The sequence below is a fragment of the Argopecten irradians genome, chromosome 8 (genome assembly GCF_041381155.1).
Source record: "Argopecten irradians isolate NY chromosome 8, Ai_NY, whole genome shotgun sequence".
Classification (NCBI taxonomy): Eukaryota; Metazoa; Mollusca; class Bivalvia; order Pectinida; family Pectinidae; genus Argopecten; species Argopecten irradians.
In genome coordinates, this window is record NC_091141.1 from 3,381,715 (window position 1) to 3,453,803 (window position 72,089).

The window sequence follows — 72,089 nt, forward strand, 5'->3', positions numbered from 1 at the left end:
TTCTCGTTTAGTTCTAATTTCAAGCGTTCATTTTCAGCTTCAAGATTTTCTTTGGTGCTTTTGAGCTCTTTAATTTCCAGCTCGTTTTCATTTGTGCCAATTTTGCTTTTGATCTGTGGTACAATTTGTACTTGAATTTGATTTCTTTTGTTTTTTTTTGTGAATTCTGAGTCAGAAAGGTCCGAAAATGGAAATTCACATACTATTGATTTTCGCGAGATGAACTCTGACATGCGTTTTGCGTCCCTGCTTTTATGAAATTTACTTTTTGATTTATGATTTTGGTTTGACTGGTCCGAAATTGGGCGCTTTGAAAAACAAGCCCGTGAGAAATGTCCGAATTTGCCACATCTGAAACATTGGGCTGATTTTGCCTGACAAGTGATTTTAACGTGCTCTTGATAACAATGGAATACCCACTTACCACATCTAAAACACTGATTCCGATGGCGACGATTTTGGCCTGATAGATGACATCGGGGGTTCCTGGTGTCTTGTAGCCGTTGTTTGGCAGGCGTCGTCGGATGAACGTGTCCATCTTCGGTTGAAAGGTAGATTTGGTAGAAACGTTGTTCGTGTCGTTGAGGGGAATGCTCTTTGGTACGACATTTCATTTCGGTATGTGGTATCCATTGTTGAAATGCGGAGCAGATTTGTGGCAACAGTACTTAGTCTTGGTGCTCCAAGGTTGGGGTCTCGCTGAGGTTCCCGGGGATCTTGTGCGTAACTTGGCTTACCTGTGGCAAGTTACCCGAATTCTCTCACCAATTTTAATAAAGAAATTGTGTGTTGTTTTCAGGTTCGGTTCGGACCGTTGGTAATGATATAAATCGCAGGACACAAAACGAAGAATTCAAGTTGAATTTGCTTCTTAATTGTATTTAGTTTTCAGATTATCAATCAACAAAATAGTGGCACATTGCACAGAAATAAAATGAAAGTTCACTCGTATTGGTAATCCAATATGTAGACACCGAATTAATTGTCCGTAGATGGCGATCCACCTTATAAAAGTTCCGAATTTGAATAATGTTCACACACAGTTCACTATCTGGTAATCCAAGAAATATCCGTAGTGACCGCCTTGAAGGTTGGAAATCCAACTGCTGTTCATAAATCAGGCATGGGTTATTATAATAAAATGACCATTGTCCAATAGGTATACCCGGATGTATTCAAGATTAATAGCATAAAGATATTATCACAATTAAACGACTTGACAATATATCGACAGTTTGATATAAAATATATCTACTTAAGCTTATCAATGACACCATTGCCTCAAGGAAGATTATAAACACTTTGACATGTGAATACTATATGTAATTGGTGGTCACTCCACAAAAATAAGACCACAATGCCTTAGGGTAGATTTTAAACTGATCAACACATCTATAGGTAAAATATACAATTATATAACAACAAAGAACATCTCAAATTTCTCTATGACACATACTAGAGACGACTAGAAGGCTTTTTCGTCGCGGACGGAGAGTTGGAGGTTAGTAAATGGTTGACTGTTAAGTTTTGTTAATAAACACGATTACCACGTGGAAACTTTCCGGGTTCTATTTATAATGATGAATGGTTAGAAAAACTGGGTTGTTTCACTGAAAGATGTCTTAATATGAACAATTACTTCCGAATTTGACAATTTAAAGTAACTTAATATTTGTGTTTTTTTATTATAAGCACTTACGATTATGTTACTCAGTACATGTATTTGTTACTCAGCTATTTCCATTTTTTTTTAAAAAGTGTATACAAACTTTATTTTCATGCTATGACACTGCATATATTTACTGGCAGAACGATCAATAGCATATGTGTATAAACGTATACAGTAAATGTATGGATAAGAATATTAGTTATGGATGTAATGTGATTTTACTGTATAATATTGAATTACACTAAATGTGATAGTATACTGTACCATTTTGCCAAAAAGTTAACATATAAATGTTTTCATTACTGTACCTTCTACATAACATGACCCTGATTGTATCCTATAGTGATGTATGTGAAACTTTAATGTTTTAATTTCATTTTTCCATGACATTCCCAAAGTTGAAATGATTACTATATCATACGAACACATCCAAATCATTTTTACATGGTTCAACCAATAATTTCAAATGAAAACAAACCCTACAAAAAAAAGTAAATAAACTTAATATAAACTATTTTTATGTATTTCATTGTCTGAATAATTTTTCTGTGAACACATATTTCAAAACACAAAAGTTGCATTAATGTACCAATGATAGATACATACTGACCACTTCAAATATTGGCAATAATATAACAAAATCAGGCAAATCAGTTTTACTTACTTTATACCATTGAAAAGTTTGAGCTTCTAACTTTACTTCAAGGCAAAATTATTGAAAATAATTATTTCCGTCACAAAAAAATCCCTGGCACTATATCCTATATGGCATGAAGAATTGATAATGCATGCACCAAAAGCAGAATAAATTATTTCATTTTTTTTGTGTTAATTAAACATATATATACAAGATTAAACACCAATATTATTGTTGAAATGATGAGTATCGTTTATGCTCTGTCAGCGTTGGAGCTTCTTTAATTAAACTAAATGTTAATTTTCATAACGCAGGCCGTCTCATGATTACAAAACAACGAAAGCAATCTTCACAGTTAATAATAACCTTGATGTTAGTTATAATTGTTTTTATGACACTATTGATTTCTGTTTCAGAAAGGTAACGGTACCAACTATTACAAAGGCGTCTTTAATTGAATCTCTATAAGTTTTAGTTTGACGATTTCAAGATGTAATATAAATACCTTTTACGTTCCTTTGAACCTTAAGATATACCATGTAATGACTGAAATTAACCAGTGATACTTTGCAATTCCAAAGTAAAAAATTGATAAGTTTCTGTATCTACCTAAGTTTGACATTATTAAAGTAATTGTTTTCCATCTTATAGATTTCTCTTCATACAATCCTGATTGTATAACACTTCTATACTCCTATCATATTAAAAATATTGCAAAGTGTATTCAAAAGCACCCGAAAAACAGATTTGTTCAATATTTGTTTTTCAGATTTACATATATGTATTATAAGATATTTGTATTTATACATGGTTTCACTGTGCATTTACATGAATATATACAGGTGGATTTTCAAAACAAGGTTATTAAACTCTTTGTCTAGTAATGATTACATATGTTGACATGTAATTACTTAGTTTAGTCTGTATAACTAACATGCCAGTCCACCCTTCAATGTATACAAATATCATCCACTTCACTTGATCTGTCCAACAATAGATGTATACTTTAGTAACTGACAGTGACAAGTGTCAAGTGTGATTTGCTTTGTTTTGTTTTTGTTTTGTTTGAGGAGGAATGTCATTGATATGGCATATATTAATTATAATAGATATACACAGGACAAATTCAAGTTAGTATAATTTGATAAGTACCAATAATAAACTTTAGTTATTGAGGATGTGTGGTAACATGTATACTTTGTTAAGTCAAACGTTCATTTAGCTCCTGTTGCTCATCTAAAAAATTGCATTTGTTAAAAAGTCAAATTAGACTAGTTTACAATTAATCACAACCAATCACAGACATTTTACAGATAAAACATTATGAAATATCTTATTAAAGCATATTTGATCCAAATGATAATTTAATGTGTATGATTAAATTTTGGTTTATACATAACGTTTGTTTAGCTCTGTCATCTACAATATATAATCTTTTAAGTTTGTGTGCATGTATCAATGCATGTATTTCTTTTTATATTTAGTTTTTGTACGTTCGGTATGAAGAGCGATCAGGTTTTTGTTTTGATTTATTTATGTTGACCAATCAGCATTAGGCTCTAGAGGGGGATGTGAGTATTGGATGACGTCATTCAGATTTTTGCCTCCAGCTCTTGTGGTCAGTCTGATCTATCGTCGTATTATTTCTCATTAACTACTCTCAAATTATAGAAGATCGTTTCTACAACTACTACGTGATTATCAACTGTGTTTAATGTGCTTTGCTCTTTAGACTGAATTGTGTTCTATACGGACAATTACGATGGCAGAGAACTTCATCTAGCTGTGCAGTAAATTTCCTTTGTTCGCTACGAACTTTGTTCAAGACCTATTCTATTCTGGATCGATCGCTTGGATCCTCCGATTTTACGAACTAACATGGCTGTGTTCAGAATCGTAAACTGCCTCCTATAAACTAATCGGCCTTGTATGCCTGGATTTGACGCACTTCCTAGTTCAAGGACTTTTGACTTTGTGTTTACGTTTTTCGAACATCATGGCGCCCAAGCGTGGACAGAGAAAATCAAGACCAACTCCGTATGATCCCGAGTTGTATGAAAACTGGACTATAGCTAGATTGAAGGCAGAGCTTTCGCGACGCAATATATCTTTCTCAAGTGGAGAGAAACGAATGGCTCTTGTACGAAAAATCAAATCTGCAATGACACAAGCGGCCCCGAGAGGTGCGGTATCCCATGATACCCCGGAGCCAACCCACAATGCTTCGCTCCAAGATGGCCGCCAAACAGGAAATGAACTACAGAGTAGAATGCTCGAAACTATTACTACCTTGGCCGAAAGTGTATCCACACTCCAAGATGCTTATACGCGCATCGAACAGAAACTTTCTAATGTTACTATGGATCGCAGACCTAGTTTAAGCCAACCAGCTTCCTTGGAACGTAACATGGACTTACCTAGCGGTAGCATTGATTTGACAGTCTCTCGCGATCGGCATGAACATTCGCGTCAAGAATCAGAGGAATACAGCTTAGATTCAGCATACCGCACAGATTTGTCAATATTTGTTTTTCAGATTTACATATATGTTATTATAATGATATTTGTTTATATACATGGTTTCCACTGTGCTTTTTACCATGAATATATACAGGTGGTTTTCACAAAACAAGGTTATTACAACTTCTTTGTCTTGTATATGATTACATATGTGGACATGTAAATTACTTAGTTTTGTCTGTATAAACTAAACATGCCATGTCCACCCTTCAATGTATACAAATATTCATCCACTTCACTTGATCTGTCCAATACAATAGATGTATACTTTAGTGTAAATGACAGTGACAAGTGTCAAGTGTGATTTGCTTTGTTTTGTTTTTGTTTTGTTTGAGGATAGAAAATGTCATTGATCATGGCATATATTAATTATAATAGATATACACAGTGGACAAATTCAAGTTAGTATAATTTGATAAGTACCAATAATAAACTTTAGTTATTGAGGATGTGTGGTATAATGATCTACTTTGTTTAAGTCAAAACGTTTAGTTTAGTCTCCTGTGTTGCTCATCTAAAAAAATTGCTATTGTTAATAAAAAGGTACCGTCCCACTAAGCTTAGTAGAGTAGAGATACAGTTAGTATTATCACAAACCAATCACAGACATGTTTTACAGATAAATACATTATTGAAATTTTCTTATATTAAAGCGATATTTGATTGCCTAAATGTATAATATTTAATGTGTTTGATTTAAATTTTGGTTTATTGTACATAAACGTTTGTTTAGCTCTCTTCATCCTACATAGATATATAATCTTTTTAGTTGGTGTGCATGATATCTACTGCTTGTATTTCTTTTTAATAATTAGTTTTTGTTAGTTGCTGGTATGACGAGCGATCCAGCGTTTATTGTTTCTGATATAATTTATTTATGCTTGACCAATCAGCATTAGGCTCTAGAGCGGGGATTGTGTGAGTATTTGGATGACGTCATTCAGATTTTTGCCTCCAGCTCTTGTGGTCAGATGTGATCTATCGTCGTATTATTTTCTCATATTAACTACTCTCAATTATAGATGATCGTTTCTACAACTACATTACGTGATTATCATACTGTGTTTAATGTGCTTTGCTCTTTAGTACGGTGAATTGTGTTCTATACGGCACAATTTACGATGGCAGAGCAGAACTTCATCTTTAGCTGTGCAAGTAAATTTCCTTTGTTCGCTACGAAACTTTGTTTCAAGACCTATTCTATTCCTGGTATCGATCGGCTTGGATCCTCCGAGTTTTCCGAACTTAACATGGCTGTGTTCAGAAATCGTAAACTGCCTCCTATAAACTAATCGGCCTTGTATGCCTGGATTTGACGCACTTCCTAGTTCAAGGACTTTTGACTTTGTGTTTACGTTTTTCGAACATCATGGCCGCCCAAGGGGTGCGTGGACAGAGAAAATCAAGACCAACTCCGTATGATCCCGAGTTGTATGAAAACTGGACTATAGCTAGATTGAAGGCAGAGCTTTCGCGACGCAATATATCTTTTTCAAGTGGAGAGAAAACCGAATGGCTCTTGTACGAAAATCAAATCTGCAATGACACAAGCGGCCCCTGAGAGGTGCAGGTAGTCCATGATACCCCGGAGCCAACCCACAATGCTTCGCTCCAAGATGGCCGCCAAACAGGAAATGAATACAGAGTAGAATGCTATCGAAACTATTTACTACATTGGCCGAATGCGAAAGTGTTGTCCTCACTCCTAGGATGCTTATTCGCGCATTCGAACAGAAAACTTTCTACTGTTACTTTGGATTGCAGACATAGTTTTTAAGCCGAACCTGCTTCCTTTGGAACGTCAACATGGAGTCTTGAGCCTAGCGGTAGCATTGATTTGATCAGGTCTCTCGCGTACGGCATGAATGAACATTCGCACGTCCAAGAATCAAGAGGAAAGGAATTACAGCTTAGATTCAGCATGTACCGCCAGATTTGATGCTTTTTTTGGCTTTGTTTGTATGGTTTGATTAATTATACGTTCATATTAAAACAGGCTATGGTCATGTAAGGACGGCCCCTCCCTTGCATGCGGTGTGGTGCCGTTGTATGTTGTGCGTAAGGTGAGTTTTGTTTTGGGATGACTGTCCGGTAATATTTATGTTGTATCCATCTTGTATAGTGGAACTGTTGCCCTTTTTATAGTGTGCTATTATCACTTGAAGACATGCCCCCCGAAAGACACCAAGCAAAAACACTCCACCCGGTCACCATTATTCTGACAAAACGGGCGAACCCGTGTCGTACCCACTCCCTGTGTTTTGTATGAGCGCTTTAAAGCAGAGAGCAGAAACTGATGAATTGCTGAACAAGCCTCAACAATACGGCCAGGTGTGAGATTGCTAAGCCGTTCTAGATTTCTGGATTTACGATTTCTGAGTCCTTGCCTTTGGTAGAAGACTGTTGGTCTCCAGCCATACAGTGTAAACCAAATTCATTACCGGTCGGGATTGTAAATCTCGCAAGGCTCTACTTATTTTCCTTATTACAATGGCCAGAGCGATATGGAACAATTGTTAGCCCTGGACAAACTAGATGCGTGGGGCTTAGCAGAACTCTGACTCTAAACGAATTTATTATGGCGTTCCCGGTCGTGTTTATATAAACAAGTGATGTGTACTGTACACCCTCACAGGCGTGTCGGCTGGACGCCTTTTATGAAACGCGACATTGTCGGACATGGGTAACTAATACAACTCGGGTTTTTACGAGTATCATCGGCAATTCTCCTTGAGGGACGATCTTCTCACTGGTTGTACAACAATAAGAACCTTGACTGGTCTGTCAGGGACAATACTTTATTTTGCATTTTATTGCTATCAAATGCCAATAGACTGCGGTTATGTGGTGGCAAGCACTGTGCACACTACTAATTTCTGCCCTCAATTGCCCAGGATTTTGAAAACAGCAGAGCCACTCCTGGTCAACCATCTAGTCATCATAAGAATACCAAATCTTCCACTACAACCGATTCCTAATGGTCGACCTCGAGTTTTGCATGAACCACAGGTAAAGAAATATGCAATAATTTTCATACGGGAATTTCGGTTTGCTCATCCAAACTTCTGCCAGTTCTATTTAGTCTTTTGATCAGAGTTTTAGTCACGTGTGTCTAGTGTATGCAAGGAGTACCACTGCAAATACATGTGCCCTTTTGAATGTCGCACTAGGTCAAATAGACAGAGTAAAAAGTAACACAAGTTTACAGGTTTATCGACCGCTATACATATATTAATGCTTTGCATGATGAATTAAAGCTCCACCGATATTTAACAACTTATCCATGGATTAACGCATGTTTATCGTGACACCCCCGGACTTTCAATTTTTACCGAAATATTCCCATCGATATTTGTAAGAACTTTAATGTCAGAGTTTAAATGGACCACTGGCAGAGTCCGCTATTGGCCATATCATGGGCATTATTGTGGAGATATACATGTTTTATTTCTTCAGCTCGGCTCAGTTTTTGGTAGTCTGATTCCTAGCCCAAAAATTGTTTGACTGACTTTCTGCTGCTCGGGGCTTGTCCCGATAGTGTTTGGAATAGCTAAAAAAACACTACGCATTAGCAACAACAGCTATACAACTTTTTAGATGACTTTTTTGTTATTAGAAACAACTACCACCGGAATGATACAGCAACTATGGAAAGCTTTAGTATATGTTTTCAAGAATATTAATATTCCTATCGGCCGATCACAAGTCAGTAGGGTCCGGTGCACGTCACTTTGAATAACCTTTGGTGTCTACTTAGACTCCACGTCTTGTGAATCACCGCCTTCCGTATGAAAACAAGAGGCCCAGAGGGCCTGTATCTGCACAACCTGGTTTGTAATGCCTATAGCACAAGTTTCAGTTTCGACGCCTATCAATATTAATGCGTTTGCAGGATGAATTAAAGCTCCACCATATTAAACATCTTATCCATGGATTAACGCATGGTTTCGACACCGGACTTCAATTTTTACCAAAATATTCCATTATTTGTAAAAACTTAAAGTCAGCGTTAAATGACCCCTGCAGTGTCCCTATGGCCATATCATGGCATTATGTGGAAAGACAAGTTTTATTTCTTCACTCGGCTCGTATTTGGTAGTCGTTCTAGCCCAAAATTGTTTGACTGTCTTTCTCGTGCGGTGTGTTGGATAGCTAAAAACAACTACAATATCAACAACATCTTACACTTGTTAGATGACTTTTTAGTTATTGAACCTACTACCACCAATGCTACAGCAACTATGGAACGCTTTATATCTGTTTTCAAGAATCTTAATATTCCTATCGGCGCTCACAAGACAGTAGGTCCGTGCACGTCACTTGAATACCTTGGTGTCTACTTAGACTCTCGTTCTTGTGAATCACGCCTTCCGTACGAAAAAATTCAACGTATCATCGAATTTGTTGATGATTTCAAACACAAGAAATCTTGTACTAAACGTGAACTTTGAAGTCTTTTAGGTCACATGAATTTTGCGTGTCGTTGTATCAAGCCCGGTCGATCATTCGTTTCTCATCTCATTACTCTTTCTACAACTGTGCGTGAATTACACTTCCGTGTGAAACTTAACATTGAATGTCGATCCGATTTACACATGTGGTCTCAATTTCTCAAAGGATGGAATGGCGTGTCTTTCTTTCTGGACGATCATATCACTACAGCCGCCGATCTTCATCTGTATACAGACGCTACTCGTGAGGCGTTCGGTGGGATTTATGTAAATAAGTGGTTTCAGGGTATTTTCCCTGACGAGCTAAAAGCAGGGGACACGTCTATGGCCCTTTTCGAACTTTACCCTATTGTAATGGCATGTGTGTTATGGGGTCATCAATGGGGTCAAAAGCGCATTCTCTTTCATTGTGATAATGAGGCTACTGTAGAAATTATCACCAAAGGGAGGTCTAAAGTGTGTAGCATCATGAGACTTGTTCGTAAACTTACTTTCCATGCTGCTTTACATAACTTTGTGCTTCATGCTGTTCATATATCTGGTAAAAGTAATAATATCGCGGATGCTATCTCTCGCTTCCAGATGTCCAGATTCCGGAGGCTGGCTTCTCAGGCAGATATACTTCCGGTTCCATGTCTACCAGCTACGTCCCTGATGATGAACTAATCGGTGCAGTGGATTGTCTGTGGGAGGCTGCTCTTAGTGACAAGACTCAGGCTACTATAAATATTTTATTTATCATAGGAAATTAGTCAAACTGGGTTAGAATTATCAGCCTGAAATAGCATTTTAACACCATATCTATATTGGTCCTGGCCAACCCCCAGGGGCCAGAGGGGCAGGGCAAAATTGGTCAAAATGGATAACATTTCAAAAATCTTTCTTCTGAATTCACAGATTTGATGGAACCAAATACCATAGATTAAAAAGTCAAATTTATAAAATCACTGACTGACTTCAAGGCCTGATGGGCCAATATCGATAGTGTTTATATGTCTTTGTTTCATTCTGTATCTGAACTCAGGTGACCGTTAAGGCCCATGGGCCTCTTGTTTAATTAACTTTAGCAGAAAAGTTTTTTAACTCAAGCTGTAGATTAGGTTTACACGAAATAATCGGAATCCTTAAAGAGAAATTCTATAATTAGTGTTAGATCTTAAAGCATAGTTATTACATGTTGTATAACCGAGGAAGAAGTGAATGGAGATAGTTTGGTGCTAAATTATTTTCAATCTTGTAGACTAAACAAAGTTTTCTTCTTTTGCATTTCTCAGAAAGTGTTTCAAGGTCCGTTTCAGAGTATAAAGCTGAAACAGTTACATATGAAGGTAAACCAGTAATAATTCTTGCCGCTAAAAAAATCATGTTGAGCCATTTCTAATTTTATAGAATCTGATAGCAAACAACCATCCCAAAGATCACATGCATATTTTAAAATGGGTAAAATAAAAGATTTATAAATACAGAGTAGAGCATCTTTTTTTAAAATGAATTTCAATTTTTTTAAACATTTTTTTCATAGCAGAATGATATATTTCGCATGAATCCCCCATTTAGCATTTGAACTAATTATTACACCAAGGTGTCTATGTTTGTCCGTAAAGTTTAAGAATTTACCAGTTTTGTTAGGATTGAAAGTCACTAGCCAAGATTTAGCCCAAACGTTCAGAGATTCTAGGTCTCTGTTTACACATTGTTCAATATCTTGGGATGAAAGGGTACCAAGTTTGTTTAAATGAATGACCTTGACCTTCATTTCAAAGTCACAGGGTTAAATAGGCTAAAATCTTTAATGGACTTCTCAAGAACCGAAAGGCCCAGGATACTCATATTGGGCCTGTAGCATACTGAGAGAAAGGGCTACCAAGTTTGTTCAAATGAATGACCTTGACCTTCATTCAAGGTCACAGAGGTCAAATAAGCTAAAATCTTTAAAAGACTTATTATCAAGAACCAGAAGGCCCAGGATACTCATATTGGGCCCGTGATATGCTGGGATGAATAGTGTTTCCCACAGCCCCGATTAGCATGGCGCCGCGCCGTGCCCTTTTTACCTGACGCCATGCCCCTATAACCTAACGCCCTGCTGCCCTGTTTGTCCCCAGTACACTTTTACTAAACTACCAAAATACCAGGCAGTGGCTTGATAATTAAGTAAACAAAAGAGGTGTGACCACTCCCTGACCCTCTGACCAACACCCCAGTGGCCCTAATTTAACTAACAGCCTTGGGCTATTTCCACCTTGGCTTGTGGTGTCACTTTCAGGTCTGTGTATTACGTAAGCTGAAGTCAAGCAGCCGATCGGCAGCCTAGAAAACAATCAGCTGGCCTTTCAATAAGTTTTATGACTACAGCTAGTGAGCATTACTTCAAAAACAAATACTGCTTACAATTGTAAATGATTTACTCACGTTTTTAATGTTTAATAGGCCTATCTATATCTGATGGATGTCACAAGCTTTGCAATCGTAATGGCCGCCATTTTGGGTGTATTGTAAAAGTAGATCCGGAGGTATCGAATTTCAGGATTTTTACTAATATTCACGTTTTTAAAAATGAAAACGGTATTATCTTTTTAGAATTTCCATGTGATTTTTTTTAGAAAATATATATTAATAATAATAAAATTATTAATTGCAAAGTAATTAAAATAAATCAAATTAAAAAGAAATCAACTTTTTTCTCTATCAGATTGAATTTAAATATTTTTAATACTACAGTACTCTAACAATTATCTGTATTTTCTTAATTTAGTGCTTGTAAATTTAGAACATTATTTTAATTAAATATCCAATATTATGAAACATGTTATCTTATTCAATTCAATACAGTATTTTTAATATTTCAATAAAGATATATATTAAAATAAAGGTAATTGGATTGAAATAAAGGAATACATTTTGTATTTTTCCCATATTTTTAATTGATATAAATGAAATTTAGATCTTTCTTGTGAATCCATTATAGTCATGATCATATGATCGGCAGATTATAATTTCCAAAATCATTCTGTTCACTCAGAATAATTAAATAAATGTCCTTATATTACTTAGCAACTCAGAGAGTTTAAAGCATTTAAATGATATTAAGTTGAACCAGAATTAAATAAACAACAAGACAGTTTTGAAGATTTTCCCTTGTATTGGAAGTCGTCGATATAACCTTTGTGCCCCTCTGATGGTTATTTATCGCGGTCAAAGTGCCATTTTCAAAACCCAACACCATGCCCTTTTTTTTCCTGTGGGAAACACTAATGAAGGGCTTCTAGGTTTTTCAAATAAATGACCTTGATCTTCATTCAAGGTCACAGGGGTCAAATAGGCTAAAATCTACAACTATGGTGTATTTTGCTAATAGTCAGATGACTGTTAAGGCTCATGGGCCTCTTGTTTCTCTTTCAACATTTAACATTCAAACAGCCGTCGAAGGAGACAATAAAATAACTACAAATCTACTGTCAGATAGTATACATGTTAACAGGAGTGACAATGTGAGCAATGTTTGATTACAATTTTGCAAAGATTCTTTCATGCATGTTATCTTCAAGTTGAAATGTATTAGTGTAACATGATTGACAAATGCAAGCAATACTTGAACAGAATTGTTGCTGCAGAAATCTTCATGAGCTTAATGCAATGAAATCAGCATCAATTGGCTTGTTAAATAAAAATTAAATAAAAATGATAACAAAGAATGTAAATATATTGAGTTAAATGTAAAGGTTTCTTTAAAACATTAATGACATAAGAAAATACAAATCAGTCATCCTGACTACAAAAATAACTATTTATTTAAAACATATTATATTCAATCAAACTTGGCAATGGTACAGAGAAACAGTTTTGGTAAAATACATTTGTCATCAATAGATCTTTATTTAGGTTCACTGGTATTAAGTCGAGGAAAAAGTGGCATTTCACAAGCTAAGTGTGAATGTCCAGATGTCTACGCATACTCTTGCATTACCCTTGTGCAACACTTCGGTATCTTTAACAGATTTTCCACTAGTTCTAGGAAGATTGTACCTTTGTACAAATTTAGTTATAGATGCAGCACATCAAACAATAGTTCACTGCACCATAAACAGCGCAATTTTGTCCAAGGACTATTCGGTGATGCTAGAAATTAAAATATGTAAATAAAAATAGATGTTGGAACAAAACAAAAAATTAAATCGCTTCTATGCCATAGTCTCGTTCACAAAAAAAGAGATATGTGGAGGGGTCAACAAAATTGAAAATCGTTTCTATCTGTGGGTCTCCCAATTTCAAAGTGCCTTCCCCCCCTTCCCCCCCTACCATATATGTTTTTCTGGAACAGCCCTTAATATTTCCATTGTAGTTTAAATTTATGTTCTTTTTTAAGTAAATACAAAAATATTCAAGCCTTAATTAACTATCTTAGTTCATACAAAATTTTTGGATGATTTAATTTCAATTTTGGGATATTTAAGGCTTGAATTTGGAAAAAAAAATTATTTGATGTCATTGGAAATGGGTTCGAATTTCAGTCCCAAATCTTGCAAATGGCAAATATACATTTATGTACATGGCCAAAACTATATTACATATATACATTGCATTGTCAATGGCCGAGATTTGATACATATCATGATCATCGGATATCAAAAACAGCATTAATACTTGCGCAGTGATCATGAATATCAAATAATGTTCTGTATATTTCCCATCTACTCTAATGGTCAGCCAAAGGCATTAAGGTATATATATATATACATCAACGTTAATTGTTAAAATCATGGTCACTTATCCTCGAAACGAAAAACAAATATTTTTCCCGAAGAGATACAATATTGGGACTATTGGAGGCTTCCCTCCTTTCTCGTTCAACAAAGTCCTCCACTAAGTCTAAACCGGTTGTCTCAATCACAACACGATCACCATCGTCAATTTGGTTAGAACTACTTGGCTCAACATCTTGAAGGCTTAAACCAAAGGAATTCAATTTCTCTGCAATGCTGTCTCTAATCACACTCCCTGAATAAATTTCCCTCACAGGAGTATGATCCAAAGATCTTTCATCTGTCATACCTTCAAACCAAATCTGGTTTGGAGAGCGATTTCTCTCTGTCCTCAGTCTATGATTGTTCCACGCCGTCCTCATACGATCTAGTGCAGAATTGATTTCGGGCAAGTAAACAAGATGGATGGCCGTGATATGAATCGGATTGTCAGGGTCAAGTACCTTCTCATCTTCTAATTCGTAAAAGGTCCTACAAAAATGTTCAATTACATCCTTGTGGACATCTCTCCAAAGCCATTCAACACGTTGATTATGCTGAGAATGTCCAGTGAGACAGCCATTCTCTCCCTCCCTCATTAAGTTCATGAAGAGCGCCACCTGGACATTCTCTCCTCCCTTATCTGCCCTGATGCGTGATGGAAGTCCATATTCTAATACTCCATCAACCACAAGTCTCAAAACAGTAGCTGACTTGTTATTTGTTCCAGCCCTGAGATAGATGATCAGTCTTGAAAATCCATCAATACACCCATGTGTAGCGATTCCCCATCTAAAAATTAAAAAGATGACTTTATTTTATTAAAATGTTTCAATTCTGTCAATAAATTTTCCCTACAATTATGCTTTCTTTCTTCATATGTTCATTTTCTTCTTTGCTAACAGACATAAGCATAAAAAAATTTCCAAAACAGCTTGAGGTCCAGTGTTTTTCCTGCCTATATATTTGGGGCCGGAATTCGGCCCCATTCCCATTTGTATTTCTTGTTATTTTTTCCCAAATCTATGTCTAAATTTCCCAAATCAGTGAGTTGAAGCGTATTTTGTGTGACGAAACCAAAAAAATCTGGAAATCCCAAGTCTGAACATTGTATTTTAGCATACATTCTTATACTTGTTTCTTAGAGAAGGATAATTGTTTATTTCTACCTTTTCCAAAATTTCCATAAACACAGTTAAAAATTTTCCCAATTTCCTACTTTTATCGCACAAAAATTCCCAATTTTCACCAGGTGGCAATTTCCCAAAATACCCAGGAAAAACACTGAGGTCAACTTTAACAAACAAAGCAAATTAAGAAAAAATCGATTTAAGACCAAAATTCCTTTCAATAGGATATTCCATATTACAGAGTTAGCTCCCTTGAGGGTACAGTGGGCAAAATTCACGGTAGTACAACGTTACAATGGCAAACAATGTCAATCAATACCTACTCACAAGGGTAGATAATTCTGTTATAGGCAAATGCAGAATATATATAATAAATTATGTTTTAAAAAAAATTCTGAAAAGGGACAATGCAATGAGACTTATTCTGTGACTACAAAATCATATAGCAAAATATAGAATAATAATAATGTTCAACACATTCCTTATGAAAAATAAAACATAAAAAATATTAACCCATCCCATAATCATTAATTATGATAGTGTTAAATATTTTCTACTCTTGGAAATCTAAATTGTATGCTAAATAAAGCAGGAACAATTTGTATGGTATACACATACCTGAGCCAGTGTCACTTAAGTTGAACTACTGGACTAGCTGATTAAATTGTTTTTCAGACAATATCATGCACCTAACAAGGTAAACATGTTTTAAAACAAGTGTTTTGAAAAGTTCTAGAGAAAAGTTTTGTAACTTTTTCAAATTTTTTTTTCTATATATATATATATATAGATATATAGAGTCTTATTCTGTTTTTTATCACACACACACACACACACACACACCCACACACACAACTCCTCACGCACATCTAGAGAAAAGTTGGTTTGAATTATTAATTACTCCACTGGCATGCACATGACACCACTATGTAATGGCAAACAGTACACGAGTTTTAACATTATGATAATAAACACATGTTGAGTGATCTGTCAAACAAGAGTTATTTTTGAATAGCAATTGTGAGCAACAAGTTTTTTGATGTATGAGCTCACCTAACAAGACGCATGTGTCCATCTATATGCCAAAGGCTGTTGGGGACAGGCACACGGTAAACTCGACGACGTATAGACTGACTCCACCTCTGGGCTGCAGCTGGGGGATCAACTGCTGTCAGGGTTTCTCTCACTCTTCTTCTTTGCACTTGGATCCCTTCTGCCATCAAGAATCCATGCATCATCTAGGTATTTAAAAAATGTATTTACCAATAGTGTCCAAATGTTTATGATAATCGGTGTCTAAGTCACATACAATTTTTACTATTGCAGTCTACAAATGAAATAGTATTGTTCACTATTGCATTCTGATTTCTGTGAATGGGACATATATATTCAGAGCTTGAAAGGATAATCAGATCACAATTCTGTTTATGCCTTTATCTTATTACCATTATTGCTATACCAGGGCTTTTTCCAAGCATGATTTGGGGCCGAAAATCGGCCCCATTCCCCATGGCAAAACCTCTAATTTTTTCCCAATTCAACCTGTAAATTTCCCAAAACCAAAGTTTCTTGAAAACTATCCAAAAACATTGCATGAACTTAGTTGGTTAAGGCTTTAAATATTTGTGAATTAGCTTCAGAAAAGTATATATCTTTATTGTTATGCTTTATTTCATATTTCATAATTTTCCCAAATCTTGGTTTTGTCGCACGTTTACCAAATTCAAAGACACAGGCCCCATTCCAAAAGCAGTGAGAAAAAGCCTTGTATAAAAACTGGCAGGTTACACATTTAATATGTCAAAAATGCTTCTGAAAGTAATGGAATTCCTACATAGTCAAACATATATATATATATATATGTAAAATTGTTATGGAATCTAGGTTGGTAGTTGAGTCAGCTGTAACCTAATTTTCTGGTAAAGTGATTTTTTAGGTACATTTGGGGACTAGTACAGGCCCCTTCTCCGGTAATTTTTGTTATATTTTCCCAATCTAATGTAAAAATCTTCTCAAATTATCTTCAAAGTCTAAAATATACATGTTTTAAAAAAGATGCAATTTAGTGTTTTCCAAATTGAAAAGGTATATATAGGCCCTGATATTATTGAGTAAGTAAATCACTGGGTAAAGTGGTTACAGTTCGGTCAATCTGATTAAAATACAGATCCTTATTATCACGAAGTTTGATAGAGGATCTGAGAAAATCCTATTAGGGTTCATGTCACGGTGACCTTTGGAAATGGCCAATCAAATTGTTACCTGCAAATTCTTGACAGTGAATCTCAGAGGGAAGAAATAGTTTGAAAAAAATGTCACAGTTATTTTCGTGTACGTAGTCATCACGCCCCAAAGCTAATTGAATTAGTATACTTGGAAGAAACATAGTTTTATTTCATTTGATGTAGCATGATGTAGAAAATGCATGTGATTTTTAAGTATACATCCCTTATGGGATGTTGTCAGATCCTCTATTTAACAGAGGTTATATTTATAAGGATCTGTAGTTTAATCAGATGGCAGTTTGGCAAATCTGATCTGGTTAAACAGCTGGCATTTCTGTTATTGTTTCAGAACTAATGATAATGTTTAGTTTTGAAAAATTATTTTTTGAATTAAAACACATAGGTAATAACAATGAACAAAAAAAACAAAGATTTTAACTTAGCAGTTGCAAGTTATATATATATGTATTTAGCAAACTGACTCAAATCCCTGTAACCCATTTTTTTACTACTTTTAAGAAAGAACAGATAAGCTAGTAGGTGAAGAGAATGATAGACATATGCATGTCATAATTCAATGACAATTACCTCATTTCCAGAATTTGGATGAGAATTATGAAGAGTCTCAACTGTGTTGTATAAGTCAGCATCACTAATATCTGAATACTTCAAATCTCGTACTGACAGGCCATGGGACTTGAGTAGCTTATATATAAGTACCGGACTGCAATTCAGTTGATGTGCAATTGCCTTAGCAGTGAAGCCATGTTGAAGCTGCGTTTTCACAAACTGGAGGTCAATTTCTTTTGAAGGACGGCCACGTGCTCTATGTGATCCTATATCAATAGAAAAAATAAAAAATGGTAAACTGAGTTACAAGTTAAACAAGATCTACCTAGTATTTATAGGTTAATGTATTATTAATTGTAAGGTTAAATGAAAACATATCCATATTCAGAACCTCACAGAACATAACCTAGCTAGTTCAGAAGTATTTATTTTATCAGGTTGGGGACACTCCTATATATGCGGGATAGTCCTGCATTTGAGTAATATTATAATATAAGTATATATAGCAGTCCTGTATTTTGAGGGATCATTTATATAATAATTTTAAGTAGTATAAAATTATGCGAGAGTGTCCACAACGTTAACCTGTTTAAATAAGTGAGATGGTGCGTAACGAAAAATATGACACTTCAGACATATTCAATTCTTTTTTAATGTATTTTCATACTTTGACTGAAAATTATTGTAGCAAACACAAATATTTTCATTTATACTAGCTGTAAAGGATTTATATGTATGAAGGATTCGTCACTCTCTCTTTACAGAATAAAAACTGTTTTTCTCAACAAATATACTTGTCTTATGGAGTCAAAAGAAATATGAATGTAAAGACAAAGCTTACTAATTTCATGATGTCTAGTCCTTGTTTTAAGGACAGAAGATTTTTGAGGAAATGTAAATTTTCATTTAAAAAAAATGACAGCTCATGAAATGACGACCCGCTTCAGAAAGTAAGGCGTTACAGTAAACCACCAATTTGCGTATTATACGCAAACTACAGTATTATACCCAAATTGGAGTATGGATTTGTTACTGTTACGGATTTTTTTCGAGGACAACTGTAAAAATGACAATGATTGTGAAAAAATGTTTTAATGGAAAATATAGGCCAAAGGGACACAGTTCTTACTTTAATATTGTTGATATACCTATACACTGCACATCATCATGCAAAAATAATTGATTGTATATAAAACAAAACTTAATACGGATATTTAAATATTTTTAGCAGGTGACAAAAAATGTAAAATTTGAGCCTTGTTCCCCCTTAAAACCTTTTAAAAAGCGGCTTTAATTTGTAGATAGCCCATATTTATCCCATATATTTATCTTGGTTGGAATTATTATCAAATCTTTTCTGAGCACCAGCTAAGATAAGGGCTAATACCGCTTTTAGCCGCTTTAAAGATGCTCCACCGCCGACAGAGCATAAATGATATTCATCATTTGAACAATAATTGGTGTTTAATCGTGTATATATATATGTCTAATTAACACAAAAAAAATAATATAAAATAACTAATTTTGCCTTTGGTGCATGCGCAATCAGTACTTCATTCTATATAGGATATAGTGACACGGAATATTTTCAGGATGCAATTAATTATTTTTCATATTTTTTTTTAACTTCAAGTAAAATAAGAAGCTCAAACTTTTCAATGGTGTAAAGTAAGTAACTTTTTTAACTGAAGAAAATTACTAAATCGTCTGCTACTGTTTTTGATAGTGAAAAAATACCATTTGTCAGCGGTGGAACATCTTTAATTTATTTTTTTTTCCAAATATTTTGTTTTTGTTTTGAGTTGGTCTAGGACGCATGCGCAGCGCCAGTTTTGAAAATCCTATCAAAAAGTAAAACGTGAAAAACGTTTGATACGGTGGTTCTAGCAGTCGTTGGGTGATATGATGATCATATTTGAGTAAAAACAATATCATTCTAATAAAGAACTTACTCGTTTCTTCAAGTTGTACTTCTTCAACGGCGGAACCTTGTTCGGCAGATGTGGAATAATCGCGATCGGCGAGAGCTAACAAATCATCCAGGGCAGCGTGGACATCGACAAACTGTAAAGCATCTATGGAGGAAACACGGTCTAAGTTTTCCTTGGAGTGTCTAATAATGTCTCTAAGGTGATGCCTGTTGGGATTACCTTGAAGTAGTTGATTTGATACCGTTCGAATATTTCTCTGAATTGCTGATAGCACGTCGTCGGCCATTTTCTTTTTCGCAATATGGCTGTACAAGCTTGTCGGGAACACAGATGGACTAGCCTAACCCATTATAAATATAAGGGGATGGCAGGTGGAATATTGGAAATACGCTTTACTTATCTACAACCGGATTTTTTCAGCTTAAGTTGAATAAGGTTTATTTGCATTATCACTTTTTTCAGCTTAAGTCAAAAAGATTTCAACTTAAGTCAAAAAGATTTTTTTTGACTTAAGTGAAAAAAAGTGATAATGCAAAAAAACATTTTTTGACTTAAGTTGAAATCTTTTTAACTTAAGTTGAAATCTTTTCAAATTAAGCTAAATAACTTTTTAACTTAAGCTATTATGTATTAAATATCAAAACGGCTTGCCATATTCCATATGATAAACGGACCACGTTGATGAGTCTTATTATTTAAATCAAATCCTTATTTCTGTTTAAACATATATTTCTACACATGTAATATTACATCATAATATTTGAAATATATTTTGATTGATATATTAAATTTTGATTTATTTCTATATACCGTATATATATGAATAAACGTATGAAATCTATATCAAAATTAAGCAGCAAAAGTTGTGTACATTTATTAATAGATTATTAACTAAAAGTGATGATCATCGACCTGCATGTACATTAAAATAATGTGGAATGTCGCATATAATTCATGTTGTGTTTTTAGTGTTTACGCATACACATAAAATACAATATTTTTATCATATACATATCAAGGATTTCTATAACTACATATGTGTACATATTAATAATTTAATTGTTATCATATTTAATTGATGTGTAATTGGTACAAAAGTCTGTCACATACACTGATATACATGTACTGTACATTGTACATGGGGATAAAGGTATGCACTGTACCAGCATACATAAATGACTTGTATACTGTAAACTCTTGGCACACAGGTCTGTCGTTATGGTCACTAGGCCTAGGGCCCTTTTCTCCCTATTTCCCAATTCCACCACTTGAGGTGACACCTTACCTGAGATGATCAGTCAGGCGTCACAGGTAAGGTATACCTATTTTCTTTAACCCCAGGGGGTCCATTATAGCATTCAATTCAATATATATATATATATATATATATATATATATAGCATGCTGTGACAGCCTCTGTACCTGATTAGTTTAGTAAAGTCTAACTGTCTACTTGACCCCATGTGGTTTTGTTTCATATAATAATAATAATAATAATAATAAACTTACAGCTACTTTTTATCAAAATATGCCTATTCTTTCAATTGAGAATTACAAATTGTTATAATATTGTTTTTTCCCCTCAAAATGAAGATAATGTATTCACATTGTTTTTTATCTTGTTTTTATTTTATTTATATTTTTTGAGGAGATGGAGAGGGGTTTATTAATTATGTACTATATAGTTAAATTTATACTACATGTGTACATGGACATGTACATGTATATATGTGTATTCCAAACATGCTTCGAGACAATACCCCTTGGGCTCCTTTATACCCTAGCCCCACCCCAAACCTACCTAGCTATATAGTATGTGTATTTCACCACTCTGACACTTGAATGAATTGTTGAATGACATGAATTGTTTTACCTGAAATTTAACTAACATGCTGGCTCAGTTATACATACGACCATCATACATACTAGTCCAAGAAAAGGATGTGATTACGTGAATGAACGTGTAAAATCAGATATTTAGATAATATATTGTATAAATTTCTGGTAAAACATATAATCTAGCTAGAACAAATGTAGCTTCATGAACACTGTATCTAAATGTCACGAGAGTGATAATATGGGTATTTGTTCTCTTCGTAAATAAACTACTCTGACAACTGTAAACAGCTGATAGTTTTATTATACGCAAAACGGAGACAGATAACCTGAAACAAGAGGCCCAAAGGGCCTTACCGGTCATCTGACTACCTTGGCAATGGTAAATTTAATTTCATATGGTGTCACTTTGTCAGGACAATGTCAGGATCATTTTCAATTTCTTTCAACAAATTTTCTTTCAAACAAGAGGCCAAAGGGCCTTAACATGTAGGAAGTTAATTAGATATAGTGCCATGGTAGCCATCTTCGATTTGGGATCAACCAGAGATGTAACAACACTTTGTCGGGACGATGTCAGGATCATTTCATGCAAGTTTCAGCCAAATCGCACTGGTAGAACTTGAGAAGAAGTTCAAAATGTGTTTTAAAGATGGCGGCTGTGGCAGCCATCTTGGTTTTCGGATTGACCCGAAAAATAACAACACTTTGTCGGGACCATGTCAGGATCATTTCATGCAAGTTTCAGCCAAATCAAACTGGTAGAACTTGAGAAGAAGTTCAAAATGTGTTTTCAAGATGACGGCTTTGGCGGCCATCTTGGATTTCGGATCGACCCGAAAAATAACAACACTTTGTCGGGACCATGTCAGGATCATTTCATGCAAGTTTCAGCCAAATCGCACCAGTAGAACTTGAGAAGAAGTTCAAAATGTGCTTTCAAGATGGCGGCTTTGGCGGCCATCTTGGATTTCGGATTGACCCGAAAAATAACAACACTTTGTCGGAACCATGTCAGGATCATTTCATGCAAGTTTCAGCCAAATCGCACCGGTAGAACTTGAGAAGAAGTTCAAAATGTGTTTTCAAGATGGCGGCTGTGGCGGCCATCTTGGATTTCGGATAGACCCGAAAAATAACAACACTTTGTCGGGACCATGTCAGGATCATTTCATGCAAGTTTCAGCCCGATTACACCGGTAGAACTTGAGAAGAAGTTCAAAATGTATTTTCAAGATGGCGGCTGTGGCGGCCATCTTGGATTTTGGATCGACCCGAAAAATAACAACACTTGGTCGGGACCATGTCAGGATCATTTCATGCAAGTTTCAGCCAAATCGCACCAGTAGAACTTGAGAAGAAGTTCAAAATGTGCTTTCAAGATGGCGGCTTTGGCGGCCATCTTGGATTTCGGATTGACCCGAAAAATAACAACACTTTGTCGGGACCATGTCAGGATCATTTCATGCAAGTTTCAGCCAAATCGCACCGGTAGAACTTGAGAAGAAGTTCAAAATGTGTTTTCAAGATGGCGGCTGTGGCGGCCATCTTGGATTTCGGATCGACCCGAAAAGTAACAACACTTTGTCGGAACCATGTCAGGATCATTTCATGCAAGTTTCAGCCAAATCGCACCGGTAGAACTTGAGAAGAAGTTCAAAATGTGTTTTCAAGATGGCGGCTGTGGCGGCCATCTTGGATTTCGGATAGACCCGAAAAATAACAACACTTTGTCGGGACCATGTCAGGATCATTTCATGCAAGTTTCAGCCCGATTACACCGGTAGAACTTGAGAAGAAGTTCAAAATGTATTTTCAAGATGGCGGCTGTGGCGGCCATCTTGGATTTCGGATCGACCCGAAAAATAACAACACTTGGTCGGGACCATGTCAGGATCATTTCATGCAAGTTTCAGCCAAATCGCACCAGTAGAACTTGAGAAGAAGTTCAAAATGTGCTTTCAAGATGGCGGCTTTGGCGGCCATCTTGGTTTTCGGATTGACCCGAAAAATAACAACACTTTGTCGGGACCATGTCAGGATCATTTCATGCAAGTTTCAGCCAAATCGCACCGGTAGAACTTGAGAAGAAGTTCAAAATGTGTTTTCAAGATGGCGGCTGTGGCGGCCATCTTGGATTTCGGATCGACCCGAAAAGTAACAACACTTTGTCGGGACCATGTCAGGATCATTTCATGCAAGTTTCAGCCAAATCGCACCGGTAGAACTTGAGAAGAAGTTCAAAATGTGTTTTCAAGATGGCGGCTGTGGCGGCCATCTTGGATTTCGGATCGACCCGAAAAGTAACAACACTTTGTCGGGACCATGTCAGGATCATTTCATGCAAGTTTCAGCCTAATCGCACCGGTAGAACTTGAGAAGAAGTTCAAAATGTGTTTTCAAGATGGCGGCTGTGGCGGCCATCTTGGATTTCGGATCGACCCAAAAAATAACAACACTTTGTCAGGACCATGTCAGGATCATTTCATGCAAGTTTCAGCCAAATCGCACCGGTAGAACTTGAGAAGAAGTTCAAAATGTGTTTTCAAGATGGCGGCTGTGGCGGCCATCTTGGATTTCGGATCGACCCGAAAAGTAACAACACTTTGTCGGGACCATGTCAGGATCATTTCATGCAAGTTTCAGCCAAATCGCACCGGTAGAACTTGAGAAGAAGTTCAAAATGTGTTTTTTCAAGATGGCGGCGGCTGTGGCGGCCATCTTGGATTTCGGATCGACCCGAAAAGTAACAACACTTTGTCGGGACCATGTCAGGATCATTTCATGCAAGTTTCAGCCAAATCGCACCGGTAGAACTTGAGAAGAAGTTCAAAATGTGTTTTCAAGATGGCGGCTGTGGCGGCCATCTTGGATTTCGGATCGACCCGAAAAGTAACAACACTTTGTCGGGACCATGTCAGGATCATTTCATGCAAGTTTCAGCCTAATCGCACCGGTAGAACTTGAGAAGAAGTTCAAAATGTGTTTTCAAGATGGCGGCTGTGGCGGCCATCTTGGATTTCGGATCGACCCAAAAAATAACAACACTTTGTCGGGACCATGGCAGGATCATTTCATGCAAGTTTCAGCTAAATCGCACCGGTAGAACTTGAGAAGAAGTTCAAAATGTGAAAAGTTAACGCACGGCGGACGGCGCACGGCGGACGACGACGGACGAAACATGACGACTATAGGTCATCCTGACCCTTCGGGTCAGATGACCTAATAAAAAGAACAATACCTGACAATACATAGGGACACATAAATGTACCGGCTATAATATGATATATTTATACTGTAAAGTAATAAATATAATATACAGGTATTTATTTATTATATATCTATAGTAAATTCTATTTTAATTTCATGGTTATTACATTTAGTTTACAATCACTTTACCCTATACATTACCTGAACCTAACGGACCACGTGCGATCCTTTGTTATACATATACAAATTATAAAGGTTTATGGACAATTTATTTAAAGAAGTTATAACAGAAAACTATTAAGTATATTAATTATATTGCATAATGAATAATAAGTTAATTACTTTATTTCTAGTTAAATATTAAATAAACATACCTTTCAGCACTGTGGCCGTAAAGCACACAGGCTTCCAGCTATAGGTGTTACATGTCCGGTGCCTATTTTCCATGTAATGTGTGGACACGCTTCCACCAGGGTGGGCGTGCACGTGCAAGGACAGGGTCATGCAGGGTCAATGTGACACACTCAACCAATCCATTCACTCACCTCTCATACGTCATCATAACAACTTACATACACACAGATTTACATGTACAGGACATTACATGACACAGGGACATGTAAATTCAGACAATACACAGCGCATGTAGTTTTAAGACCTAATATAATAGATTTTATGTACACAGTGAATTCAAACACCGCGACATAAAGATACAAGTTATTTAATTGACAATTTTAATTGTCCATGCACACTGTTGGGATTACTTTAATCTCATCCCCCATATTACAATTCAATGTTAGTAATTGTAAGGTTCCATATGGTATCCGGAAAATTCATTCATTTATTTATTTCAAAATGAATATAAGTTATACCACAAATTTGAATATACTTGTATTTGTAAGGTTATACTGAAACATGTGTGTATCAAGTACAGGCACTGTAAAACTGAAGTGCATTACGTAGTGCACTAGAGTTAACATTGTAGTGCACTAGAGTTAACATTGTAGTGCACTAGAGTTAACACTGTAGTGAACTGGAGTTCACATCGTAGTGCACTCTAGTGACTACAATGTTTAGTCTAGTGCACTACGTTGTTCACTACATGTGCACTACAAAGTGCACTAGATACCAAGTTTAGTTTGCTCCTAACTGTATGTCTGAACGAATGTGGGTGTATGGAAACCTTTGAATGTATATAATAATTTAAGTAAACTCTTTGGTATATGTGTTAGGGTGTGTGTAAAAGTATAAATGTGAATGTCATGTAAAATTGATACAAATGAAATACTTTTGTTTTTGTATTTATGATGTTAAATTAATTGTCTTTGTCTGTATTGTCTGTAAAAATGAAAATGATTTCAAAAATAAACAAGAGGCCCAAAGGGCCTTAACGGTCATCTGACTACCTTGGCAATAGTTAAATTAATTATATATGGTGTCACTTTGTCAGGACCATGTCAGGATCATTTTCAATTTCTTTCAACAAATTTTATTTCAAACAAGAGGCCCAAGGGCCTTAACATATAGGAAATTAATTAGATATAGTGTCATTGTAGCCATCTTCGATTTTGGATTGACCCAAAAAATAACAACACTTTGTCGCGAACATGTCGGGATCATTTCATGCAAGTTTCAGCCAAATCGCATCAGTAGAACTTGAGAAGTTCAAAATGTGTTTTCAAGATGGCGGCTGCAGCGGCCATCTTGGATTTTGGATCGACCTAAAAAATAACACTTTGTCGGGACCATGTCAGGATCATTTCATGCAAGTTTCAGCCAAATCACACTGGTAGAACTTGAGAAGAAGTTCAAAATGTGTTTTCAAGATGGCGGCTGTGGCGGCCATCTTGGATTTCGGATCGACCCGAAAAATAACAACACTTTGTCGGGACCATGTCAGGATCATTTCATGCAAGTTTCAGCCAAATCGCACCGGTAGAACTTGAGAAGAAGTTCAAAATGTGTTTTCAAGATGGCGGCTGTGGCGGCCATCTTGGATTTCGAATCGACCTGAAAAATAACAACACTTTGTCGGGACCATGTCAGGATCATTTCATGCAAGTTTCAGCCAAATCGCACTGGTAGAACTTGAGAAGAAGTTCAAAATGTGTTTTCAAGATGGCGGCTGTGGCGGCCATCTTGGATTTCGGATCGACCCGAAAAATAACAACACTTTGTCGGGACCATGTCAGGATCATTTCATGCAAGTTTCAGCCAAATCGCACCGGTAGAACTTGAGAAGAAGTTCAAAATGTGTTTTCAAGATGGCGGCTGTGGCGGCCATCTTGGATTTCGAATCGACCTGAAAAATAACAACACTTTGTCGGGACCATGTCAGGATCATTTCATGCAAGTTTCAGCCAAATCGCACTGGTAGAACTTGAGAAGAAGTTCAAAATGTGTTTTCAAGATGGCGGCTGTGGCGGCCATCTTGGATTTCGGATCGGCCCGAAAAATAACAACACTTTGTCGGGACCATGTCAGGATCATTTCATGCAAGTTTCAGCCAAATCGCACCGGTAGAACTTGAGAAGAAGTTCAAAATGTGTTTTCAAGATGGCGGCTGTGACGGCCATCTTGGATTTCGGATCGACCCAAAAAATAACAACACTTTGTCGGGACCATGTCAGGATCATTTCATGCAAGTTTCAGCCAAATCGCACTGGTAGAACTTAAGAAGAAGTTCAAAATGTGTTTTCAAGATGGCGGCTGTGGCGGCCATCTTGGATTTCGGATCGACCCGAAAAATAACAACACTTTGTCGGGACCATGTCAGGATCATTTCATGTAAGTTTCAGCTAAATGGCACTGGTAGAACTTGAGAAGAAGTTGAAAATGTGAAAAGTTAACGCACGGCGGACGGCGCACGGCGCACGGCGGACGGCGGACGGCGGACGACGACGGACGAAACATGATGACTATAGGTCATCCTGACCCTTCGGGTCAGATGACCTAAAAAATTATAAACAAGAGGCCCAAGGGCCTTAACGGTCATCTGACTATCTTGGCAACAGCTGTATAGGAAAATAATTAGATATGGTGTCATGGTAGCCATCTTCAATCTGGGATCAACCAGAGATATAACAATACTTTGACAAGATCATATCAGCCGCATTTCATGTTTCAAGTTTCAGTTAAATTGCACTGGTAGAACTTGGGAAGAAGTTCAAAATGTGTTTTCAAGATGGCATCTGTGGCAGCCATCTTGGATCATCTGTGGCAGCCATCTTGGATTTTGGATCGACATAAAATATAACAACACTTGGTCGGGACCATGTCAGGATCATTTCATGCAGGTTTCAGCTTAATCACACTGGTAGAACTTGAGAAGAAGTTCAAAATTCAAGATTTTGGAATATTTGACTCTCATGACCTTGAAAGTAGGTCAAGGTCATTCATTTCCACAACTTTGATAGCCCTTTATCTCAGCATGCTACTGACTAAATATGAATACCCTGGACCTTTCGGCTAATTAAAAGGTGTAGTTAAAAGATTTTAGCTTAATTGACCCCTGTGACCTTGAAAGAAGGTCAAGGTAATTCATTTTTATAACTATGGTAAACCTTCATCCCAGCATGCCACCAGCAAAATATGAGTATCCTGGACTTTTGGGTTAGTTAACAAAAATTGTTCAAAGAATTCAGCCTATTTGACCCCTGTGACCTTCAAAGAACGTCAAGGTCATTGATATTCACACCTGTGGTAGCCCTTCATCCCAGCATGCTACAGGCCAAATATGAGTACCCTGGACCTTTTGGTTAGTTAGAAGAAATCGTTCAAAGATTTTAGCCAATTTGACCCCCGGTGACCTTGACAATATGTCAAGGTCATTAAGTTTCACAACTTTTGTAGCCTTTCATCCCAGCATGCTACAGGCCATATATGAGTATACCCTGGACCTTTTGGTTAGTTAGAAGAAGTCGTTCAAAGATTTTAGCCTATTTGACCCAGGTGACCTTGAAAGTAGGTCAAGGTCATTTATTTTCACAACTTTGATAGCCCTTCATCCCAGTATGCTACAGGCCAAATATGAGTACTTTGGGCCTTATGGTTATTGAGAAGAAGTTGTTTGAATGAAAAGTTTATGCACGGCGCACGGCGGACAGCGGACGACGACGGACGGTGCATGATGACTATAGGTTATCCTGACCCTTTGGGTCAGATGTCCTGTCCCCCCCTCCCCCAGAAAGGCATGTTGTTCAGCATTCCCTTAGTCCCTATGTATCAATTTTCAACAAAATAGGAAATATCGACAATGTGAGGTCCTAAAAATTTGTGATTCTATGGTGGCCTACATCTTCCCATGACTGCCTTACAGTAACTGCAGTAATGGAAAGGCCGTCTTCTGATTGGTCCAAAGGAACATTATTCAATGAATAGGGAAGTTATCATTACACATTGTATGGTGGCAAGTTCCCTGAATGAAGACGAGAAAATGCTCAACACGGTATAAATATGGAGTTAAAGTTATGGGATAAATATGTTCCCCAACAGGTGACTGTTGTTTATCATGTTTATCTAAACTCTCGTTAGTCAATTTTCAAATTTGTAAAAGACACTCGCTAAAGCTTCTGTCTTTTCAAAATCTTTTCAAAATTTTTAAATTAACTAACTCGAGTTTGATAAACAACAGTCACGTGTTGGGGAACCTCTATATTGCAATTTTTTTTTATTCTGAAATAATATAAAGCTCAAACATTTCAATGATGGTAAAAGTGTAAAGTAAGTAACTTGTGTTACTGAAAGATAATATATACTAATGAATCTGATCCTGTTTTTGAGAAATTAAAATTACCATGCGTTGGAGGTGAAGAATCTTTAATTCTCCTTTTGTATATATTAGTATGTTTGCTTGTTGTTTTTGTATCTTTAACAGCTTCCAGGTACTTAAGGATTATTCTCAGTATACGTATCTTTTGGGCTTATGAAGTCATAGACAAACAAGAGGCCCAAAGTGTCTGTATCACTCACCTGGTTTAATTTCTAAGGCCAAGTAATGTTCTGAATACAGGATCATTGTTTCTTTTCTGAAGGAATTCAAAGATTTACCTCTAATTTCCCAAAGGGCCCCACTCTTTCTCCTCAAAACAACATTGGTAAAGTACAATTTACCGTCGATTAATCCCAACATCAGGTGATTATTACGATATCATTTGATGTGAGTTTCGTGACGTCATAATCACCAGATGGTAGGACTAATCGATGGTAAATTGTACTTTACCCACCTCATTTTGGGATCTTGAAACCCCTGTATTGGAAGAACTCTAGGTACCAAGAGAAGCAATATATGAAATTTCTGCGAGAAACTTTCAGTACTTTTTCCAGAAATATTAACAACAAACTTCAATTGTCAAAATCCATGATACCTACTGTTGGACATCTTGTAGAAAGATCAGTCCAAAACGCAATATGCACATCTAGGATACTACACATGAAATTTGAAACTTTAGTACTTTCAGACAAATAGCGGAAACCTTCTTAAAATATTGTAATCCAAAATGACACCTTATCAGCCATCTTGTTGACTAATCTGTGCCAAAATGCAATATACACAAGTAGGGCCCAAAGGAAGCCTACATATGAAATTTGAGACAGATCCTTTCAATACTTTCTGAGAAGTAGCAATAGCAAATTTCTAAGTTGGCTGCCTCTTGTTGACTGACTGGTTCCAAAATGCAATATGCAGAACTTGGGTGATGCGGGAAGTTACTTATCCCAAATGTGAGAATAATGATTAGACTTTATTACCTGATCACATAATTTCTTAAAAGCTATTCTTCAGATCCCTCAAAGAGTCTGGTTTGTCATTTCTGGAGATCCAAGCAAAAAGTTTAGAAATATCAGCAGTGTTGACATGTGATATAATATGGGTATCTGGGAGACTTCCTCGTTGTCTTCAAAGAGGCTGACTGAAATAACAAGGAAAAAATACACATTGTGCAATAAGGTTTTTGAATTGCATTGTCAAACTCAAAATTATAAATAACCCTTTTCATATTAGTCACAAAATAAAAAGAGAACCATGGGCCTTAACATTCAAATCAGGTTTGATACAGAAAGTCACATAGATATGCTTAGACTATTTGGCTCCATGCACCAATCAGCCTCATTTGATGTCATTGAAGACTAATATGAGCGCAATAACGTTTTGTAAAATAATAAAGAGAAAAATGAAAAATTTTATTATCTAGAGAACCACTATAACTGGTTGCATTGACTTGACTTCTCACACTATGAAGAGTACTTTCCATTACATCTGTGAGTTGAGGTGATTCTTGTTATTTAAGTCATTTTGTCATTTTTAGCTCACCTGGCCCGAAGGGCTGGTGAGCTTATGTCATGGCAAGGCGTCCGTCGGCGTCCGTCTGTCCATCAACATTTCCTTTAAATCGCTACTTGTCCTAGAGTTCTGCATGGATTGTAACCAAATTTGGCCACAAACATCCAGAACTTGTATAAATTTTGGCTCTGGTTCCCCGGGGGCAGGAGGGGCGGGGCCCAATAGGGGAAATAGAGGTAAATCCTTTAAATCGCTACTTGTCCTAGAGTTCTACATGGAATGTAACCAATTTTGGCCACAAACATCCTTGGGGGAAGGGGAACAGAACTTGTATAAATTTTGGCTCTGGTCCCCCGGGGGCAGGAGGGACAGGGTCCAATAGGGGTAATAGAGGTAAATCCTTTAAATCACTAATAGTCATAGAGTTCTGAATGGAATGTAACCAAATTTGGCCACAAACATCCTTGGGGGAAGGGGAACAGAACTTGTATAAATTTTGGCTCTGACCCCCGGGGGCAGGAGGGGAGGGGCCCAATAGGGGAAATAGAGGTAAATCCTATAAATCGCTACTTGTCCTAGAGTTCTGCATTGATTGTAACCAAATTTGGCCACAAACATCCATGGGGGAAGGGGAACAGAACTTGTATAAGTTTTGGCTCTGGTTCCCCGGGGGCAGGAGGGGCGGGGCCCAATAGGGGAAATAGAGGTAAATCCTTTAAATCGCTACTTGTCCTAGAGTTTTGCATGGAATGTAACCAAATTTGGCCACAAACATCCTTGGGGGAAGGGGAACAGAACTTGTATAAATTTTGGCTCTGGTCCCCCGGGGGCAGGAGGGGCGGGGCCCAATAGGGGAAATAGAGGTAAATCCTTTAAATCGCTACTTGTCCTAGAGTTCTGCATGGAATGTAACCAAATTTGGCCACAAACATCCTTGGGGGAAGGGGAACAGAACTTGTATAAATTTTGGTTCTGGTCCCCCGGGGGCAGGAGGGGCAGGGTCCAATAGGGATAATAGAGGTAAATCCTTTAAATCACTACTAGTCATAGAGTTCTGAATGGAATGTAACCAAATTTGGCCACAAACATCCTTGGGGGAAGGGGAACAGAACTTGTATCAATTTTGGCTCTGGTCCCCCGGGGGCAGGAGGGGCGGGGCCCAATAGGGGAAATAGAGGTAAATCCTTTAAATCACTACTAGTCATAGAGTTCTACATGAATTGTAACCAAATTTGGCCACAAACATCCTTGGGGGAAGGGGAACAGAACTTGTATAAATTTTGGCTCTGGTCCCCCGGGGGCAGGAGGGACAGGGTCCAATAGGGGTAATAGAGGTAAATCCTTTAAATCACTAATAGTCATAGAGTTCTGAATGGAATGTAACCAAATTTGGCCACAAACATCCTTGGGGGAAGGGGAACAGAACTTGTATAAATTTTGGCTCTGACCCCCGGGGGCAGGAGGGGCGGGGCCCAATAGAGGAAATAGAGATAAATCCTATAAATCGCTACTTGTCCTAGAGTTCTGCATTGATTGTAACCAAATTTGGCCACAAACATCCATGGGGGAAGGGGAACAGAACTTGTATAAGTTTTGGCTCTGGTTCCCCGGGGGCAGGAGGGGCGGGGCCCAATAGGGGAAATAGAGGTAAATCCTTTAAATCGCTACTTGTCCTAGAGTTTTGCATGGAATGTAACCAAATTTGGCCACAAACATCCTTGGGGGAAGGGGAACAGAACTTGTATAAATTTTGGCTCTGGTCCCCCGGGGGCAGGAGGGGCGGGGCCCAATAGGGGAAATAGAGGTAAATCCTTTAAATCGCTACTTGTCCTAGAGTTCTGCATGGAATGTAACCAAATTTGGCCACAAACATCCTTGGGGGAAGGGGAACAGAACTTGTATAAATTTTGGCTCTGGTCCCCCGGGGGCAGGAGGGGCAGGGTCCAATAGGGATAATATAGGTAAATCCTTTAAATCACTACTAGTCATAGAGTTCTGAATTGAATGTAACCAAATTTGGCCACAAACATCCTTGGGGGAAGGGGAACAGAACTTGTATCAATTTTGGCTCTGACCCTCTGGGGGCAGGAGGGGTTGGGCCCAATAGGGGAAATAGAGATAAATCCTTTAAATCGCTACTAGTCATAGAGTTCTGCATAGATTGTAACCAAATTTGGCCACAAACATCCTTGGGGGAAGGGGAACAGAACTTGTATAAATTTTGGCTCTGACCCTCTGGGGGCAGGAGGGGTGGGGCCCAATAGGGGATTTAGAGGTTAATAAATTCCTTCAGAAAAGAAACAATGAACCTGTGTTCAGAACACTACTTGGCATTACAAACCAGGTGAGCGATACAGGCCCTCTGGGCCTCTTGTTTGTTCGCCCATTAATCCCCTGGGGTTATTTTGGTCCAGTTTGACTATATGTTAAATTTCATTTTACCATGTTCGACATATTTCCTATGGAAATTGAACAAATCATGCATATTGATATGCTTTCCCTATTATAATAAATAATATCCACAGAGAATAAAATATGAGAGATCCCAGGACCATAAAATCCACATTTTTAGGTCATCTGACCCAAAGGGTCAGGATGACCTATAGTCATCATGCACCGTCCGTCGTCGTCCGCCGTGCGCCGTGCGCCATGCGTAAACTTTTCATTCAAACAACTTCTTCTCAATAACCGTAAGGCCCACAGTACTCATATTTGGCCTGTAGCATACTTGGATGAAGGGCTATCAAAGTTGTGAAAATAAATGACCTTGGCCTGCTTTCAAGGTCACAGGGGTCAAATAGGCTAAAATCTTTGAACAACTTCTTCTAACTAACTGAAAGGTCCAGGGTACTCATATTTGGCCTGTAGCATGCTGGGATAAAGGGCTACCAAAGTTGTGAAAATAAATGACCTTGATCTACTTTCAAGGTCACAGGGGTCAAATAGGCTAAGATCTTTCAACGACTTCTTCTAACTAACCAAAAGGTCCAGGATACTCATATTTAGCCTGTAGCATGCTGGGATGAAGGGCTACAAAAGTTGTGAAAATTAATGACCTTGACGTATTGTCAAGGTCACCGGGGGTCAAATAGGCTAAAATCTTTGAACGTATTCTTCTAACTAACCGAAAGGTCCAGGGTACTCATATTTGGCCTGTAGCATGCTGGTATGAAGGGCTACCAAAGTTGTGAAAATAAATGACCTTGACCTACTTTCAAGGTCACAGGGGTCAAATAGGCTAAAATCTTTGAACGATTTTTGTTAACTAACCCAAAAGTCCAGGGTACTCATATTTTGCTGGTGGCATGCTGGGATGAAGGGTTACCATAGTTATAAAAATGAATGACCCTGACCTTCTTTCAAGGTCACAGGGGTCAATTAAGCTAAAATCTTTTAACTACACCTTTTAATTAGCCAAAAGGTCCAGGGTATTCATATTTAGTCAATAGCATGCTGAGATAAAGGGCTATCAAAGTTGTGGAAATGAATAACCTTGACCTACTTTCAAGGTTACGAGAGTCAAATATTCCAAAATCTTGAATTTTGAACTTCTTCTCAAGTTCTAGCAGTGTGATTAAGCTGAAACCTGCATGAAATGATCCTGACATGGTCCCGACCAAGTGTTGTTATATTTTATGTTGATCCAAAATCCAAGATGGCTGCCACAGATGATCCAAGATGGCTGCCACAGATGCCATCTTGAAAACACATTTGAACTTCTTCTCAAGTTCTACCAGTGCAATTTAACTGAAACTTGAAACATGAAATGCGACTGATATGATCTTGTCAAAGTGTTGTTATATCTCTGGTTGATCCCAGATTGGAGATGGCTACCATGACACCATATCTAATTATTTTCCTATACAGCTATTGCCAAGATCATACATGCCATACCTCCCGGCGTGAGACAAAACCTCCCGTATTTTAAAGCCTTTTATTGTCTCCCGGCAGGAGAGTCTAAATTCCCGATTTCTATAAACCCCTCCGTTTTATTTTCGTTGCCACATTTGTGTACATGCTAGGTTAATTTTAGCACGAGAGTAACCACTCCCTGACCCCCTGACCAACACCCAAGTGGCCCTAATTAGCAGCCTTGGGCTATTTCCACCTTGGCTTGTGGTGTCACTTTCACTCGCGTCTGTGTATTACGTAAACTGAAGTCAAGCAGCCGATCGGCTGCGTAGAAAACAATCAGCTGGCCTTTCAATAAATTTTATGACTACAGCTAGTGAGCATTACAACAAAACAAATACTGCTTACAACTGTGAATGATTTACTCACGTTTTTAATGTTAAATAGGCCTATCTGTATTTGATGGATGTCACAAACTTTGCAATCGTAATGGCCGCCATTTGGGTAATTGTAATAGATGATCCGGATTTTATAGAATTTCCGGATTTCCTAATAACCACGTTAAAAATGGAAAAAGTATTATTTTTTTTAGAATTTCTGTGTGAATTTATTTTTAGAAAAAAAAAAAATTAATTATAAAAAATTATCGGTAGTAACTGAATTTAAATAAATAAAATTAAAAAGAAATTTACTTTTTTTCTCTCTCAGATTAAATTACATTTTGAATACTACTGTAACGATTCTGGTTTTTTTTTTAATTTAGTGCTTGTAAATGTAAGAACTTTATCTAAGTTAATTATCTGTTATTGTGAAAGATTATTAAAAAGCCCAGTGTAATATTTCGAACAATAAAACTGCTCCAGAACTGGGAGTATATAGGGATGTGACTACTTTTGCAAAACCACACATTCCTTTATTTCAGTAAAATTCAATATGAATGCAGAATTTCATCATAAAAAAGCAGATATTTAATTTATTCATATATGTCGCGCGTATACCTCCCTCTTTTGAGACCAAAATCCCTCAAAATGGTTATCAATCTCCCTCACCACCCCTAGAAAAATATGGCATGTATGCAAGATAGTCAGATGACCGTTAAGGCCCTTGGGCCTCTTGTTTGTAAAGGACCTTAGCTTAATTAGACCAGTCAATTTTTAAACAGTATTGAATTTCATCATATCTGTGAGTTCATAAGAAGAGTTTTGAAAGTTTATTCAATTTTATCCCCTTTGGCCCATCTCACAGCTCCATGGGGGTTTGAACCAACTACAGTAATTCAAAATATTGATTGGCTTTTTCTTTATAGAAGGTTTTAGTGAAGTTTAGTGATTTTGCCTCAGTACATTTGGAGGAGAAGTCGAAACTGTAAATTGTTTACAGACACACAACGGACAACGGATGACCACAAACAAAAGTGATTGTCGACTCAGGCCTACCAATTGCAAGGGTTGCAATATCTTTGACCACTTGACAGATCCATGTTTGATTCTTTTTCTCCCATACTAAGTAGATAAAATATGAAATTTTCATGGCTTTCTAGCTTTTTCATTACGCCATTTTAACAAGAATGTCGTTTAGGTATCAAAATATATGACATCGACAATGCACATCGCATGCTTTGATGACGTCACGTAATTGTCTAGTTATCTTCTTCCAATCAACCATGGGATATCCTTGTGATTTATGCATGGGAGAAATATTTATTCATTATAGATGCAAAATCTCTTGACATTCATACTCCCATAATAGCCAACTGAATACAGTCCGATACTCATTCAATCCTGAAAGTTCACGAACTGTTTCAGATTTTGAATTCAAAGCATTCAAATGTGTCTTCAGTGGTGAATGAGCTAAAAGTCACTTAAGCATTGAACATCTAGCGCTTCATGTTGAATTTGCCTTTGGCCAGTTTCCATTCATATTGGCTATGAATGCAAACTGAAAGACGTTAAATGCTTATATTACATTTGGTTACAATTTATGATGAAATCCCAAGGAATTTTGCATCTTTAATGAAATAATCATTGGTTATTGTCATGGATGGAACAGCCATTTGAACTGCCGTCTTCCATGATCGCTGGCACGGCAATTGTGACGTCACAATAATAATGACGTCATGATTAGCGCTTGAAGTTCATTGTCTATACATGACTGCCAACTGCGTTTGGTAAGGTTACATAGTGGGACTGCAGTGAAAATGTAAATATATGGTAATGAACTTCACTTATCTGACTAAACACAGTACTGTATATTTGTAAATGCTGTACACAGTGATATGGACATATCCTAACTTTAATTTGCATTAAGAAGATCCTCCCCTTAGAGTCAGTAGCTTCAGACCAGTAACTAGCTTAGGCCTATAGAGCATAGTGTGCCTCAGAAGGAATCAAACCTGTGACCTCCGGCATGCATACTGGTTGTTTCTCTACTGACTGAGCTAAAGGAAATTTCCTCCTAGTGAAAAGCTAAAAAGCAACTCTAACCTGTATCTCTACACGCCTATTTACATTTAAAACGTGTTACACTACTTAACAATTTCCCCTTTGAAATGTGTTCACCCTAAAACACACACCAATCCAGGTTATCTCTCTCTTCTTACATCCAATTTGAGTGTTCTACAGCACCCCATGTAACAATGCCAGTTGGGATCAAACCCTGAGCTTAACGGTGGTCTGCTACACTACTAGAACGAAATAGTAACCGGCTTAATATACATTTTGGTCAGATACAAAATGGTGCCTATGTGCCCTAGTGGAGCACTGTCTGACAATCAATTGGGCAATTTCCTATACATTTTGTATAGATTTCCAATTATTTTATGTGTATATATATATATATGCACATGTATTAGTTATGTACAAAACAAGCATATTGATCATGATTTAATGATATCTACATAACTGATTACAAGATGTCATGTTCACAATTTGTAGACTTGCTGTATGATTTTCCTTTATAACATGTGAACCAAATGATGTCTGGCTGTGAACTTGATATATGTACACTATAACTAAATCTACTACTAGCCTTGGGTACTTAAGAAAGAACCTGTATTGGTATGTGTACATAGATGAACAATGAAATAACTGATGTGCCCTTCAGTCATGTTAAAATAAATTAATATAATAAATTAACATACCCTGCCTTCACTTTAATTTGTTCATGTGACGAAGATAGGCCAGAAACTATCCATCCATCGTCCAGAACTCCATGTGCATACATTGTTGTCTAAAATATATTATTGCAGACAGTGGGTAAGTCCTGTAAGTAAAGAATTAAAAACAAGTGCTCATGTTCAATCCATATATAAAGGAGAATTCGAAGAAATAGAACTGCCTCCAACACATAGATTTTAAGTTTGATTAAATAAAAATAAATGGACAATTTAGTAAGGCTAACTCTGTTATAATAATTACAAGGTTCTACAAAGCAAAATTCAGTAAATCACGGATATAAGGAACTTCTATGGACCAATTAAATATTTCTGTTGTAATTATAAGCATAGTTCGCTATTCTATTACAGACAACAATGAATTTGCTTTAAGTGTGTTCATTACATGTTTTACTGTGTGACCAAACCTAATGTTGTACATTTTTTATTGACCTAATTTCAATTAATACTGTGAATATTCCAAAATGTATATCTATAGGTTTATTAATTAACCACTTTCATATTGGTAACAATACAAATATGCACAGATCCCTTCAGTACTTTTAAGAAATAGCGGTCACATACTTCAACAAGAGATCCCAGAGGGATCTTGGCGCCCACCAAAGATTGATCTATGTCTGACAAATGAAAGAGGGATCTTTTCTCTGCTTTTCAAACTTACACTTCTTTTTTCTGCTTTTCAAACTTTAAACTATCAAAATCCAAGATGGTGGTCGCAAAATGCAATAGGCAGAACTAGGGTCCTAGGGGAACCTACATATGAAATTTGAGAACAATCCCTTCAATACTTTCTGAGAAATAGCGGTAACAAACTTTATCTATCAAAATCCAAGATGGCCACCGGTCGGCCATCTTGTTGACCGATCAGTCCCAAAATGCAATATGCACAACTGGGGTCCTAGGGGAACCTACATATGAAATTTGAGAAAGATCCCTTCAGTGCTTTCTGAGAAATAGCGGTAACAAACTTTAACTATCAAAATCCAAGATGGCTACCTGGCGGCCATCTTGTTGACCGATCAGTCCCAAAATGCAATATGCACTACTAGGGTCCTAGGGGAACCTACATATGAAATTTGAGAACAATCCCTTCAGTACTTTCTGAGAATTAGCCGTAACAAACTTTAACTATCAAAATCCAAGATGGCGGCTGGTCGGCCATCTTGTTGACCGATCAGTCCCAAAATGCAATATGCACTACTAGGGTCCTAGGGGAACCTACATATGAAATTTGAGAAAGATCCCTTCAGTACTTTCTGAGAATTAGCCGTAACAAACTTTAACTATCAAAATCCAAGATGGCGGCTGGTCGGCCATCTTGTTGACCGATCAGTCCCAAAATGCAATATGCACAACTAGGGTCCTAGGGGAACCTACATATGAAATTTGAGAAAGATCCCTTCAGTACTTTCTGAGAAATAGCGGTAACAAACTTTATCTATCAAAATCCAAGATGGCCACCGGTCGGCCATCTTGTTGACCGATCAGTCCCAAAATGCAATATGCACAACTGGGGTCCTAGGGGAACCTACATATGAAATTTGAGAAAGATCCCTTCAGTGCTTTCTGAGAAATAGCGGTAACAAACTTTAACTATCAAAATCCAAGATGGCTACCTGGCGGCCATCTTGTTGACCGATCAGTCCCAAAATGCAATATGCACTACTAGGGTCCTAGGGGAACCTACATATGAAATTTGAGAAAGATCCCTTCAGTGCTTTCTGAGAAATAGCGGTAACAAACTTTAACTATCAAAATCCAAGATGGCTACCTGGCGGCCATCTTGTTGACCGTAATCAGTCCCAAAATGCAATATGCACAACTGGGGTCCTAGGGGAACCTACATATGAAATTTGAGAAAGATCCCTTCAGTACTTTCTGAGAAATAGCGGTAACAAACTTTAACTATCAAAATCCAAGATGGCTACCTGGCGGCCATCTTGTTGACCGATCAGTCCCAAAATGCAATATGCACTACTAGGGTCCTAGGGGAACCTACATATGAAATTTGAGAACAATCCCTTCAGTACTTTCTGAGAATTAGCCGTAACAAACTTTAACTATCAAAATCCAAGATGGCGGCTGGTCGGCCATCTTGTTGACCGATCAGTCCCAAAATGCAATATGCACAACTAGGGTCCTAGGGGAACCTACATATGAAATTTGAGAAAGATCCCTTCAGTACTTTCTGAGAATTAGCCGTAACAAACTTTAACTATCAAAATCCAAGATGGCGGCTGGTCGGCCATCTTGTTGACCGATCAGTCCCAAAATGCAATATGCACAACTAGGGTCCTAGGGGAACCTACATATGAAATTTGAGAAAGATCCCTTCAGTACTTTCTGAGAAATAGCGGTAACAAACTTTAACTATCAAAATCCAAGATGGCTGCCTGGCGGCCATCTTGTAGACCGATCAGTCCCAAAATGCAATATGCACAACTAGGGTCCTAGGGGAACCTACATATGAAATTTGAGAAAGATCCCTTCAGTACTTTCTGAGAATTAGCCGTAACAAACTTTAACTATCAAAATCCAAGATGGCGGCTGGTCGGCCATCTTGTTGACCGATCAGTCCCAAAATGCAATATGCACAACTAGGGTCCTAGGGGAACCTACATATGAAATTTGAGAAAGATCCCTTCAGTACTTTCTGAGAAATAGCGGTAACAAACTTTAACTATCAAAATCCAAGATGGCTGCCTGGCGGCCATCTTGTAGACCGATCAGTCCCAAAATACAATATGCACAACTAGGGTCCTAGGGGAACCTACATATGAAATTTGAGAAAGATCCCTTCAGTAGTTTTAGAGAAATAGCGGTAACAAGAATTGTTAACGGATGGACGGACGGAAGGACGGACGGACGGACGGAAGGACGGACGGACCACGGACGAAAGGCGATTTGAATAGCCCACCATCTGATGATGGTGGGTTAATTATCAAAATTCAAGATGACGGCCTATCGGCCATCTTGTTCATCGATCAGTCCCAAAATGCAATATGCACAACTTGGGCCTTAGGGGAACCTGTACATGAAATTTTAGACAGATCCCTTCAGTGCTTTCTGAGAAATAGTGGTAGCAAACTTCAACTACCGAAATTCAAGATGGCGGTCTGTCGGACATCTTGTTCACATATAGGTCCAAAAATGCAATATTCACAATGCAACTAGGGCCCTTGGAGAACCAACATATGAAATTTGAGACAGATTCCTTCAGTACTTTCTGAGAAATAGCAGTAACAAAACTTTAACTACCAAAATCCAAGATGGCGGCCAGTTGGCCATCTTGGTAACTGATCGTTCCCAAAATGTAATATGCACATCTAGGGCCATAGGGGAACCTACATGTAAATTTAGAGACATATCCCTTCAGTACTTTCTGAGAAATAGCGGTAACAAACTTTCACAATCAAAATCCAAGATGGTTGCCTGGCAGCCATCATGTTGACCGATCATTTCCAAAATGCATTATGCACAACGAGGGCCCTAGAGAAACATACATATGAAATTTGAGACAGATCCCTTCAGTACTTTCTGAGAAATAGCAGTAACAAGAATTGTTAACGGACGGACAAAAGGACGACGGACCACGGATCCCCGGACGAAAGGCAATTTGAATGATGATGGTGGGCTAAAAATGTAACAAATGGGACGCTAGGTTTAAAAGGAAACCAAAATGTAAGTTGTGGACGAAATTAATCTCACAAAAGGTCATCCATACATTTATTCTTTCTGTACTCATGGCACATGAATCTGTCACTGTAAACTTGCAAATGCTTTTCATCCCTTGAGATGCATTGGTGAATATGACAAATACCCTGATACAGATGCAGTGATCTTTTTAGCATTTATTCTTTCAGCAAGTGTTTATTTATATACTGTGTGTGTATTGTATATATCCAGAGGCTTACACAATTAATAGTTGGGTGGCCATCGCTCTCTACTTGTCGCAGCGGAATTGCCAGGAAAAGTACTAAGCATCCTGTGCCAGAGTTACTTTGCCTGTGCACTGTAATAATGCTCCAGCGTACTCCACACTGTGCCAGCTTCTTCCTCGTTCCTTCACGCTTAGTTTCTATGACGGCGGCAATTCTGTCACCACAAGTGAAATGTGGACCTTTGACACTGAAAATATAAATATGAAACAGTTACCTATGTAATATAAGCTTTCGTTCTTGCTCTTCGACCAATTCCATTGGCTTTAACTGGAAATAAGAGAAAACTAGCAACTACAGGCCTAAGCCTTTATGTAATAAACATTACTCTAAATAATCCAGTCTTATATATATGGATGATACAGACTTGATGTGAAATGTATAAGATACGCATAATTTGATATGCATTAAATTACATGATAAGAATTATTGGTGTAATCTAATCGATCATATTAAAGCCTTGAAATGACTGAGATTTATGCACATGTAAACTATACACATATAATATAGATTACAATATGATATATATCATAGCTAAATAAAGATAATATATGTTTGTTTGTTTGTTTGTTTGAGTTTTACGGCCCATGATCCAGACTGAATATAAACAATGATTAGGTACTCTACAGGCCCTTACTGGTCAGCGACCATTTCTCGACAAGTACCAATTCTCTCCATCGCATCTGTATCTGTACGATTAGCCTGTCATGCAAATTTACATTGATAAATTAATACGAGTGTAACAAAATATTGGACTATCGATATATTGTGATTGTCTATTCGATTAATCAATGGAAAATTCAACAAGTCGATAACAACAGCTGGAAGTGTGCTAATAAGCTTTCAATAGTTTTAATAGTCAGATATTTTCATGTAGCTAGATGAACTCAGAGATTTGGTAGTCTTCCAGTAACAGGTTAACAGTGTAACAATCACGATAAAATGCATACAATCAAACAGGAAACACGGTTATCGATACTGTCTCAATCATGATCTATCGCAATAGTGCTTTCCCCAATAGCATTATATTGCAATGGTTAAAATTATAGGCGATAGTAGTCACTCCCATAAATTAACAGGTTCCATCTGAGTAACAGTTTTGCAATTGAGTAACATGCTGATGTAACCCTGTGAATACTATCTGCAATATACCGCTTGACTAGAGAGTACTTCTCTTTAGCTCAATCTGTTGAGCATCAGACTAGTAACCCTGAGGTCCCGAGTTCAAATCGTGGCAGAGGCATTGGCCGTCAGCTGGCCTTGGCATATGGTTACATACAGAGATGGGGAAAGAGTGTATTGTAACGGGTTGTACAAATGTGTTTTCATATCTGGGTAACTGTTACTCAAATGCAGGATTATATCCATATGCATATGCAGGATTGTGCCCAACCTGAGAAAAGTAATCTTCTAATAGAAGACACTCTAGATCTTCTTCTGTGGCTTTCACGACGCCGTCAATATAATGACGATTAAGTCGAGGTTGATATCAAGGCGTGCAAGACTGTGAATGAAATTAATTGGCGATTTTTTTATTAATAAAGATAAAAGATCTGTGCAAAACCAAGGATGCATGAGAACTTCAATGGTTACTTGAGAAATGATGTGCCTTGAAGTCCTCGAGTGTGGTGCAGTGTACCATGCTATTTCCACTAAAAAAAATCTGCAAATTTGTGTGCACGTATTGACAAGAAGGTCTACACATGCGATGACGAGAATGGAAATACAGTTGCTAGTAGACTAAAGGTTACACCCTTTTGCACACGGAGTGCACAAGGTTTAGACTACAGGTAGACACGGAGTGCACAAGATTTAGACTACAGGTAGACACATAGTGCACAAGATTTAGACTACAGGTAGACACATAGTGCACAAGATTTAGACTACAGGTAGACACGGAGTGCACTACGTGTGATCACAGTGTCCACGACGAGTGGGCATGGTGTCCAGGTACATTCAGACCTAGACAGACATGGTGATACGCTACAGCTAGGGATCGGGGGAAGAATACATTCTTAAATTTGAAATAATACGTAATTATAATTTTTTAGTGTTTAATTTTTTTGATTACAATATCTAATAAGTAAGTGTACAGTACATATAACTATACAGTATTTTTCTTAGTAAATATATCTCTGCTACATAAATAAAACCTTTTCACTGCAAAAGTAACAATTAAAGATTAATTTATTTTCATAAAGTAAATGTCTATTTAATTTTATATCAGTAGTTTCTATTTCATATCTAAAATATTTCGTTTTCAAAAGGCAATGTCTTATGGGTAGATTGCATTAAATATATATACCATTTACATGAAATAAACGCATTTCCACAAGTCAAAACAACTTTGAATTGCAGCAAAAACCAGTCTTATTGTGCTTTTGAAACACTTTTTATTTCATAATAAGCTATCAGTAATACATTCATATACCGGGTAATAGTACATCGCTTTTAAATAAAAAGATTTGATGCATATCAATCAGTTATCTAGCGCTTGCAGATCGTCTTTCGATCATTACAATATATACACTTGTATATTATTTTTCTTTGCTAGTTTAAGTTCTAAAAGTAGTGTACGTAAATAGCTTAATTACGTATCCTTCATTAAAAACTGAACGTCTATAAAAGATCATGCAAAAATAAATCCACTTCAAACTATGTGACGTCTTCCACTTATTGTAGGCTATTTGTTTTGATTCTTAATCACTGGTAAACACAATATATTTATGATCCCAACCCTGCAAGTGCAAGTTATCTTGACCGTATATTACGTCATGTTGTCATGGTCCAGGGGCCAATTGCCCCCCCCCCCCCCCCGGTTCCCCAGAATGGGTGAGCAAACATGTCTTTTTGCCCCCCCCCCCCTTCCCCCATTTTCGCAGAGTGAAATTTTCTAAAAAATGCACATTTGAAAGAAAAAAGGGTCCTCCTGCACATTTTTGTACTTCATTTTAGAAAATTTTCCACTGCACGGCCCTTGTTCAAACCTTTAATAATGAAAATTCAATTCACACGAACTAGACTAAAAATGTCCATTAAGGGATTATACTATTTAAAAACAAGAGGCCCATGGGCCTTAACGGTCATCTGACTCATTGCACAAAACAACAAAGTCACAGTATAAAGTATTGGTTAACGATTAATATAAACAATTCAAGGAACTCCTTAGTTGAATATGTAAGTTTCTGAAATAGGTAAATGTCATTTGTTAACAAACTTGGTAGCCCTTCATCCAAACATGGTTGTAACCCATTCACGGATTAATATAAGGAGTCAGATTTTAAAGCCAAATTTCAGCAAAGCTTCCATTTTGGACATCTGCCATACTATCTCCATGGGTCTTAGCTTGGTCCTTTATAAAATATGATTGTCCTCACCTAAGATTCCCCCTTCTGAATCAATTAAAACCCCTATAGACCAATTTTCCTTGAGATCAGAGACTGAAACCTGAAAACAGGAAGTAGGCTAGCGGCCATCTTGGAATACCAAAATCTTTATGAACATGTTTGCATGATGTTCGGAATCAATTTAAACCCCTATAGACCAATTTTCATTGAGATAGGAGACCGAAATCTGAAAACAGGAAGTGGGCCAACTAAAATTAAGAAAATTTGCCCTTTTGGGGTCGGACCAGACTCATTTATATAAAATACGATTGTCCTTCCCTAATGATATTTCACACCAAATATGGATGAAATTCATCTAAGGATGAAGGAGGAGTAGGATTTAAAAGCTTAAATTAAGAAAATTTCCCCTTTTTGGGCCCCGTCCCTCTGCCCCAAGGGGTCGGACCTATCTCATTTATATAAAATTTGATTGTCCTTCCCCAATGATATTTTACACTAAATATAGATGAAATCTATTCAAGGATGAAGGAGAAGTAGTATTTTAAAGCTAAAATTAGGAAAATTTGCCCATTTGGTGCCCCACCCCTCAGCCCCTAGGGGTCGGACCAGGCTCATTTATATAAAATATGATTGTCCTTCCCCAATGATATTTTACACTAAATATAGATGAAATCCATTCAAGGATGAAGGAGGTGTAGGATTTTAAAGCTAAAATTAAGAAAATTTGCCCTTTTTTGGGCCCCATCCCTCAGCCCCTAGGGGTCGGACCAGACTCATTTATATAAAATATCCTTCCCCAATGATGTTTCACCCAATAAATGGATGAAATCCATCCAAGGATGAAAGAGGAGTATAGGATTTTAAAGCTTAAATTAAGAAAATTTGCCCCTTTGGGGCCCAACCCTTCTGCTCCTAGGGGTTGGACCATGCAGGCTCATTTATATATATGATTGTCCATCCCCAATGATGTTTCACACCAAATATGAATGAAATCCATGCAAGGATGAAGGAGGAGTAGGATCTAGCTTAAATTAAGAAAATTTGCCCTTTTGGAGCCCTGCCCCTCTGCCCCTAGGCGTTGGATCTATCTCATTTATTAAAAATATGATTGTCCTTCCCCAATAATGTATCACATCAAATATGGATGAAATCCATCAAAGGATGAAGGAGAGTAGGATTTTAAAGCTTAAATTAAGAAAATTTGCCCTTTTGGAGCCCCGCCCCTCTGCCCCTAGGGGTCGGACCAGGCTCATTTATATAAAATATGATTGTCCTTCCCCAATGATATTTTACACCAAATATAGATGAAATCCATCCAAGGATGAAGGAGGAGTAGGATTTTAAAGCTAAAATTAAAAAAAATTGCACTTTCGGAGCCTCACCCCTCAGCCCCTAGGGGTCAGACCAGGCTCATTTACGTAAAATATGATTATCCATCCCTAATGATGTTTCACACCAAATATGGATGAAATCCATCCAAGGATGAAGGAGGAGTAGGATTTTAAAGCTAAAATTAAGAAAATTTGCCCTTTTATGGGCCCCATCCCTCAGCCCCTAGGGGTCGGACCAGGCTCAATTATATAAAATATGACTGTCCTTTCCCAATAATATTTCACACCAAATATGGATGAAATTCATCCAAGGATAAAGGAGGTTTAGGATTTAAAAGCTTAAATTAAGAAAATTTGCCCTTTTGGAGCCCCGCCCCTCTGCTCCTAGGGGTCGGACTTATCTCATTTATATAAAATATGATTGTCCTTCCCCAATGATATTTTACACTAAATATAGACAAAATCCATTCAAGGATGAAGGAGGAGTAGGATTTTAAAGCTAAAATTAAGAAAATTTGCCCTATTTTGGGCCCCATACCTCAGCCCCTAGGGGTTGGACCAGGCTCATTTTATAAAATATGATTGTCCTTCCACAATGATGCTTCACACCAAATATGGATGAAATCCATCTGAGGATGAAAGAGGAGTAGGATTTTAAAGCTTAAATTAAGAAAATTTGCCCTTTTGGGGCCCCACCCCTCAGCCCCTAGGGGTCGGACCAGGTTCATTTATATAAAATATGATTGTCCTTCCCCAATGATGTTTCACACCAAATATGGATGTAATCCGCTCAAGGGTTAAGGAGGAGTAGGCTTTTGTATAAATAGTCTTACGCACGACGCACGGCGCACGACGACGGACGAAACACGATGACAATAGGTCATCATGACCTAAACAAGAGGCCCATGGGCCTTAACGGTCACTAGCTGAGTTAGAATATATAATGAAACAAATAATGAAACAAATTAAAGACATATAAACACTATATGCTGGGCCTTGAAGTTGGTCAGTGATTTATAAATTTGACTTTTTAGACTATGAAGAGTATTTGCTTCCATCAAACCTGTGAACTTAGAGGTATTTTTTGAAATTTTAATCATTTTGACCCTGTTTGGTCCCCAAGGGGGTCATCAAGGACGGATATGGATGTTATAATGCTATATCTTAGGATAATAATTCTAATCAAGTTTGACTAATTTCCTACGAAAATTGTGCAAATAAAGAACCTTAAGACCTTTCTATTTATGAAAAGTATTTGATTCTACCATTTCCAGAATTTCAGAAGAAGATTTTTGAAGTTTTAGCCTATTTGACCCTTTTTTATCCCCGCCCCTCTGCCCCCCAGGGGGTCGGCCAGGACCAATGTGGATATCATATTAAAATGCTATCTCAGGCTAATAATTCTAACCAAGTTTGACTCATTTCCTATGAAAATTGAGCAAAAAATGCTCATTAATGTGTTTTTCCTATATAAACTATAGTAAACTTGACCTCCTCCCCAAGGGGGAAACAGGAGACCCCAGGGTCATATAATTTACAATTTTTATAAACAAACTTTAAGACCTTTTCATCTATAAAGTGTATTTGATTATACCATTTCCAGAATTTTAAAAGAATATTTTTGAAGTTTTAGCCTATTTGACCTTTTTTGGCCCTGCCCCTCTGCCCCCAGGGGGTCGGCCTGGACCAATATGGATATGATATTAAAATGCTATCTCAGGCTAATAATTCTAACCAAGTTTGACTCCTTTCCAATGAAAATTGAGCAAAAAATGCTCATAAATGTGTGTTCCCTATATAAACTATAGTAAACTTGACCCCCTCCCCAGGGGGAAACGTGAGACCCCAGGGTCATATAATTCACAATTTTCGTAAAGGACCTTAAGACCTTTCTATTTATGAAAAGTATTTGATTCTACCATTTCCAGAATTTCAGAAGAAGATTTTTGAAGTTTTAGCCTATTTGACCTTTTTTAGCCCCGCCCCTCTGCCCCCAGGGGGTCGGCCTGGACCAATGTGGATATGATATTAAAATGCTATCTCAGGCTAATAATTCTAACCAAGTTTGACTCGTTTCCAATGAAAATTGAGCAAAACATGCTCATAAATGTGTGTTCCCTATATAAACTATAGTAAACTTGACCCCCTCCCCAGGGGGAAACGTGAGACCCCAGGGTCATATAATTCACAATTTTCGTAAAGGACCTTAAGACCTTTCTATTTATGAAAAGTATTTGCATGGTTCGTACGGATTTTCAAACCAAAATTCCAGCACTTTCAAGCACTTTTCCAGCACCTTATCTAGATTTTCAAGCATTACTTTTTTCTTCTACATTGGACTCGAAATCAGAATTTTCAGAAACATGCCTACAATTTTGCAAGCAATTTGTTAGTACAATTTTGTCAGAGTAATTAGATTCAATTACACATTCTTATCAAACAACAAAGTCATCCCAAGTAATGTCTGATTACTGAAATTATGATAAATTGATTGACAACAGAGCTTTTGTCAGTGTTCTGGGAGCATGAAGTTTCAATTCCAGCACTTTTCAAGGATTTCAAGAAAAATTCCAGCATTTTTCAAGCACTGACCCAAAATTCCAGCACTTTTCCAGCACTGACCCAAAATTCCAGCACTTTTCATCTTCTGTACGAACCATGATTTGATTCTACCATTTCCAGAATTTCAGAAGAAGATTTTTGAAGTTTTAGCCTATTTGACCTTTTTTAGCCCCGCCCCTCTGCCCCCAGGGGGTCGGCCTGGACCAATGTGGATATGATATTAAAATGCTATCTCAGGCTAATAATTCTAACCAAGTTTGACTCGTTTCCAATGAAAATTGAGCAAAACATGCTCATAAATGTGTGTTCCCTATATAAACTATAGTAAACTTGACCCCCTCCCCAGGGGGAAACGTGAGACCCCAGGGTCATATAATTCACAATTTTCGTAATGGACCTTAAGACCTTTCTATTTATGAAAAGTATTTGATTCTACCATTTCCAGAATTTCAGAAGAAGATTTTTGAAGTTTTAGCCTATTTGACCCCTTTTGAACCCGCCCCTAAGGCCCCTGGGGGTCAGTCATAGAAAATTTGTTAATAGGATTAAATGGCCATCTCATACTGATAATTCTGACAACATTTGACTCATTTCCTATTACAAATGACCAAATAATGCGCAAAAATGTGTTTTCCCAATACAAGAGGCCCAGAGGGCCTGTATCGCTCACCTGGTTTTTTGTTAGTAATTATCACAAGACTCTGACAATTAGAAAAATAAGCAAAATTGACTCCCAAAGTTTAATTTTGAATCACAACCATACAATGATGCTATTGATACCATACAAATATGCTATCCAATACATAGGTTCAGAGACAAAGTAATTTATATGAAAGTAGTAGCCTAATTGACCTTTTTGACCTCGCATCTATTGCCGTCTAAGGCCCCGGGGGTCAGCCCTATCATTTGTACAATTTCAAATCCCAACCCTATAAGGATGCTACCATTGCATTATAAGTGCTCTTCCATTCTTAGTTGCAGAGAAGAAGTCGTTTATATGGAAATACATGTAGCTAAATTAGCCCCTTTTGACCCCACCCTTCAGGCCCCCGGGGGATCAGCCCCATCATTTGCAAAATTTTGAATCCAAACCCTATAAGGATGTAACCATTGCATTATGAGCGTAATCCCATGTTAAGCTGTAGAGAAATTTATATGGAAATTGACCACTTTTGACCCCACCCCTCAGGCCCCCGGGGGTCAGCCCTATCATTTGCACAATTTGCAATCCCCACCCTATAAGGATGCTACCATTGCATTATGGGTGCTATACCATGCTTAGTTGCAGAGAAGAAGTCGTTTATATAGAAATAGCCAAATTGGCCCCTTTTGATTCCGCCCCTCAGGCCCCCGGGAGGTCAGTCCAATCATTTGTACAATTTTGAATCCCCACCCTATAAGGATGCTACCATTGCATTATGGGTGCTATACCATGCTTAGTTGCAGAGAAGAAGTCATTTATATGGAAATAGCCAAATTGACCCCTTTTAACCCCACCCCTCAGGCCCCTGGGGGGTCAGCCCTATCATTTGCACAATTTTGAATCCCCACACTATAAGGATGCTACCATTGTATTATGGGTGCTATACCATGCTTAGTTTCAGAGAAGAAGTCATTTATATGGAAATAGCCAAATTGGCCCCTTTTGACCCCGCCCCTCAGGCCCCCGGAGGGGTCAGCCCCATCATTTGCACAATTTGGAATCCCCACCCTATAAGGATGCTACCATTGCATTATGGGTGCTATACCACGCTTAGTTGCAGAGAAGAAGTCATTTATATGGAAAAAGCCAAATTGACCCGTTTTGACCCCGCCCCTCAAGCCCCCGGAGGGGTCAGCCCTATCATTTGCACAATTTTGAATCCCCACCCTATAAGGATGCTACCATTGCATTATGGGTGCTATACCATGCTTAGTTTCAGAGAAGAAGTCGATTATATAGAAATAGCCAAATTGACCCCTTTTGACCCCGCCCCTCAGGCCCCGGGAGGTCAGTCCTATCATTTGTACAATTTGAATCCCCACCCTATAAGGATGTACCATTGCATTATGGGTGCTATACCATGCTTGGTTTCAGAGAATTGAAATAGCCAAAAATGACCCCCCCCTCAGGCCCCCCGGGGTCAGCCTCATCATTTGTACAATTTTGAATCCCCACCCTATAACGATACTACCATTGCATTATGAGTGCTATCTCTAGCTTAGTTTCAGAGAAGAAGTCGTTTTTATTGAAATAGCCAAATTGACCCCATTTGACCCTGCCCCTCAGGCCCCCGGGGGGTCAGCCCCATCATTTGTACAATTTTGAATCCCCACCCTATAAGGATGCTACCATTGCATTATGGGTGCTATCCCATGCTTGGTTTCAGAGAAGAAGTCGTTTATATGGAAATAGCCAAATTGACCCCTTTTGGCCCCGCCCTTCAGGCCCCCAGGGGATCAGCCCCATCATTTGTACAATTTTCAGTTAGTAGCCCATAAGGATGCTGCCAGTCAAATTTTGTTGAAATCTGACCAGCGGTTATGGAGAAGAAGTCGATTGTTGACGGACGCCGGACGCCGACAACAGACGACGGACGCCGGACGCTGCGGTATCCCATAAGCTCACCTCGGTCCTTCGGACCAGGTGAGCTAATAAACTATAGTAAACTTAACCCCCTCCCCAGGGGGAAACTAGAGACCCCAGGGTCATATAATTCACAATTTTTGTAAAGGACCTTAAGACCTTTCTATCTATGAAGAGTACTTGATTCTACCACATCTGTGAGTAGAGAAGAAGATTTTTGAAATTTTTACTCAATTTTACCCCTTTTGGCCCCTCCCATAGCCCCCTTGGGGGTGGGGACCATATAATTCACAATTTTGATTGGCCTTATGCCTTAGAAGGTTTGTACAAAATTTCATTGAAATTGCTTCAGCAGTTTTGGAGAAGAAGTCGAAAATGTAAATTGTTTACGGACATACGACGCACGACGGACAACGGACGACGCACGACGACGGACAAAAGGCGATTAGAATAGGTCACTTGAGACTTCATCTCAGGTGACCTAAAAAGCTTCATAAAAGATTAGTTTCTTTATATATCTTGGCAAGACAATCAAATCATTACTATTTTGAGTTACACAACAATGTGCTGATGGTGTGAATCCGGTCAAGCTGGGTTGCATAATGATATGATGACACTCACAATTATCATTTCTAAATGCAGGTAACTTTAAATCGAAAAATTGTTAAGAATGCTTTAAAATCGTCAAAATACAAAATCGTAATATTTTTTCTCAGGGGGAGACCCCCGTACCCCCCCCAAAAAAAAATCTCGCACCTATGGAGCTCGCAAATTCAACAAAATGCAATGTAAAACTCATCTCAGCCATTCTAAATTGTAAAAATTTTTCCCAGGGGAGACTATGTAATGATATATGAAAAAGTATATCTCCTGTGGGTGCGGGGCGGGCGAGAGGGGGGGGGGGTTGTTACGAAATATTGAGGACCTTTGCCACCCCCCCCACATTACGTTTCATCTTCCTAGCCACTGTAGTCCAATAATCACTATTTGTCAAACATATAGGTAAGCCACAGTATCCAGCTATATTCAGGGACCTCAAGGTGACCATAGATAAATGGCCAGAGGGCAGAATCGTTGCCTTCTGTGTTTGTACGGCTTTATCTGAATGGGGCCAGTATCTTTGTACATGTTTTCAATGGAAGTTTGTTAAGACAAACAAAGATACTTTACCGTTTAAAAATCATATACATAAGGCCAAAAAAATGTTTGTTTAGGGTTACCTGACCGAACCTAATTTTTTACCCTCGACCCTAATTTTTTTTTCCACTTTTCTACAAAAAAAAAGTCAGGATTTCGATCTCAGACTCCGGTTCCATCCATCATTTTAGAGTGAAAGACACTAAAACAAATAGAAGAAAAAGTTCTCCCGACCGACCGACCCACTTTTTTTGCCAATGTAACCCTAAACAGACATTTTTTTCGTTATGAATTTGAAATACATAAATACCATTTTTATTAGATACCACGTACATTTACATGCATGTTGGAGAGCCTCGGTAGACATGTACATTGTATCCTGGGGATAGATTAGGGTGAGGTAAAAACTAGCTGGTAAAACATAGTAAGTGATGCTCCTACATGTAAATTATTGTAATGACAGACAGCCGTGAAGTGGAGCTGACGGGAGCTGTACTGTACTATGCGTAAATCAAGCCTGTTTGGCACAACCATGCATTTACCAATAATACATGTATATGTATATATCATGATCAAAATTAATTTAGATCAGGTACTTATTAAACATTATAATACTTTTTTTTATATTTTTTTTATTTTTCAAAAGTTTTTTTTTTACATATATATTAAGATTGTACAGATATAGAATTACATACAAAAAAAATAACATGCAAAATGAACACACATACATCTTTTTATAACAGATTAATTGTTGGTAACAATACAAATAAAAACAAAAAGCAAAATTTGAAGACCAGAGAGTCAGAGACAGATAAACAAAACAAAAGTATACAACATGTATTGACACCATCACAATGAGATGAACAGGAAGAGTAAACAAAACAGAAAACATGGACGAACAAACAGGCAGACATTAAAACAGGATTGACAGTCGACTTACATTGTACGTGTAGTATCAGAATGACAGCTGATAACATGGATGGACATAATGACATAACATGGACTGACAAAAGAAAGGGGGGAGACTACATACTGTGATATATAAACACTTCATTTCACAACGATTAGCCAAAGCGAAGCTATCCAATTTTAAGAAAAGAGAGATCTCACACGTAATGGAAAAACATACATTAATAAATAACATGTGATCAGGGACCTCCCAAAATATTTGGTGCTTTGCCAGGGTATGGACGGACATATAAAAAACCTTGTAACGGTCATCTGACTACCTTGACAATAGTAAAATTAATTATATATGGTGTCACTTTGTCAGGATCATGTCAGGATCATTTTCAATTTCTTTCAACAAATTTTATTTCAAACAAGAGGCCCAAGGGCCTTTAAATATAGGAAATTAATTAGACATAGTGTCATGGTAGCCATCTTCGATTTGTGATCAACCAGAGATGTAACAATACTTTGTCGGGACCATGTCAGGATCATTTCATGCAAGTTTCAGCCAAATCCCTTCGGTAGAACTTGAGAATAAGTTCAAAATGTGTTTTCAAGATGGCGGCTGTGGCGGCCATCTTGCATTTCGGATTGACCCGAAAAATAACAAAACTTGGTCTGGACCATGTCAGGATCATTTCATGCAAGTTTCAGCGAAATTGCACCGGTAGAACTTGAGAAGAAGTTCAAAATGTGTTTTCAAGATGGAGACTGTGGCTGCCATCTTGGATTTCAGATCGACCCGAAAAATAACAACACTTTGTCGGGACCATGTCAGGATCATTTCATGCAAGTTTCAGCCAAATCGCACTGGTAGAACTTGAGAAGAAGTTCAAAATGTGTTTTCAAGATGGCGCCTGTGGCGGCCATCTTGGATTTCGGATCGACACGAAAAATAACAACACTTTGTCGGGACCATGTCAGGATCATTTCATGCAAGTTTCAGCCAAATCGCACCAGTAGAACTTGAGAAGAAGTTCAAAATGTGTTTTCAAGATGGCGCCTGTGGCGGCCATCTTGGATTTCGGATCGACCCGAAAAATAACAACACTTTGTCTGGACCATGTCAGGATCATTTCATGCAAGTTTCAGCGAAATTGCACCGGTAGAACTTGAGAAGAAGTTTAAAATGTGTTTTCAAGATGGAGACTGTGGCTGCCATCTTGGATTTCAGATCGACCCGAAAAATAACAACACTTTGTGGGGACCATGTCAGGATCATTTCATGCAAGTTTCAGCCAAATCGCACCGGTAGAACTTGAGAAGAAGTTCAAAATGTGTTTTCAAGATGGCGGCTGTGGCGGCCATCTTGGATTTCGGATCGACCCGAAAAATAACAACACTTTGTCGGGACCATGTCAGGATCATTTCATGCAAGTTTCAGCCAAATCGCACCGGTAGAACTTGAGAAGAAGTTTAAAATGTGTTTTCAAGATGGCGGCTGTGGCGGCCATCTTGGATTTCGGATCGACCCGAAAAATAACAACACTTTGTCGGGACCATGTCAGGATCATTTCATGCAAGTTTCAGCCAAATCGCACCGGTAGAACTTGAGAAGAAGTTCAAAATGTGAAAAGTTAACGCACGGCGGACGGCGCACGGCGGACGGCGCACGACGACGGACAAAACATGATGACTATAGGTCATCCTGACCCTTCGGGTCAGATGACCTAAAAACCTTGTATGATATAATAATATGGATATGAGAGCCATATAAAAAAAAAAAGATGCAAAAAAAAAAAAAAAAAAAACCTCCCTTTCACCGTGACAAAAAGTTCAAAACTTCAGTGGTTGCAAGTACATAACAAGAGGCCCAAAGGGCCTTAACGGTCATCTGACTACCTTGGCAATAGTAAAATTAATTATATATGGTGTCACTTTGTCAGGACCATGTCAGGATCATTTTCAATTTCTTTCAACAAATTTTATTTCAAACAAGAGGCCCAAGGGCCTTAACATATAGGAAATTAATTAGATATAGTGTCATGGTAGCCATCTTCGATTTGTGATCAACCAGAGATGTAACAATACTTTGTCGGGACCATGTCAGGATCATTTCATGCAAGTTTCAGCCAAATCGCACCGGTAGAACTTGATAAGAAGTTCAAAATGTGTTTTCAAGATGGCCGCTGTGGCAGCCATCTTGGATTTCAGATCAACCCGAAAAATAACAACACTTTATCAGGACCAAGTGAGGATCATTTCATGCAAGTTTCAACCAAATCGCACCGGTAAAACTTGATGATAAGAAGTTCGAAATATGTTTTCGAGATGGCGGCTGTGGCGGCCAACTTGGATTTCAGATCAACCTAAAAAATAACAACACTTTGTCAGGACCATGTCAGGATCATTTCATGCAAGTTTTGCAAGTTCCAGTCTAATCGCACCGGTAGAACTTGAGAAGAAGTTCAAAATGTGTTTTCAAGATGGCGGCTGTGGCAGCCATCTTGGGTTTCTGATCAACCAAAAAATAACAACACTTTGTCAGGACCATGTTAGGATCATTTCATGCAAGTTTCAGTCAAATCGCACCAGTAGAACTTGAGAAGAAGTTCAAAATGTGTTTTCAAGATGGCGGCTCTGGCGGCCATCTTGGATTTCGGATCGACCCGAAAAATAACAACACTTTGTCGGGACCATGTCAGGATCATTTCATGCAAGTTTCAGCCCAATCGCACCGGTAGAACTTGAGAAGAAGTTCAAAATGTGTTTTCAAGATGGTGGCTGTGGCGGCCATCTTGGATATCGGATCGACCCGAAAAATAACAACACTTTGTCGGGACCATGTCAGGATCATTTCATGCAAGTTTCAGTCAAATCGCACCGGTAGAACTTGAGAAGAAGTTCAAAATGTGTTTTCAAGATGGCGGCTGTGGCAGCCATCTTGGATTTCGGATTGACCCGAAAAATAACAACACTTTGTCGGGACCATGTCAGGATCATTTCATGCAAGTTTCAGCCAAATTGCACCGGTAGAACTTGAGAAGAAGTTCAAAATGTGAAAAGTTAACGCACGGCGGACGGCGGACGACGACGGACGAAACATGATGACTATAGGTCATCCTGACCCTTCGGGTCAGATGACCTAAAAATTATACATAATATTCTAGTGACAAATACCTTTCTACATAAGATTAATTTGCACCCTAGTCCAATTTGTACATTTTGTAACAGGGAAAGAGAAACAATAGTACATTGTCTTTGGGAATGTACCGAAGTCCAAGCACTTTTTGAGAGTTTTGATTATTTTCTTGAAATCCTGTTTATCCCCTTCTTAATGAATAAAGACACTCTACTCTTTGGAGTAATTTCACCACATGCTAATGTGGCTGTTAATGAAATCTTATTATTAAGCATTATTAAGCTGGTCAGTTTATTTTTCCCCTTTTCTTTTTATCATAGTCAAATTCAAGGTTCCACTTCCTTGTACCTGTTGGTGTAACAGCAGGAGTAATCAAACAGTTATAAAAATCTTTAGACCCCTTTTGACTCTTAAAGAAAATCTGAAATTCAAGTGGTATAATGGGTAGAGGGAGTATCTCCAAACGCGATTGTACATCAATTTTATTTTTCGAAGGAAATTCTTGGCTGCAGAAACAAGACCTTGAAACTGTAGAAAATTAGTATAAATGTTAAAAATATTTGAAAACTTGTTGAAAGTGAAAAAGGTTAAGCTGTCAGGATTCTTAATAAGGTCATTGATGGTAATTACACCAGCATTGAACCAGTTTTGATAAAATATGCATTTATTTCCAACTTTAATATCTGCATTATACCATAATTTTGTTTTCAATATGGTTTCTTGTTTATATCTAGATCTAGATTGGATTGATATTGGGGAATTATTCAACTTAAATACACATTGGAGAACATCTTTCCAAAACATGTTTTGGCAGTTGATAGGTATTGTTTAATATATTCATTCCCACATTTCTACATTTTATCAATATTTATACAATAATGTAATAGTGATTTCCACTTTCCTGTATTCTTTCCTGTGGAATACAAAGTTCTCCTTATCCAGCCTAATTTTAAAGAGTCTATAAAAGTTTGCACATCTATCATTTTCAGCCCCCCATCCTTATAGTTCTGAATAATGACATCTTTTTTAATTTTATGAGATTTACTACCCCATAGAAATTCAAATAAGAGAGAATTTAAATTTGAAAGAAGCTTGTCTGATGAGTTTGGTAAGGTGATAAATAATTAATTAAGCTGAGAAATAAGTAAAGATTTAATTATGTTGATTCTTCCTATTGTAAGTTCAAGATGTCTACATTATCAATTTGGATACCTTTTATTTCGACATTTGACCTAATTCTAGCAGCTAGTATTTCTACGCAAAGAACAAAAATGTATGGGGCGATCGGATCTCCCTGACGGCAACCACGTTTGATAGAGACGGGCAAGGAAAGATTTCCACCTTGATTTACAAAAGACAATACATTATTATGTAATGTTTGGACCCATTTTCTAATACCAACCCCAAAATTGAAATAATTTAACACATTATTAACAAGAGGCCCATGGGCCTTAGCGGTCACCTGAGTTCAGACATAGAATGAAACAAAGACATGCATATAAACGCTATAAATATATATTGGCCCATCAGGCCCTTGAAGTCAGTCGGTGATTTTATAAATTTTTAATCTATGAAGATTATTTGGTTCCATCAAATCTGTGAATTCAGGAGAAAGATTTTTGAAATGTTATCCATTTTGACCCCTTTTGGCCCCACCCCTCTCGCCCCTGGGGGTCGGCCAGGACCAATATGGATATGATGTTAAATGCTATCTCAGGCTTATAATTCTAACCCAGATTGACTAATTTCCTATGAAAACTAAGCAAATAATGTTCCTAAATGTGTTTTCCTATATAAACTATAGTAAAATTGACCCCCTCCCTAGGGGAAAATCTGAGATCCAAGGGCCATGAAATTCACAAATTTTTGTAAAGGGCCTTAAGACCTTCCAATCTATCAAGAGTATCTGGTTCCATCAAATCTGTGAATTCAAAAAGAAGATTTTTGAAATTACCATTTTGACCCCTTTTGGCTCCGCCCCTCTGGCCCCTGGGGGTCAGCCATGACCAGTATGGATATGATGTTAAAATGCTATTTCAGGCTAATAATTCTAACCCAGTTTGACTAATTTCCTATGAAAATTAGGCAAATAATGTTCATAAATGTGTTTTTTCCTATATAAACTAAAGTAAACTTGACCCCCTCCCCAGGGGGAAACATGAGACCCCAGGGTCATATTATTCACAATTTTTGTAAAGGACTTTAAGACCTTTCCATCTATGCAGAGTATTTGATTCTACCAGTTCCAGAATTTCCGAAGAAGATTTTTGAAGTTTTAGCCTATTTGACCGGTTTTGGGACCGCCCCTAAGGCCCCTAGGGATCAGTCATGGAAAAATTTGGTAATAAGATTCAATGGCCATCACATAGGGATAATTCTGACTACAATTGACTAATTTCCTATTATAATGACTAAATAATGCTTAAAATTGTGTTTTCCATATATAAACTTATATATAGTAAACTTTACCCCCTCCCTAGGGGGAAACCTGAGACTCAAGGGTCATATAATTCACAATTTTCATAAAACACCTTAAGACCTGTCCATCTATGAAGAGTATTTGATTCTACTATTTCCAGTATTTAAGAAGAAGATTTTTAAAGTTTTAGCCTATTTGCCCATTTTGGCCCCGCCCCTCTGCCCCGAGGGGGTTGACCAGGACCAATATAGATATGATATTAAAATGTTATCTCATGCTTATAATTTTAAACAAGTTTGACTCATTTCGTATTAAAATTGAGCAAAAAATGCTCATAAATGTGTTTTCACTATATAAACTATAGTAAACTTGACCCCCTCCCCAGGGGGAAACGTGAGACCCCAGGGTCATATAATTCACAATTTTGGTAAAGGACCTCAAGACCTTTTCATCTATGGAGAGTATGTGATTCTACCATTTCCAGAATTTCAGAAGAAGATTTTTGAAGATATAGCCTATTTGACCCCTTTTGACCCCGCCCCTAAGGCCCCTGGGGGTCAGTCATGGAAAATTGGTTAATAGGATTCAATGGCAATCTCATACTGATAATTCTGACAATATTTGATCCATTTCCTATTACAAATGATCAAATAATACTCAAAAATGTGTTTTTTCCCAATATAAACTATAGTAAACTTAACCCCCTCCCCAGGGGGAAACCTGAGACCCCAGGGTCATATAATTCACAATTTTTGTAAAGGACCTTATGACCTTTCTATCTATGAAGAGTATTTAATTCCATCACATCTGTGAGTGGAGAAGAAGATTTTTGAAATTTTAGTCAATTTTACCCCTTTTGGCCCCTCCCATAGCTCCCTGGGGGGTGGGGACCATATAATTCACAATTTTGATTGGCCTTATGCCTTAGAAGGTTTGTGCAAAATTTCATTGACATTGCTTCAGCAGTTTTGGAGAAGAAGTCGAAAATGTAAATTGTTTACGGACATACGACGGACGACGGACGACGGACGACGCACGACGCACGACAGACGACGGACGACGACGGACAAAAGGCGATTAGAATAGGTCACTTGAGACTTCGTCTCAGGTGACCTAATAAATTCCCAAGAAACAGAATCAAAAGCTTTTTCAAAGTCTATCAAGAGTATCATACCTGGAATGTTTAGATCTTCTACATAACACACAACTTCGCTAGCCAAGGGTATTAGTCCGATTCTCTTTCTATTACCCTTGGCATATCTCACTTCAGAACAGGTGTTTTTGCTTTCAAATTCTGATTGGATGCGGCTAGGTTCAGGCGACCAATAAAAACGCAGCTTTGATTTGTCAACAAAACTGAACTGAAGCGGTAGTATAGTGACCTACATTTGTATAATGAGGGATCAGGCACGTCTGTCAACATCAACTCCTAGCGAAGTTATATTACTATCTATTTAATCAATTAGATGTTTTATACCAGCTAAATGAACGTCTTGGAGTCGTTGCTCTCCAAACAGATTGGAAAGTATGTGCGTGGTTCATGTTTCACAAATTAAACAATTAAAAGATATACATATGTACTACGATCTCGTTACAAAATTGGACACTGCAGAACTTCTGCATGAAACGCAAAAACTGGTGTCCGAACTCACTAATAAACAAATGACTCACACACATGTTCATCTTTGGTATTTTGAATCTGTCGCAAACAATATATAACACGCGTGTTTCATAGGGCGCTGCCATTTTTTCAACCATACAACAATGATACGAGCTTTTTAATTGGTTGCTTATTACGTAAATGGAAGGGGCGCAACTGCGGTGATCCAGCAGGTGGCGCAGTGCGGGACCACCCATTCTGAAGTCAGATATGCCAAGGGTAATAGAAAGAGAATCGGACTAATACCCTTGGCTAGCGAAGTTGCATAACACATAGCATCATAAAGTGTTCGAATATTTTCTCCAATATAGCGTCCTGATAAGAATCCTGTCTGATCTTCATTTATTAATTTATCTAGCAATGACCGAATTCTTTGAGAGATAACACCAGATGCAATTTTATAAACAGTATTTAAAAGAGTAATTGGTCTCCATTTTTTTAAAAGGTGGCGTGGTTTATCCCCCTTTGGTAGACATGTAATAATGCCTTGTCTTTGTGTTATAGAAAATTGACCTGTTGAGAAACTACAATTAATTGATCTTACAATGAACTCTCCTAAATATTTCCAAAACATTTTAAAAAATTCTACTGTGAAGCCATCAGAACCTGGGCTTTTATTATTTTTCATACTTTTCAGAGTGTTACTTGCTTCATCCATAGTTATGTAACCTTCTAACCTTTCTGACTCAAAATTACTTAATTTGGGAACCTCACAACCATTGAGATAATGATCTAAATTAATATTGTTCACTTCTCTAAAGCTATATAAATCAGTGTAAAAAGATTGAACTTCAAATAAAATATCATTTTGGTTTGTGATTATGTCACCATTCTCCTTCTGTATTTTTGGGGTAAAATTTCTATTTTCAATATGAAAAAAGTATGATGTAGGCTTTTCTCCCTCTTCGATCTATTTATAAACAGTATAATATGGTATTTTATATACATAGTCAGAATAGTCAGTGTCAAAAAAAAATTAATAAAAAGCAATTTGATGGAATTGGATATTCCAATAATCTTGAAATAAATGTTTTTCTTAATTATACACCAGGTATTTTGATTATATTCTTTTATTTTAATATATAATAAACAAGGATTTATAAGTAAGATATAAGGCTTCATTATCAAATTTATTAAAATGCAACAACCAGTTAAAATACATATCCCTATTGACTAGCATTAGCTTAACGTATTTGTGTGATGAGAACAATGTATACATAGGTAGCAGGTAAATAATTTTTTCTACCAGGGACAACCTTATTTACCAGGGGTATCACCTCAGCCGGTATCAAGTTTAAATCCTCTGGTTTAATTGATAGATCTTATATATAGGTATAACTTTTATTTCAGGGACAACCTTATTTACCAGGGGTACAACCTCAACCGGTATCAAGTTTAAATCCTCTGAGTACCAGGAGTAGTGTTGAAAATGACCTGTTTGTGCGAGGAAGGTATGGTTTTGATTCAGATACGCTCCCATTTGTAGAGACCATTTCACCTCAGCTAAGGAAGAGCATCATTGAAGGTAAGGATGTCAACTTGGCATCTCTTCTTATTCCTCTATATACCAGCACAAATATTTCCGGGGACAAATATGAAAAAGCTGACCCAAGACTTAACAAATCTCTGACAATTAGTGAATTTATACAAGCTTTTGGCATATATAAGAATATTATGTGCTCTACTTTTCCTGAACGTAGAAATGAACTTGACCTCTATGAGCGTGATATCGTCGACATGTCAACTAGATATGGCGGTTCAGGATTTTATGATTATCATAGGATGTTTAGTCAGAAAGCTGCGGCTCACCTAAAATTCCAGAATAGGAGGGTGGATTGGTCAATTAGGAACAACACTCTATTTTGTAACATTTTTGCCAATCTGAAACCTATCTCGTGTCATCTCTGCTCAAGTGTCAGTCACACGGTAGCATTCTGTCCTCTGCAAGTGGATCCAAATCATCTTCAAGCTACCGGTAGTCAGCCTCATATACTGCAGCCCCCGACGGATATGTACAATCGTCCTATTTTCACTTACCAAGGGAAGGTTATTTGTAACCATTTCAACGGTGAAAAAGGGTGTTTTAGACCCAAGTGTCGTTTCTTACATGTGTGTTCCTCCTGTAAGAAGGAGCATCCAAAAACACAATGTTCAAAAAACTGGGAAACCAACAAACACAGTCAAAAACCCTAGTGACAACTAATTTTGAGACCGTATACACACCGGTGAATATTCAAACTCTCGAACGTCTCTTAAACAACCATCCCGATCGTGGTTTTGTAAACTATTTGGTAGATGGTCTTAAACATGGGTTTTTCACAGGCTTTGATACTCCCACCTGTCCTCACGAGTGTAACAATTTGCTGTCCTCAAGACGGCAACCTGGAGTCACTAAAGAACTGGTAGAGAAAGAATTGAGCAAAGGATTTATAATTGGCCCTTTTGATCACATTCCATTCGACATGTATCGTATTAACCCTATCTGTATTGCAGAAGGGAAATATTCAGGAAAGAAGAGACTTATCGTCGACTTATCAGCTCCACATGATGACGAATCTCATCCAAGTTTAAATGAGCTAATCGACAAAACAGAATTCTCACTTCAATATGTCTCTTTAGATCATGCAATCAATATCATCAAGCAGTCAGGGAAAGGAAGCCAAATGTGTAAAACTGACATAAGTGATGCCTTTAAAATTATGCCGATACATCCATCGCTTTGGCCGTTTCATGGGATTAAATGGGATTGTAAATATTATTTCTTTACAAAACTTGTGTTTGGTAGTAGGTCTAGTCCCAAGATCTTCGATACTTTATCAACTGCGGTATGTTGGATAGCAAAGCAACAGTTTCATATTCCAAACATTTTACATCTGCTAGACGATTTTCTTACTATAGAGCCAGCATACACCAATGGACAGGGAACTATGAACTCATTGTTAGAAATGTTCCGTGTGCTAGGGATCCCTTTAGCTTCTCATAAGACAGTAGGTCCCACAACTTGCTTGGAATATTTAGGAATTATTTTAGATTCAGAGAAAATGGAGGCGCGTCTGCCAGTGGAGAAGCTAGTGCGCATCCAAAGCATCATCAGTGCATTTAGTGTCAAACCATCCTGTACAAAACGGGAGATGTTAAGTGTACTAGGTCATCTTAATTTTGCCTGTAGAGTGATACCTGCGGGAAGATCATTTGTGTCATATCTGTTAAATTTGTTTACCAGTGTTAAAGAACTTCATCATCATATCAAATTAAATGATGAGTGTAGAAGTGAATTACAGATGTGGAGTAAATTTCTTGAGGGATGGAATGGTGTATCTTTTTTCTTGCATGACAATGTAACTCTAGCTGCGGATATGTGTCTATTTACTGATCATGATGCTACTGACAAAGCTTTTGGTGGGATTTACGGTAATAAGTGGTTCCAAGGATTATTTCCACAGGAAGCTTATAACGGCGAGAAAAAGTCATCGATGGCATTCTTCGAGCTATATCCAATAGTTATGGCTTGTGTTTTGTGGGGTAGGCATTGGTGTAGGAAACGTGTTTTATTTTATTGTGACAATATGGGAACAGTAGACATCATAAATAAAGGCCGGTCTAAGGTCAACGATATTATGAAACTGGTAAGGAAATTGACTTGGTGTTCCTTACAGAATAACTTTACTATTCATGCTAGGCATATTCCTGGTGTAAATAACACTATAGCCGATGCTATCTCTCGGTTCCAGATGGACAAATTCAGACGCCTAGTACCAATGGCCGACAGCACTCCCACTCCTTGCCTACCAATCTCCAAGCTGGTGATGATTTAAAAGAACACATTGACTCTCTTTGGGAGGCTTCTATTAGTCCCCGTACAGCCGCAGTATATAAAACTGCCATCAATTTATTTTTACATTTTGTGACTCTATGTGGATTGTGTGTCCCTGAAGATAAGTTACCATGTATTGATGAAGATATTTTGATCAGATTTGTGTCTTATTGTGACAAAGCTCTACTATTGAAATGTGCTACTATCAAGCTGTATCTAGCAGGTATAAGATTCTCTTACCTGAGATCTGGGGCCACTAACCCATTAGCTAACTGTGAAAGACTTCAATATATTTTGAAAGGTGTTAAAAAACAACAACAGGGTACTGCAACAACAAGATTACCGATTACTTTTGATATTTTGAGGAAGATTTGTGATCTGTTAAGAAATGGAGTGTTTTCTCCAGTAACAGACTTATTGTTACAATGTATGTGTCAAACAGCCTTTTTTGGTTTTATGAGATGTGGGGAATTCACTAGAGATTCAAGGGGTTTCTGTAGCGAAGGTCTGAAGATGAATGATGTCATTTTTTCAAAAGATCATTCATATTTCTCTATATTTTTAAGTAGTTCAAAAACAGACCCCTTCCGATTAGGAGTATATATACACTTTTTTAGAAACCCAGTTCTCTGCCCGGTAGATACCATGACGAGATATTACAAGTTGCGTTTGTCTCAAGGGGCTGTGTCCACATCGCCTCTGTTTACTGATAACGCCAGTCAAGCTGTTACTAAGATTCATTGGTTTCATTAGGCACCTGTTAGGTATTTTAGGTTACAATGAAAAGAATTACAATGGTCATTCATTCAGAATAGGAGCAGCTACTTCGGCTGCAGCAGTAGGGGTAGAAGATCATATGATACAAACCCTGGGTAGATGGTCTTCAAATTGTTATACAAGGTACATTAAATCATCAAAGAATGTGCTGGGAAATGCACAACAATTAATGTGTAATTATACTACCAATCATACCTAAAACATAATTATCTTCTTGGGGGCACTCGTATTCAGACTACTTCTTCATACTCGTTTTGGCCAATCAAATGGTTGCAAACAACAATTTTTACCCCCAATTCAGATAATTGATAGATCAATTAAATTATTTTCTGAAATGAATAGGTACTCAGAGGATTTAAACTTGATACCGGTTGAGGTTGTACCCCTGGTAAATAAGGTTGTCCCTGAAATAAAAGTTATACCTATATATAAGATCTATCAATTAAACCAGAGGATTTAAACTTGATACCAGCTGAGGTGATACCCCTGGTAAATAAGGTTGTCCCTGGTAGAAAAAATTATTTACCTGATACCGGTGGGGACACCCCCGGTAAATAAGGTTCCCGATATAAACAAGAGGCCCAGAGGGCCTGTATCGCTCACCTGGTTTGTAATGCCAAATAATTTTCTGAATACAGGTTCATTGTTTCTTTTCTGAAGGAATTTTAATATTAACCTCTAAATCCCCTATTGGGCCCCACCCCTCCTGCCCCCTGGGGGTCAGAGCCAAAATTTATACAAGTTCTGTTCCCCTTCCACAAAGGATGTTTCTGGCCAAATTTGGTTACAATCCATGCAGAACTCTATGAGAAGTAGCGATTGATAGAATTTACCTCTATTTCCCCTATTGGGCCCCGCCCCTCCTGCCCCCTGAGGGTCAGAGCCAAAATTTATACAAGTTCTGTTCTCATACCCCGAAGGATGTTTGTGGCCAAATTTAGTTACAATCCATACAAAACTCTAGGACAATTAAGTAGCAATTTATAGAATTTACCAATAATTCCCCTATTGGGCCCCGCCCCTCCTGCCCCAGGGACCAGAGCCAAAATTTATACAAACTCAGTTCTTATTCTCCCAAGGATATTTCTGGCCAAATTTGGTTACATTACATGTAGAACTCTATGACTACTGGCGAATTAAAGGATTTACCTCTATTTCCCCTATTGGGCCCCACCCCTCCAGCCCCCGGGGGGCCAGAGCCAAAATTTATACAGGTTCTGTTCCCCTATCCCCAAGGATGTTTCTGGCCAAATTAGGTTACAATCCATGCAGAACTCTACGACTAGTAGCAATTTATAGGATATACCTCTATTTCCCCTATTGGGCCCCACCTCTCCTACCCCCAGGGGATCAGAGCCAAAATTTATACAAGTTCTGTTCCTCTTCCCCCAAGGATGTTTGTGGCCAAATTTGGTTACAATCCATGCAGAACTCTAGGACAAGTAGCGATTGATAGAATTTACCTCTATTTCCCCTATTGGGCCCCGCCCCTCCTGCCCCCTGAGGGTCAGAGCCAAAATTTATACAAGTTCTGTTCTCCTACCCCGAAGGATGTTTGTGGCCAAATTTAGTTACAATCCATACAAAACTCTAGGACAATTAAGTAGCAATTTATAGAATTTACCTATAATTCCCCTATTGGGCCCCGCCCCTCCTGCCCCGGGGACCAGAGCCAAAATTTATACAAACTCAGTTCTTATTCTCCCAAGGATATTTCTGGCCAAATTTGGTTACATTCCATGTAGAACTCTATGACTAGTAGCGAATTAAAGGATTTACCTCGATTTCCCCTATTGGGCCCCACCCCTCCATGCCCCTGGGGGGGCCAGAGCCAAAATTTATACAGGTTCTGTTCCCCTTCCCCCAAGGATGTTTCTGGCCAAATTAGGTTACAATCCATGCAGAACTCTACGACTAGTAGCAATTTATAGGATTTACCTCTATTTCCCCTATTGGGCCCCACCTCTCCTACCCCCGGGGGGATCAGAGCCAAAATTTATACAAGTTCTGTTCCTCTTCCCCCAAGGATGTTTGTGGCCAAATTTGGTTACAATCCATGCAGAACTCTAGGACAAGTAGCGATTGATAGAATTTACCTCTATTTCCCCTATTGGGCCCCGCCCCTCCTGCCCCCTGAGGGTCAGAGCCAAAATTTATACAAGTTCTGTTCTCCTACCCCGAAGGATGTTTGTGGCCAAATTTAGTTACAATCCATACAAAACTCTAGGACAATTAAGTAGCAATTTATAGAATTTACCTATAATTCCCCTATTGGGCCCCGCCCCTCCTGCCCCGGGGACCAGAGCCAAAATTTATACAAACTCAGTTCTTATTCTCCCAAGGATATTTCTGGCCAAATTTGGTTACATTCCATGCAGAACTCTATGACTAGTAGCGAATTAAAGGATTTACCTCTATTTCCCCTATTGGGCCCCACCCCTCCAGCCCCCGGGGGGCCAGAGCCAAAATTTATACAAGTTCTGTTCCCCTTCCCCGAAGGATGTTTGTGGCCAAATTTAGTTACAATCCATACAAAACTCTAGGACAATTAAGTAGCAATTTATAGAATTTACCTATAATTCCCCTATTGGGCCCCGCCCCTCCTGCCCCGGGGACCAGAGCCAAAATTTATACAAACTCAGTTCTTATTCTCCCAAGGATATTTCTGGCCAAATTTGGTTACATTCCATGCAGAACTCTATGACTAGTAGCGAATTAAAGGATTTACCTCTATTTCCCCTATTGGGCCCCACCCCTCCAGCCCCCGGGGGGCCAGAGCCAAAATTTATACAAGTTCTGTTCCCCTTCCCCAAAGGATGTTTCTGGCCAAATTTGGTCACAATCCACGCAGAACTCTACGACTAGTAGCAATTTATAGGATTTACCTCTATTTCCCCTATTGGGCCCCGCCCCTCCTGCCCCCGGGGGGTCAGAGCCAAAATTTATACAATTTCTGTTCCCCTTCCCCCAAGGATATGTTTGTGGCCAAATTTGGTTACAATCCATGTAGAACTCTATGACAAGTAGCGATTTAAAGGATTTACCTCTATTTCCCCTATTGGGCCCCGCCCCTCCTGCCCCCGGGGGGGGGTCAGAGCCAAAATTTATACAAGTTCTGTTCCCCTTCCCCCAAGGATGTTTGTGGCAAAATTTAGTTACAATCCATGTAGAACTCTATGACTAGTAGCGATTTAAAGGATTTACCTCTATTTCCCCTATTGGGCCCCGCCCCTCCTGCCCCCGGGGGGTCAGAGCCAAAATTTATACAAGTTCTGTTCCCCTTCCCCCAAGGATGTTTGTGGCAAAATTTAGTTACAATCCATGTAGAACTCTATGACTAGTAGCGATTTAAAGGATTTACCTCTATTTCCCCTATTGGGCCCCGCCCCTCCTGCCCCCGGGGGGTCAGAGCCAAAATTTATACAAGTTCTGTTCCCCTTCCCCCAAGGATGTTTGTGGCAAAATTTGGTTACAATCCATGCAGAACTCTATGACTAGTAGCGATTTAAAGGAAATGTTGACGGACAGACGGACGGACGGACGACGGACGGACGGACGGACGGACGACGGACGACGGACGCCGCGCCATGACATAAGCTCACCGGCCCTTCGGGCCAGGTGAGCTAAAAAATAAAAGAAATATGACTTGATACCAGATGGGTACGCCCCTGGTAAATAAGGTCACCCCAAATGCATGGTAGAAGTCTACCTCCAATGTTTCGAAATTATAAACCTGATACCAGATGGGTCATCCCTGGTAAATAAGGTTATAAATAACAGATTAAATTAAGGGTAGAAGTCTACCTATATAATAAGTATGTTTGTAGTCGTACGAGTAACTCCCAAGAAGCCACATGTTAGGTTATTTAGTCTTAGTTTAGGTTGTAGGTTCTTTATTTTGTACATCTATCGATATGATTAATTGCTTTTTGAATTAGATGCATCATGGATGTATTCGTAGTAATAAACATTTTAACTATAATCTTGCCTTATTGTATTGTGTGTAAATAGGTAGAGAGGCTGCCACCTAAGAACAGCATGCTATAAATTGACCTCCTGGGGTTGGGATAAGGTGCGTATAATACAGGTGTTGTTAGCTGTGATACACCTGACTGAACATATTGAAGGGGCCCAATGAAGGTCCCAGGTCCCTGGCTGACCAATGTTAGGTAATTAAATTATCATACCGTGTGGTTGATGAAACAGTATGAAGTCCAAGTGACCATGGCAACGGCAGTCCTAGATTACCTTTCGAGCAGGCATGTACAATATATTGTACATGTACATGACGTATATGAGATACTTATAAATCCTTGATGGATCACACATTTTGTTACCACGTAACTCACGCGGTTTGTAAAAGGTCAGAATCGGAGATTATCAAATTATCAGAGTTTCTAAAATCAAAATAATTGTGACAAATACAGAATCTAATCAACAACTATGTATCTATAGTTTGAATTGGCAGAAGTTGGATTTATTTTGACTCTGTTTGATTTATTATCAGGCATGTGACCTACATTTTAGCAGAAACATATATATATATTTTTCCACTTCTTCAAATAGTAGGCACTAACATCCCTAGTTTGTGCTTCCTACCACAAACTAACTGGCAGCAAGCTCTGTTCACTCAAGGAATTAACGTTTTAATTAATGAGCATGTTGGGTCGAAATAACCCGCCGTATACATCAAACGGGCCAAGACATTTGTACCTGCACACAATAGATGTAAACAAACATGTAGACGAACACGTTGTGTTAGTGTTATTTCGGACTGAAGAAGGCCCTATAGTGGCTGAATATATATTCCATAGAAATGATTTTGATTTTACTTTGAATTTATTTTGGCCTTTTTATTTCGGATTATTAAAGGTAGGTTTCGCCAAATGAAATATAAAGACTACGAAATTGAAATTTATCCTATACATAGATATAATCTTCAGATCATCTTCAATGCATACAGCGAACGATATGGGTGGTCAGTTGCCTAGCTTGACCAGGAAAATACTCCTCTAAAAATAGAGCGAAGTCAAGCTTTACATAGAACATGACGTATTTTTTCCAAAAGGAGGCCGCAGCAACAAACGGAAGCGTGCAACAAATGTCAAATAGAAGTGACAGTCTTGCCACGGCATGTTTAGATAAAAAACAACAACAAATCGAAGTGCGAGGGACTGTTTATACATATCATATTGTAACGAAGCTGCGGTGCGCTTCGTTGCTATATATTCCGGAAATTATATTAACCGAGACTTTGGCGGGAATTTGCTGTGCACGAGATCTCGGGACTGCGCCGAGGCTTTCAGTTTTCTACCGGGCCTTGAGAGGTGAGGGTTGTGTTTTTGAAACCTATGTAATTTTTATATATTTGTCGCCCATCCTTTCCCTAATTTGCTGTTATCGTATAGTATGGAAATGCATCAACATTACTGTGTGTGTATTTTTCGCTGTCAATCGATATTTTTGCTATATTTTTGAGTTTGAAATACTTGTGAAATTATGCAATGTCGGACTTGGCATGTCTCGCTTTTAGACGGGTTTCGATAGTAAGTAAAAGTCTTCACTCTTGTGTTGAGAGCCGTTGGTAGGCTGGAAAAGAGTGGGAGCCTCCTGCGTTGAATTTCGGGGTTAACCGTTAAGGAGATATTTTGAGAATCTTCGCTAGAGAACGGTGTTTGTGAAATTGGAGGTTAAACTATCGATAATCGGCCCGGTGTGTAGCGCCACGTGCTCGGTCTTTCATTGATGGGTAGGAGTTAATTCTGATAGCGAAAACGTGAGAATATTAGCAGCAAAATTGTCCATTTCACAGTACTTCCCACTGAGCCACGCGGGTATTTTCTTGTTGTCACCTTTACACATGTTAAATATTAATAAACTGTTAAATGAATTTGATGTCGTCCATTGTCCATACTCACTAGTACCTTTGAATATTGTAGCGAGACATAGGAATCTGCAAGCTAACGCGGCAGTCGAACCCAGAGCAAAACAAATTAATTGTATCATTCTTACTCTACGCTAATGACTGCGGTCGTAGCGAAACAAGTCGTTACAATATAATCTAAAACACTTCATGTTACTTACATACGCTCGCTAACTTTGTACACCAAATATACATGTAGTTAGTCTGCGGTTGTTTGTGCGCTGGCATATGTGTTGAAATTTAACTCACCACGTGCAATGCCGTTACACGAGTCCCAACAGATCCCGGCAAGTTCCGCTTGAGATGTGGCTTCTGTTTCTTCTATTGCTAAGTTACATGCCATCTCTGAATTCAATT

The 72,089-nt window shown here is 38.0% G+C and overlaps 2 protein-coding genes across 3 annotated transcripts; one reads left to right on the forward strand and one right to left on the reverse strand.

Annotated features, from left to right (window-relative positions):
• Positions 1-12,399: 12,399 nt before the first annotated feature.
• LOC138329110 (uncharacterized) lies at positions 12,400-20,687 on the reverse strand. Of its 2 annotated transcripts, none has more exons than XM_069275859.1 (4): positions 19,897-20,687; positions 17,963-18,210; positions 16,203-16,387; positions 12,400-14,811 (listed from the first exon to the last, which is right to left on the reverse strand). In XM_069275859.1, the coding sequence occupies exons 1-4, from the start codon at positions 20,159-20,161 to the stop codon at positions 14,022-14,024; spliced, it is 1,488 nt and encodes a 495-aa protein (XP_069131960.1). In that variant the 5' UTR covers positions 20,162-20,687; the 3' UTR covers positions 12,400-14,021. The 2 variants fall into 2 exon arrangements, with proteins under 2 accessions (XP_069131960.1, XP_069131961.1); XM_069275860.1 differs by having other exon boundaries at positions 20,095-20,683.
• Positions 20,688-62,089: 41,402 nt separating this feature from the next.
• On the forward strand, positions 62,090-65,920 carry LOC138328898 (uncharacterized). Its single transcript, XM_069275614.1, has 3 exons — positions 62,090-62,098; positions 62,569-62,743; positions 64,950-65,920. Exons 1-3 carry the CDS (start codon positions 62,090-62,092, stop codon positions 65,783-65,785), a joined length of 1,020 nt encoding a protein of 339 aa, XP_069131715.1. The 3' UTR covers positions 65,786-65,920.
• The last annotated feature ends 6,169 nt before the right edge of the window (positions 65,921-72,089 follow it).

Excerpts from the sequence above, each read along its gene's own strand:
- LOC138329110 (XM_069275859.1), bottom strand. The coding sequence starts at position 20,161 with ATGGCCGACGACGTGCTATCAGCAATTCAGAGAAATATTCGAACGGTA. Across the intron at positions 16,388-17,962 it reads ATCCAAATTCTGGAAATGAG|ATGATGCATGGATTCTTGAT; the intron begins GTAATTGTCATT and ends TTAAATACCTAG. Across the intron at positions 14,812-16,202 it reads GGACACATGCGTCTTGTTAG|ATGGGGAATCGCTACACATG; the intron begins GTGAGCTCATAC and ends TTTAATTTTTAG.
- LOC138328898 (XM_069275614.1), top strand. Across the intron at positions 62,744-64,949 it reads AAGGAAGAGCATCATTGAAG|ATGGACAAATTCAGACGCCT; the intron begins GTAAGGATGTCA and ends TCTCGGTTCCAG.